This window comes from Hibiscus syriacus, unplaced genomic scaffold (assembly GCF_006381635.1).
Source record: "Hibiscus syriacus cultivar Baekdansim isolate YM2019G1 unplaced genomic scaffold, ASM638163v2 tig00002338_pilon, whole genome shotgun sequence".
In the NCBI taxonomy this organism is placed as follows: Eukaryota; Viridiplantae; Streptophyta; class Magnoliopsida; order Malvales; family Malvaceae; genus Hibiscus; species Hibiscus syriacus.
The window spans coordinates 1-72,089 of NW_024061926.1; the positions used below are offsets into that span (position 1 = coordinate 1).

Here is a 72,089-nt window from a genome sequence, read left to right on the forward strand (position 1 = left end):
TCCGATATCCAAGGAACATCTATCCATACCAAAGTACACATAAATCCTGACGGCATTGCAGTTAATCCGCAACCGGGATCTTGTTCGCATCCCGAAGAAAGCCCATATCACCAGGTCCCGGACCTTGATGAAGAAGCAAAGAAGAGCGAAAACAAGTTGTTTGCAGAGGAGCGCTATGGTCTCGACGCTAAGGAACTGAGTTTAGTTCCTGATTGGTCCTACCTCCCAAGTTCAAAACTCCTGACTTCGATAAATACGACGGTACCCAATGCCCTTCTGCCCATATCACAATGTTCTGCAGGAAATGACTGGTACGTAGGGGACCAGCTGTTGATCCACTGTTTCCAGGAAAGTTTAGTAGGCTCAGCATTGCGATGGTATAATCAACTAAGGAGAGTTGATGTCAGGACATGGAAAGACCTGGCCAAATCTTTTCTTGACCAGTATAAGCATGTGAAGGACGTCAGGCCTAACAGATTGGTGCTGCAAGCAATGGAGAAAAAGCATAATAAAAGTTTCAGACAATATGCTCAGAGGTGGAGAGAGGTAGCAGTACAAGTCCACCTACCGTTGGTAGAGGAGGAAACGAACCTACTTTTTGTTAATACCTTGAAGGCTCCATTTTTCTCACATTTTGTTGGTAATCCTTCTCGAAGTTTTGCTGATATAGTTACGGTGGGAGAAATGATTGAAATGGCGATTAAAAGCGGGAAGCTTGAGGGAGGAGATTCCAGCAAGAAACAACCGATGAGGAAGAAGGAAAACGAAGTCAGCAACGTAAGGCAATATGATTCCCATAATATCACAGTGTCCAGACCACAGGGAATGGTAGCATCACCCCAAATTGATAATAGACAAGGGGCAAGAGATCCAAGGAGAGAGAGGCCTCAATTTGATCTGATTCCTATGACTTATAAGGAGTTATTCCACGAATTATATGATCGACATGTAGTCTCACCTTATCATGTGGACCCTATACAACCCCCGTATCCCAAGTGGTATGATGGTAGTGCTAAGTGCGAATACCATGCAGGGGTTTCCGGACATTCTATTGAAAATTGTCCTGCTTTCAAAAAGGTCGTCCAAGCTCTGAGGAGAAGAAACGTCATCAATTTTGGTGACAGTGAACAGCCAAACATAGCCCAGAATCCATTGCCAAACCATGTAGGAGCCGGGATTAATGCAGTCGCTGAAGAGAAAGGAAGAATTACTGTAAAAAATATTAGTGAGGTGATGTCACCCATGTCTTGGGTGTGGTGCCAAATGGTCAAGGTAGGACTATTAAAGACTAATCTGCCATGTGAATAGTTCAACAATAAAGAGATGTGCCACTACCATAACTGCACAAGACACAGTATACAACAGTGTTCGGATTTCTTAGGGCTGGTACAAGAGATGATGGATAGTAAGGAAATCGAGTTCTTCAAAGAAGTGGCTGAGAAAGAAGATGCGTAAGTTTACGCCTCTGAGGGATCATCCAAAGGGGTCTATAGCTTGTCCCCTCGTCATTACTCCCAAGAATCGAGTGGCTGAGAAGGTAGCTCCAAAGGTGATTATTACACCCCCCCTCTCCGTTCCCGTACAAAGACAATAAACAGGTACCCTGGAGATATACTTGTCAAATAGGAGAGGTGACAAAGCAACAGGAAGAGGTAGATGAAGTGGGACACATGACCAGGAGTGGTAGATGTTATAACAAAGAACCTGAGAAAAAGATTGCTGTCGAGAAAGGAAAAAGTATCGATGTGCAGATAAGAGAAGATGAACCCATCGTCAATGAGCCAGTAACGGAGAATGAAGCGATGGAATTTTTAAAATTTTTGAAACATAGTGAATACAGTATTGTTGAGCAACTGCACAAGCTGCCTGCCCGTATTTCTGTCCTATCACTTCTTCTGAGTTCAGAGGCTCATCGCAACGCCCTGTTAAAAGTTTTAAACCAAACCTTTGTCCCGAAGGAGATACCCACAGAAAAGCTGGACCGACTAGTTGCCAACATCCAGGACAATAATTTTTTATCTTTTTCTGAGGACGAGATCCCTTCTGGGATGATTGGCAATCATAAGGCTCTACACATCACAGTTAGGTGCAAAGGGCATGTTCTATCCAGAGTACTGATAGATAACGGTTCGGCGTTAAATGTGATGCCCTTGGTGACCCTGAAAAAACTACCAGTGGACAGCACCCTGATGAGAAGCTGTCAAAGTGTGGTTCGAGCTTTTGATGGAACGAAGAGAGAAGTTCTAGGCAAGATTGATATCCCTTTGACTATTGGCCCGACGATATACGAAGTGGAGTTTCTTGTGATTGACATCATGCCTACATACAACTGTTTATTGGGAAGGCCCTGGATTCATCAGGCCGGTGCGGTTCCGTCAACGTTGCACCAAAGGATAAAATTTGCAATTGATGGGAGGCTTATATGCATTCATGCTGAAGAAGACATTATTGCTTCGGTTTCTACTACTGCTCCATAAGTTGAAGTGGAAGAGCAAGCTGTTGAATGTTCTTTCAGATCGTTGGAAATGTCCCATGTTTGTGGCAGAAGGAAAGAAGATCCCGAAGCCTAGATTGTCAAACTGCACCAAAATGGGGCTTAAGCTGACTCTTGGAAGAGGAGCAAAAATTGGCAAAGGGTTTGGACGTCGGTTGTAAGGAATGGTGGGCCCAATCTACCCTGTAACTAAAAGAGACAGGTTCGGTTTAGGGTATCAGCCGACTTTAAAAGAAAAACTGAGAAGCATCAAGAAGATTCAGGAATTGAGAAAGGCAAGATTGACTGGTGAGGACCCAAGCTGGGAGCTCATGACATTCCCGCCATTGAGCAGCATTTTCATATCAGGAGGATATATGTTTCAAGGGACTTTGGAAAGCAGTAAAGTGATAGTTGAGAATGCCTTGGAGGACTTGGGCATTAATGTCATAACCGATGAGGAGTTCAAAGAAATGAGAGCTACGGGCATTTACCCTGTGCCACCGGGCTTTGTGTTGAACAACTGGACCGCGGAGGAATTGCCTGTAGTTTACAAATCTTTTGCAGAGCAATACACTAGAACTCTTACCTATTGTTCATACCCTGGGACAATAGGTGATTTGATGTAAAGGGTTAAGTTGTGTGTTTTTACTTGCTTTCAATAAAAGATGTGTTTTGTTAATTCCCAAATGACAAACATTTCCTCATGCATTTTTGTTTGAATATACGCATATATTATTTCTTTCTATTTGTTTATATGGGAAAAGATTCTCCCATATGTATATATGTATATATATCTTCTTTTTCGTTATCCTTTCAGGAACTCAGATATCAATAATACGAATGCTAATGACTCTGACCTGGAGATTGATTTCGAGATGCCCATATGTCAAGGGGAAATCGAAGGTTGTGATGATGATGAGGGATGTGAACCACCCTCAGAATTACTAAAGGTGGTGGAACAGGAAGATGAGCAGATTCTGCCTCATGAAGAGCTTACAGAGATCTTGAACCTGGGTATAGATGAGGATAGAAGGGAAGTAAAGATTGGTACCACCCTGTCTGCTGAAGGAAGGCAAAGCTTGATAGAATTACTTCAAGAATTCAAGGATGTATTTGCTTGGTCATACGAGATATGCCAGGGATACAGAATTGGTTGTCCATAAATTACGATAAAGCCTGATTGTAAGCCCGTACAACAGAAACTGAGAAGAATGAGACCCGAGATGCTGCTCAAGATTAAAGAAGAAGTGAAGAAACAATTTGATGATGGGTTTCTCACAGTGGCCAAATATCCTGAGTGGGTAGAAAATATTGTCCCAGTACCAAAGAAGGATGGGAGGGTACGAATGTGTGTCGACTATAGAGATCTGAATAGAGCTAGTCCAAAGGATAATTTTCCTTTGCCACATATAGACACGTTAGTGGACAATACTGCTGGAAATTCCTTATTCTCATTTATGGATGGTTTCCCCGGCTATAATCAAATTAAAATGTACCCTGAAGATATGGAGAAAACAACGTTTGTCACTATATGGGGGACGTTCTGTTATAAAGTCATGCCGTTTGGATTAAAGAATGCAGGGGCAACCTATCAGAGGGCCATGGTGACGTTGTTTCATGACATGATGCATAAAGAATTGAAGTCTATGTCGATGATATGATTGTCAAAGCCAAGACGGAGGAGGAACATATCAAGAATTGAGGAAGCTCTTTCAAAGATTAAAGAAGTGCCAACTAAAACTTAACCCAAATAAGTGTACTTTTGGGGTGATATCGGGAAAACTGTTGGGATTCGTAGTGAGCCGAAAGGGAATTGAAATAGATCCCGATAAAGTAAAAGCCATTAAAGATTTGCCAGCCCCAAGAACACAGAAAGAGGTTCGAGGATTTTTGGGGAGATTAAATTATATCGCTCGGTTTATCTCGCAGCTGACCGAAAAATGTGATCCCATATTCCGCCTTCTTCGTAAGAATAATTCAGGAGAATGGAGTGAGGATTGTCAAGAGGCTTTTGAGGCAGTAAGATATCTTTCGAATACTCCGACCCTAGCGCCACCTATCCCAGGAAAGCCTTTAATTCTTTACTTGTCCGTTTATGACAATTCAATGGGATGTGTGGGGCAACATGATCAAACTGAGAAGAGGGAGAGGCTATCTATTATCTCAGTAAGAAGTTCGCTGAGTGTGAGGCCAGATACTCACTAATTGAAAAATTGTGTTGCGCTTTAGTGTGGGCTACCAGAAGACTTAGACAGTATATGTTGTATCATACTACCTGGCTCATATCTAAGCTGGACCCTTTAAAGTATCTAATGGGGGTACCTGCATTGTCTGGAAGGTTAGCCCGTTGGCAAATCCTGTTGTCCGAATTTGATATCCAGTATGTAAGCCAGAAGGCAGTTAAAGGGAGCGACATAGCAGAATTCATTGCGAGTAGGGCTTCAGAAGAATATGAACAGTTGAACTTCGATTTTCCGGATGAGGATTTAATGGCTATCTCGGAGGAAGAAACAATTGCTCTCACTGGTAAATACTGGAAGATGAACTTTGATGGTGCTTCAAACGCCTTGGGGCATGGGATTGGGGCAATCTTGGTCTCACCAAGTGAAGAGCATTATCCTTTTACCAGTCGGCTCAATTTTGATTGTACAAACAATATGGCTGAATATGAGGCTTGTGTTATGGGTTTTAGAGCAGCTATTGAACTCAAAGCAAAAATGCTGAGGGTATATGGGGATTCAGCTTTGGTAATTTACCAGCTCAGAGGAGAATGGGAAACTAAAGATCCCAAACTTATGGAATATCGTAAATTAGTTCTGGGACTTATTGAAGAATTTGAAGAAGTGACTTTCAATTACCTCCCCAGAGAAGAAAATCAAATGGCTGACGCCTTGGCTACTTTGGCAGCGGCCTTTAAGATGAACGAGCATTCAAATATGATGCCTATTGAGATGAAGGCTTATGAGTATCCAGCCCACTGCTTTAGCATTGAAGAAGAAGATGATGAAGGACCTTGGTACTATGATATCTTCCAGTATATAAGATATCAAAGTTACCCCGAACAGGCAACTGAGAATGACAAAAGGACCATTAGAAGAATGGCAGCAGGGTATGTGCTTAATGGTGAGATCTTATATAAGAAAAGCATGGATCAGGTCTTATTAAGGTGTGTGGACACTAAAGAAGCAAAAATGATTCTTGAAGAAGTACATGAAGGAATATGTGGCACCCATGCTAATGGGCATGTAATGGCCAGATAGATTATGAGATTTGGGTATTATTGGTCAACTATGGAAACTGATTGCATCAATTATGCCCGAAAGTGTCATAAGTGTCAGATTTATGGGGATAGAATGCACACCCCTCCTCATCCGTTGCATGTGATGATAGCTCCGTGGCCGTTTTCTATGTGGGGCATGGATGTTATTGGGCAAATTTTTCCAAAAGCGTCAAATGGTCATCGCTTCATTCTGGTAGCAATAGATTACTTCACCAAGTGGGTAGAAGGAGCTTCCTATGCAAGTGTTACCCAGTCAACGATATGTAGGTTCTTGAAGAAGGAAATCATCTGCAGATATGGCTTACCAGAGAGAATTATCTCTGACAATGCATTGAACTTAAACAACAAGATGATGAAATCTGTATGTGAGCAATTCAAAATAAAGCATCATAATTCCACGGTTTATCGCCCAAAGATGAATGGGGCAGCGGAGGCGGCTAATAAGAACATTAAGAGGGCTTATAGAGAAGATGACTGAAACTTATAAAGATTGGCATGAGAAGTTGCCATTTGCTTTGTTTGCCTATCGGACTTCTGTACGGACGTCAACTGGGGCAACTCCGTTTTCTCTAGTTTATGGGATGGAAGCTGTCCTCCCTATTGAAGTGGAAATTCCCTCGCTCCGGGTTTTATCAGAGGTGAAGCTAAATGAGGCAGAATGGGTACAGGCCAGATATGACCAATTGAATCTGATTGAAGAAAAGAGATTGAAGGCTATTTGTCACGGTCAGATATACCAGAAGCGGATGATACGAGCACATGATAAGAAAGTTCGCCCTCGAGAAATCCACGAAGGAGATTTGGTGCTCATGAGGATATTGCCCATTCAAAAAGATTTCCGAGGGAAATGGATGCCCAAGTGGGAAGGACCCTATGTTGTCAAGAAAGCCTTCTCTGGGGGAGCTCTAGTCTTAACTGAGATGGATGTGTCTGAATTACCTTATCCAGTGAATTCTGACGCAGTTAAGAAGTATTTTGCTTGAAGAAAAAGAAGAAGAAAAATAAGTGAAAAAATAAAAAAATAATAATAAAATAATAAAAAAAATAAAAAATGAATGAAAAAAATGAAAAAATGAGGGTTCAAGATAAAAACTCGAAAAGGGCGTCTTGAAACCAAAGGAGGTCGAGTCGAAAACCCGTAAAGGGTGACTTGAGTTTTAAATTCAGAGTTCGTGTATGGTGGAGGATCTGAATTGTTTTGGGGAGTAGGAAGAGCTCCTGACATGGGTAACGACAATGGCCATTGGGGTTGAGACCAAAGATTAATGAGTCTCGATGGGGACAACCAGAGGAGAAATTGAATGCACGTGAGATTCAATATTGGTTTATGGCATCCAATAATGGGAGATTTTGGGGTTCAGAAAGAGTTTCGCACTCTTAGGTGTCATCACCATTTTGGAGATCCTTTTGACAGAAGCTACACTCGAGTCATTCTGACGGCGTGCCAGTTCAAAAGCATTTGTGTTATTGATATTTGAAGACACCTATCATTTTGTTCTTTTCCGATTAAAAGTTTGTCATGTAGTTGCCTAAAAATTCTCTGCATTTATATAAGTAAAGAGATATTTTCCCTTCTCAATTTCCCTTTTACAAGCATCTAATTTTGAAAAAGTTAAAACGCATAGCTTAACTTGTGGTACATGAGATCATTTTGTATATTATGCAAAAGGTTTTGGAAATGCAGGTATTCTGAAGCTAACAATGGTTTTACCCATAAGCTTGTATGGTTGCGAAAAGCTAAAACTTTGGAATTCATAGACAATCTCAGCCATTAATAGATGACCCAAAGAAATTGTCATTTATCAAGAAGTTGGTCATGTGTACTAGTGGGTTTCAAGAAAGAAAGGAGTCAAAGTCATGTCAAGCCGAAAGTTATGGTTTTGAGATTATTAGATGGGGTGAACTGGTCAAATGTTTTGTGCCCAAGACAAAACCAAGATCCGTCGAGAGATGGTGTTCCTTTGAAGAAAGTGCATTAAATTGCATAATTGCATACATCGTAGGCATGAATAGGAGCATAGCATTGCATGATGATTTAAAATATCTACAGGTTCCCCACGATCGTTGAAGATTGTTCAAGTCTCATACTCTCTGAAGGAATAGGGGGCGGACGCGATCGTTGAAGATTGTTCAAGTCTTATACTCTCTGAAGAAATAGGGGGAGACGCGATAGTTGAAGATTGTTCGAGTCTTATACTCTCTGAGGAAATAGGGGGCGGACACGATCGTTGAAGATTGTTCAAGTCTCATACTCTCTGAAGAAATAAGGGGCGAACGCGATCATTGAAGATTGTTCAAGTCTTATACTCTCTGAAGAAATAGGGGGGAGACGCGATAGTTGAAGATTGTTCGAGTCTTATACTCTCTGAGGAAATAGGGGGTGGATACGATTGCTGAAGATTGTTCGGGTCTTACTCTTTGAAGAAATAGAGGGCAGACGCGATCGTTGAAGATTGTTCGAGTCTTATACTCTCTGAAGAAATAGGGGGCGGACACGATTATTGAAGATTGTTCGGGTCTTATACTCTCTGAAGAAATAGGGGGAAGACGCGATTGATGAAGATTGTGGGTCTTATACTCTCTGAAGAAATAGGGGGCAGACGCGATCGTTGAAGATTGTTCGAGTCTTATACTCTCTGACGAAATAGGGGGCAGACGCGATTGATGAAGATTGTGAGTCTTATACTCTCTGAAGAAATGGGGGGCATAAGTGATCATTGAAGATTATTCGAGTCTTATACTCTCTGAAGAAATAGGGGGCAGACGCGATTGTTAAAGATTGTTCGAGTCTTATACTCTCTGAAGGACTATGGAGGTTTTTGAAAATGTTCGAGTTCTATTCTCTTGGAGAAAGAGGAAGCGAACCCGTTTTCAGAAGATTTTTTCAACTCTCACTCACCCTAGAGGAATAGTGGAACGGATGAGTCTATCAAAGTTCTCATGGTCGGACAAATTTGAACATCTAGTGATCTTTGCTCTATTCTCGTTGCACGATAAAGAACAAAGAGGGGCAGCTGTAGATGCTCGATTTGTCCGGGCGTTATTTAATTTTAATTGGGTTTTACTATTATCGTTATTAGGGTTATTAGCATAAGTTTGGTATTTGTTAGTTATTAACATGAAAATGTATGACATAAAATTGCAATAAAAAATAATAATAATTTATAACATGGACTAAGTATATTTATTTTTACTATTACAGGGCCTACACCAGAGTTACAACTAAAACGGGCCAGACCAAACAGGCCAAAGTATAAGAGAACCCTAAAACCCGTTAGGGTTTCCAACTTCTGGTTCTAGCCGCCGCTCACCCTGGACTGTTGGATCTGCTTCTAATCCAACGGTCCAGATTAAAGGACCATTAGGGTTTTTGCCCTATGCCCAGCGCCGCCTTCCACGTCCAGAATGAGCCTCTGTCGACCGTTCGTCTCCACCAGTCAGCTTTCACCGACTGCGCAGACTCACAGAGTCCTCCCTGAAGCCCGTGACCAGCTCGCACCCGTGACCTGCAAGCACACCAAACAAGAGACAGAGCACAAAGACAAAAACAAAACAAAACGCAAGAAAAGAGGGTCTTTTTATCAACAGTTATCATCAAAAGGGGGAGTCATCAGCAAAGGAAGAAGAAACGAACTAAAAAAGCAAACTACCAGCCATCAACAACGGAAAAAAATCGGAATATAGACCAAGCAACCATCCAAGAAGAAAACACAAAAATTATAACGACACGTACCTTTCTCGTCTGTAAAGACCCTCGTCGCCCTCATTAGGAGGCAGTGTCTCGTCGAATCGAAGGTAAACCCTTCACCCTTCGTTGGTTTCTGGTTGGTTTAAGTGTGCATGTGCGTTTTGGGTCTGGAGTTGGAAGCTGAAGGGGTAGATTGGGGTTAGGCCATCGTTATTGGATTAGGTTCTAGGTAGGTTTCTGGTCAAGGTTGCTCATCGGAGGCCTCCGGGGAGGTAAGAGGTCACGGTGGCCGTAGTGTTATGAGGTTACTAGAGGGTGAAGCCGGTTGGGTTTTCAAGTTTAGTTTGGGTTTAGGTCGCCGGTTTAGGTTGGTATTTGAAGGGGTTGTCGTCGGAGGGAGTTTAGTGGACGTCTTGGCTCCTCATCAGAGCCATTAGACGGCGGTGGCCACGGCGGTGGCTATGCTTCGTCTGGGGTTTGAAGGTTGAAGAAGGAGAGATTGAGAGGAAATCAGAGAAGAGCGGCGGGTATGTTTGGAGGATGAGGGGTTAAAGTGATTTAGGGTTTCAGATTTTACCCTAATAACCTATATAACAGAACGCCAGAACGGCGTCGTTTCGTTTAGGTCCAAAACGGTAGCGTTTTGATAGCTGAGGGGAAAACTGTGCGTTTTAGGAAATGGGGTTAATGTCTAGCGTGGCCATCCCAACCTTGTTTCATTTCGATTTGGTCCCTATACTGAACTTTATTATCTTTTGATTTTGTTGCATGATTTTCAGCGTTTTTCATGATAGTCCAAATTCATGTTGGGGCCATTTTGTGTGTTTTTACATTGGATGCATAGTTTTAGAAACTTGCATTTTGATCCTATGTAGTATTTTGGTTGTATCATGTTTGGACTGCCCAGAAATGAAAATGTTATGAAAAGAGCCTGTCTTTTGTGTTCTTTACATTTTAGCCCCTTTGTTTAATATTTTATCCATGTTCGTAAGTTTAATTTAGATTTATTTTAAATGTATGCATGTATAGTATTCCGAGTATGTTGTCAGTACACTTTTGTTTAGTTGTTGTTTTTTTTTTAAAAAAAAGCATGTTAATCTCGTGTGCATAACTCGATCTAATCACATAATCGGAATTAAGGGTAATGCCCTTTTAATCTAAAATTATCAGAATGGCTTTTCTTAACTTACAGGAAAGTTGTTTTGACGATTTTAAATTAAAATGGTATCCCGTCAGTAACGCCTAATTAAATTTGGATATATCATTGTAAAATTTGGGAGCGAAAGAAAAGGAAATATTCGACTATTTAAACTTTTCGAGAAAAGGTTGTTAGAACTGAACTAAAGATCTGGTCTCGATATTTTTAAATAATCGAATATTCTTTATCTTTCTAATGCCTTGGTAATTTTAAATTAAATCTATTTTGTTGCTTTGAATGTTGCAAATTTGCATGTTTGTTGTTTAAAGGGATCATTAATCAAATTAAATTTGAACTTGTGAAATTCGTTGCAAAGAAATTAATTAATCAACTAGGTACCGATTTAGAGCGTTGTGGGGGTGCTAATCCTTCCCCACGCGTAACCGACTCCCGAACTTGGATTTTGGTAACGTAGACCGTAAATTTGTCGTTTTAATTAAAATTAATTTTTATTTAAAATGACAATGTTTTTGGGTGCCCAATCACACCCTAATCAAAGATTGGTGGCGACTCCTCGAACCTTATATTTTTATCGTAAAGGAATTTCCAATTTTTCGAAACGAGAGGTTTTCTAAAATCGCACTGTTTTTAATTAAAAATCCAATTGAAAAGATAATAATTAAAAATGACGCGGTTTTCAAAAGTCCCGCCCCGGTTACAAAAATCGTTTCGACACATGGGTGGTGGGCCGGTGGTGTATTGAAAAATATTAGGTGGGTATGGGGATGGGGGAGGGGGTATCCGCACCCGACCCGCCCGTTTGTCATCCCTAATGGTACGCATTGAGATACCTTTGCGCCCACTGCAATGCATTATCGCAGAATGAGCAACCTCCTCAACCTAACCAAGAAGAATTAAGATGACTCATGCTATAGGATTACATCCTAAACCCAACCAAAATAGTCAAGAGCCTTTACTCTAATGAAATATTGTGAAGCACCCACCCTAGAACCGTTGAGATGCCCCTAGAAGTCTGGTTGATGTAAGGATGCCTCTCATTTTTGCTGATACAACTCAAAGTTACCTCCAAAAAGTTCTGATATGCATTTACCCTAGCGAGGAAGAATTTGCCTTTTCTCCTTGATTTTACCATGATAAAGATACCTCCACCCAATAACTGGACATCTTCGAGAGTGTCGATATGCCTCCGATTTGGCTAAGGTATCTAAGAAACCTTCACCCTATTTATTGTTATAGTAACTTTGTTGTTGTTGCCAGTGATCAACCAAAAAGATTCGAGAATGATCTACTAACCTTACACATCATCGAGATACTAATACAACCTCTTGAATCATCCACAAGAGGAGTTATACAAAATGTAAAGAAAATGGCATGGAATGGGCTCAACCTTCCCCGATTGTAATATTCCAACCACGTAAGTGATACCTTTGTAATTAGCATCGAGAAACTTTACGTAGAGATACCTCTGCTCAATCAATAGTTATGAGATCATTCACTGAATAATATAGCATAGAGAGTATTTACATCAGAGAGTCAAAACACCTCTGACTACATCTCCGTCCAAGTGTTAGGATTTTCACTACCTGAAAACCTATCAAAATTATCATAAACATAAACCAATTTGCATACACAAAAAACATATGAAATTTCAAAAAAAGAATTTAATCAAAATGGATTAAATTGACAGTTTCTCAAAGTTTAGACAAGGAGTTTTGAAACTTGAGGTGAAGTTTTGAATCGGTAAACTTGCTATGATATAAAGTTTTGAAACTTATGTGGAAGTTCTGAAATTTACCTATTAAGTTTCAAAACTTAGTGTAGAGTTTCAAAATCAACACACTCATTGTAATGCAAGTTTCAAAATTCACGTTTGAGTTTTTGGAGCTCTATGGTCAATTTCTGCAAATTATATTTTTTTAAGCCACAAGGAACGCCTCATTAATACCTTTGTTGAACATACTTTGATATTTTTGATATACAAAAAGTATTAATAATTTAAACAAATTTTAAGATTATATTTGATTCAGTTATTCGGATATAAAAACTTTTTCTAAAGTCAAAAGCTCCATTTTATTCCTTATTTTTTCCCAAAAAAAATAAGTCATATATTGGAAATAATTTTGGAACATATTTTCTAAGGGTTTTGAACTTTAATCGATCAAAAACTATTTTTAAGCATACTAGTACTAATACTACTAGAATAATACATATATTGTTCATGTGGTATCAATGAGTATCGATGCTGGAAGATTAAAAATTAACAGTAGTACTGATACTGCTCAAGGCAATATCGATACTCATTTTGTTTTTCAAAATCATAATACAATTTTGATACCGATACTACATTCAATACCGACTACTTATAACAGTAGTATCAATATTCATCATGGTAGTACCGATACTACCGTTATTTACAAAATAAGCCCAACATAACATGCACCAAAACCTTAACAAGCAGGCCACATGCAATCATCTACAACATCACTTAAATATGACTTATTCAATGTTAAGCCTTGAACTTCATATCTTGATACACACGAGGGATTTACCATTTAGTATGTTCTTACCTCATTTCTATAATTCATGTTTTGAGTTATTATCTAGGAGTACCTAGATTTAGCATATCATAAGCATTAAGGGCATATCAAACATGATTAAGCAATGATAGTTATACAAAACAAATATCTCTATAGTTTGAGATGACATGATATCTCCAGGTACCTATGATGGTTCTGCCTAAAGGACGTGATATTCTGAGGTCCTTATTAGCAGGGAATATTCTTTGGAGGTATAACAAATATAAAAAAATAATTTTATGAATTTCGTAAACATAACAAAGTATCCTTAAATTTGATTATATTTTATTTTTTTAATATTAAATTGAATATGTCCAAAGTTTAACCTGAAACAATATAGTAATGTTATAAAAACCTAAAAGTATAATGAAAAAAAATTATCTTTTAACATTTGCACAAGTCACGTTGTTCAGTATTATTATTTTTAAACCAATTTATGTCTTAACGTTTTAATTTTTGGTCAAAATAACTCATATTCGATGAAAAATGTTAATTAACTAGTTATCAACATATATTGTTGATGCGATATTTTTATATTTTAATTGATGATGTGACATATGTCACTTTAATAAAAAATAATGATGTAACATATACTAAATCACCAATTGAGAATGTCACATGAGTAACATATATTGACGGTTAGTAACTAAAATTTTTCATTTAATAAAAAATATTTTAAATAAAAAGTGAAACGTTGAAAGTTAAAATAATTTATAAAAAAATAAGGCTTAATACAAAAATAAGTGTCTAAACTATTTCTCAAAAACGTTTTAGTGCTTAAAAAAATTTTCGTTAAAAATAAGTGCTTAACATTTTCTCCATTACACTTTTAGGTGTCTACCATTATATTTTAAAATTTTCTGATTTTTTAAATAAAAATGTTATTTTTTAAAAGAAAAAAAACAAAAAAAAACTTAATTTATTTATATTAAAAAACCCAGTGTTTTTTAAAATTGCAAAACAACTCCGAAAATCCAAAAATCTATAATTTCACTCATTTTTCAGCCATTGTTGGTCGGCCACCATCTTCGTCGCTGCAACACCATCTCCGTTGGGACTTCAATGACGGTGACGGTGAGGCTAATGATCGTTGGGATCAATCATAATCGTCGAAAACAATGGCTGACGGTTGGGTTGTGTTTTCACCGAAGCTTCGGAGCTTTCTTCATGGCGAACAACAACGCTATTCGACGAGGGGATAGTTGGGTTCTTACTATTTTGTGACGATCAAAGGTTGATTTGGGTGATTGTTAGTTGGGATTGGGGTCGCGAGACACTGACGAAGTTAGTGGTGGTGGCGGTGTACGTCACCAACGAACCGCTATTGCCTTCGCCATTGCTTTGTTGTGGGGAAGGGTAAAAGGAGAAGGCAGAAGAGAACGAAGAAATTTTTATAAATTTTTTGTTTTTTAAAATATAATTTTAATTTTTTAATTTTAAATAAAATTGTATAAATTACCAGGGCATGACAGTGTTCTTTAACGGTAAAATTAAACGGTAGTTATGGCCTCAACACCTAAAATGGTTATGATTGTAAAGTTAGACACATATTTTTAACGAAAAATTCTTTAAGAAATAAAATATTTTTCGATATATAATTTAGACACTTATTTTTGTATTAAAAAAAATAAAGGACAAAACTAAAGTACATGCCAAAGCCCAGAAAGGGCTATCGTGTGCGCAATATAAAGCCCAAGTTAAACGGCGCACGCGCTTTGCAAAGCTAAAACCCTAGTATAAAATCTCAACTTCCCACCTCATGAAGCTTTCGGGTTTGGTTCTTTTGGTAGCGCAGTTTGAAAAAGAAAATGACTCCCTTGACAGAACCACAAGCCCCAGAGAGTACGGGATATCAAGCATTCAAAACCAAGAAAAAGAGCAAGAAGAACAAGTTTCCAGAACCCGAAGATCAAGTTGACGAAAATGTTAAGCAGAGTCACCTAGAAAACGAGCAAATCGAGCCAAAAAAGAGCAAGAAAGACAAGAGAAGGAGACAGAAAGAACGAGAAAACAACGAAGGAGGTGAACCCGAGGAAAGCGGTGAGGAGTCTAAGAAGAAGAAGAAGAAGAAGAAAGAGAAGAATAAAAATCAGAAGAAAGAGGAAGAAAATGAGGAATTTAATGAAATCCGAGATGGAAAAGTAGACTCAATTGAATTTGATGGGATGGAAAAGGTGGTGGTGAGCGGAAAGAATGCTGAAGATGCAAAATATGTGCCCTTGAAATCATTTGCTAATTCTAATTTACCAAAAAATGTTTTGGACTGCTGCAAGGATTTTAGTAGTCCATCTCCCATTCAAGCTCACGCCTGGCCCTTCTTATTGGACGGTCGTGATTTTATTGGAATTGCAAAAACTGGGTCAGGTACTCCATTTTTGTGCCGCAAATTTTGACATGGTTTAGGTTTTAATAATTTCCTGATTATTTTGTGATATTTTTCATGTTATGTTTATTTGTTTTATCGTGCGATCAGGCAAGACTTTAGCATTTGGCGTACCGGCAATGATGCATGTATTGAACAAGAGAAATGGTAAATCCTCGAAAGGGAGGAATCCGCTTTGCCTTGTGCTTTCCCCTACAAGAGAGTTGGCTGAACAAGTATGAATCTGTTTGACTTGGTCTCGCTTTAGCAATTTGTACTTTAGTATATGCAGAACTTCCATTTTTGGATGTGCGGTGATGGTGCATAATATCTAAAAAGGCTTTTTTCTCTCTTTAGAATTTAACCAGTCTTTTGGCTTCATCTTCTGGTGGCAGATATTTAATGTTTTGTGTAGTGCCGGCCAAGCATGTGATGTCAAATCCGTTTGTTTGTATGGGGGAACATCTAAAGGACCTCAGATTTCTTCTTTGAAGTCTGGTGTTGTAAGTTAATTTACTTCATTTCTCATTTCTATTATTTTTATATGTTGGTGTGTGCATTAGTATTTTTGGTTAACATGTTCCTTTTACCTTATGCATCTTTTTTTTTACCTTGTTTTGGTTGAAATGTTCTTGGAACTGGCAGGCCAGGGTGAACTGTTTAATTTATTAAAATTCTATAGATTTGTTATTCTGTATATTTTTTTCTTTCAAAATGATGGTATGTTTGAAATGGGTGTTTAATCTTTTGCCATATTCAATGTGACTCAGCTAGTGAACTTCTGAATATGGTTGTGGAACCGAAAGCTTTGTTTAGTTTTCCGGTTGAGTCGTAGTACTTGAAACTTTCTGGCATCATGATTTCATTGAATGTGTAAAAGGTGTGGACTGTGTAGTTAGCAATTAGATGCTTTATTATGGTTGTTAAATTCAATTTATCGATTTTGCTTGTTTTGAATAAATTTACGCTGCTAGCACATTTTAGGATTGATGTTTCTACTTTTTTGTGTATAAAGCTTTTATATTGGCTAATAGTAAATGGATTTTTCTGTGAACTTAGGATGTAGTCATTGGGACGCCTGGTCGTTTGAAGGATTTGATGACCATGGAGGTGTGTCAGCTTACTGAGGTGTCTTTTGTGGTAAGTGAATACTCCTTTGTCAGTACTCTCATGCATTGCACTTTGTCTTGAAATTATGCAATGTTTTCTGTGTAAACTTTATTATTATCCTATTCTTGGCCACTAAAGGCTGTTTTATGCATAATTGAATGTGTAATGTAATCAGGAGAACCGGTCGATTTCGTTGCTATAGTTGCTAGTCTTTTTTCAATTTCTTCCATTAGGGTTCTTAGGTTAATGGTTGATACATCTTTTATATAACCCATTTCTTGAATAGATGGAGCATGTAAGTAGTAAGGAAAAAAGTGAATTGATATTTTGTAGGTCCTAGATGAAGCTGATCGAATGCTTGACATGGGATTTGAAGAGGATGTTTGCTTTATTTTGGGAAAGACAAGTTCTGGTATGTGTCTTGATTGATACATTGGAATTTTATTCTACTATTTAGCTTAAAGTTTTTTCTGATGCCTGAGCTTTTAGGTTTGATAACTTCTCTGTGTAAATGCTACTAATTATTGATAACGTAAAGCTTGATCAAGCTAAGAAACATTGTTCTGTATCTTTGTAGAGTAATGCATGAGCAATTATGTTGGAGAGACTCATGTCTCTTTTAACCTTTGCAGCTCGTCAGATGGTAATGTTCAGTGCTACATGGCCTGCAGCAGTTCACCGGTTAGCTCAAGAATACATGGACCCTAATCCTGTTAAGGTTTATCTTCATGCATGGTGACATTTTCTTGATTTCTTATTTATTTGGGGAAATAATGAATTTGTTTTCAGGTTGTGATTGGCTCAGAAGATTTAGCTGCCAACCATGATGTTATGCAGATAGTTGAGGTTTGATATTACTTAACAGTTAAACCATATTTCATATTAAATATATTGTGTATGTGTACACACACATGCACACTTATATTAACAGTTTGTTTTCATATGTAGGTTTTGGATGACCGTGCACGTTATGAGCGTTTGACTGATTTGCTCAAGAAATACCATGAATCTCAGAGGTAGTTGATCTCACATCTATTGAATTGTAATATTTTCTTCTTTTTTTATTCTTCCAGTTGGCGATTGTTTTGACAAGAATGTGAATTTGTTTGCCCTCTAGATAATTCTGTCTGAAATTGTATTGTAGTCTGCAAATAGATTAAACATATCAGAGGATTTGAAACCAGAAAAAATATTGGGGCAAGGTTACCTTAAATTTTCATCATGTTAGCTATCCAAGAAATCCTTATGATTCTAGTAGCTTGTGAATATTGATTTATCTAATTTGATTTTTTTGTTTTATGTTATTGCCATTAACCTATAGGGATAATAAGCCCATACTGTTACTTTAAGTTGACTAGACTTGTATTATTATGTTATATTTATTTATTTATTTATTTATTTTACTTATACTAATTTCAAATCTTGTCGAGTTTTTACATAGAGTTTTTCACTTCAATCAGGAATAGGGTGTTGGTGTTTGTCTTGTACCAGGCAGAAGCAGATCGTATTGAAAATATGCTTAAGAGAAGGTAAATTTTACTTCCCTTGTCTTATTTAAAATAAGTGTTGTAATTTCTCTTCATTGGCTAAATAGAATGGGTAGCATTTAAAGTTTGCACTTGTGCTATGTTTGGTAAGAGTGTTATTTATCCTCATGTTTTTGTACACGAGTTAGCAATAAACTTACTTCACTCGGTAATTTTTAGCAACTCAAATGGCTTATGTTGAATAGGTATTATTTTTACTTGAGTTTTTACTCATCTTTATCATTTCAAGTTTAGATTTGTACTCATTCTTCCTTATGTTATGACAAACTATTTTAAAACTCATGTAATAATTAAGCTTTTTTCTTGTGTTAATATCTATGTAATCAAGTGTAGCATTATTATTTTTTAAATGAACTTCATGTTAAATAAATAAGTTTGAAGATCCATTCTTTCCTTAAATTAAAATGGCCTTTGAACTTTGATATTGTTACAGGTCTGGACTTAGTTTTTTTTTTACTTTAAATTAAGCACGAGAGTTATTTATTAAAATCTGCAATAATGCTAACCAGTCTAATTTGATGATATTAGTCCAACATGTCACTGGCATGATCGTTTGTTATTCATGTGATTTTGAGTTGTGCAGTTAAATATATCATAAGAATTGCTTGATAGTTCCTGGTTGGGTTTAAAAGTTCAAAACCATTCGTGCGTGCTCTATTGCATCAGAATTTTAACTTAGCTTTTTATTTCATTTTCTTGCTTTTCTTAGTTCTTTTTATTTTATTTTTCTAGTGGCTGGAATGTTGTTTCTATACATGGTCGCAAAGCACAAAATGATCGCACCAAGGCTCTATCATTATTCAAGAAAGGAAGCTGTCCTTTGATGGTATACTCCTGCAAATTATATATTTTGTTTTTAAATTATTGTAACAACTTTCTGCTGAAAGCCAATGTGGGCAACATCAGTGCTTACCCGGTGTTGTTTTTTATGTTGATATTTAAGTAGGCGTTTGCAAATTTTTTTAGTAATACTTGGCTACTTCCTTCAGGCACTTGATGTAAATAATAAATAGTATAACTTCTCTACGCTTGTTGATTTAACTAGCTTAAATTTTGATCCGTATTAACACCATGTGATTCAGGTAGCTACGGATGTGGCTGCTAGAGGATTGGATATTCCGGATGTTGAAGTAGTGATCAATTATAGTTTTCCTCTCACTACAGAGGATTATGTGCACCGGATAGGAAGGACCGGAAGAGCTGGTAGGAAGGGTGTTGCTCACACATTCTTCACACAGCAAAATAAGGTAAACTATTACAAATTATCTTACCCTTAAACAAGTGGTGAATGGAACATGGTCAGTTTTATTTCAAGCAGTAACAAGCTTATGGCAGGGACTTGCTGGAGAACTGGTAAATGTTCTCAAAGAAGCTGGGCAGGTTGTTCCACCTGCACTGTTGAAATTTGGAACTCATGTCAAGAAGAAGGTTTGTTTTTACCTCTCCCTCTCTCACATGCATCCTTGTATACGTTCACATTAATGTTTTGTGGTTTATGGTATGTCTTGTGACCTCTTCTATTACTGAAGGGGAAAAAGTCTTGGACTTTGATCATCTTTTTACCTGTCTTAACACAGGAGTCCAAGCTATATGGGGCTCACTTCAAGGAAATTGCTGCTGATGCTCCAAAGGCTAAAAAGATAACATTTGATGACTCAGATGATGAAAACTGATGCACTAAAATATGGAGAATTGATTATAAAAACCGGTAGATTACTTATTCTAGATATTCCACCATATTTATTTACTTTTTAACCAGTTTTGTATTAGCAGACTACTGGTAGTATGGAATGTGGAAAACCTAGATTTTGCTTTTTCATTGAATATCCATCTTGTTAAATAAGAATCTCATCTATAAAAAAAAAAGAAAAAGAAAAGGGAAACCTAGTGTGCAAGAAATGATGTTGGAATTGATTAATGTTTTATATTCATTTGCCAATGAATTGCATCTTCCATTATGGTTAACTACTAGGCAGAGATTGCCTGGAAACTCTTAAAAGGAGAAGGCATACTGGCCATTGGTATCACGTGGATATGGTCAAATTCAAGGCATAGGGTTACCTCTTACTGGTTAACATACGAAATATGCAAATGCATAGCGAGAACAAGTTGATGATCATCATTACGGTTGTAAATGAGACGAGACAGATCGCGAGCTACTTGAGATTAATTCGGTCAAAGTTTAATCAACACTCGAATCGAATGAACACTAGAGCTCGAATTTGACTCAAATTCTTAACGAACTAAAACGAGTTATTTAATACTCGACTCGAAAAGTTCGCGAGTTATTCGAAAAAAATATTATATTATAATTTTTGATTTTTTAAAATTACATTATTAAAAATATATTAAAAATACATTATTTATAATTATAAAATTTTAAAAATATATTTTTAAATGTAATATAAGATTTTTGTAGGTTCAAATTCGAGTTTGAGTTCGAGCTTGAATTGAACTCAAAATCGAGTTTTAATCGAGCTCGAGTCTCTAGCTTTGATCGAGCTCTTGAAATTTTTTTGAGTTCGAGCCTTTTCGAGTTCGATTCGAGTTTCAATATTATATTTTGAGTTCGAGCTGAGCTTAATAATTTTTAGCTCGCGAGTTTTCGAGTCGAGCCTAATTTTAAACTTTTCAAGTTCAACTCAGCTCGTTTACAAATACAAGGTATAGGTTAAACTAAGCTTTCAATCTTTCGTGGTTGCCTTGTTCTGCAATCAAACCGACTGTTTAGTTTGAATCGTTCTCAGAATTAATTTACTACGAAAATTCTATGTGATAAGAACATAGTGTTGACTGTTAAGTTTATTGATCAACTTAATTTCCCTTCGGTTACACTGAGTTACTCGGATAAGTAATCCTAGTCATGGCCTTGTTGGTCCATATTATTAAATCATTTTTTATAAACGAGGAAGGTCAAGAACTATTATTTAGATAGCCCTTTTTCCGGGTAAACATGAAAAGAATCTAAGCAGTTCTTATGTTATAAATTTAAGTATGTAAATGAGTTGAGTCGAGTTTGAGTATTTTGAGTTCGATTTTATTTGAAAATTTGTGAACTTAAAGCTGTTAAACTCAACTTGAAATAAAAAATTGAAGTTCGACTCGAGCTCGAAAAAATTTGAACTCAAAATAATCTTAAACTTAATTAGATTAAAACTCGAACTTGAAACTTAAGTATATAAAAGTTTTATATTATACTTTTTAAAATAAGATATAAACGTTAATATTATTAAAATTTTAATTTAAATACTTAAAATGTTAATATATTTTTTTGAGTCGGGTATTAAGTGGTTCAATTTGGTTTGTTAAAAACATTAGTCGAATCCATTGGGATTGAATTTTAACCGAGGTTTGATCGTGTCGAACTCAAATAACTTGTGATTTGTCTAGTCTCAATTATAACCATAACTTTAACGATGAAATTGTCATGACTTTTGGTTTTTGCTTTTCCTGGCAATTCAATTCTAAAGATCCAGGAAATTAAAGCTTAATTCCTTATCAATAAATATTGGAAAGAACTCTTGTTGCCCAAGTACAGAATCCAATTTTTTTCCAAACTTTTCCCAGCTCAGCATTCATCAGCAGTGACATTATCTGAGTACCAAATATGTTATAAAAGGGTTACTTGGGGCCTTAGTTCAAGCCCCCTTCGTCTCTGAAGGAAAAAAAAGGTGGTGATATTCTGAAGTGCGAGAGAAATATGGCAGAGAGTGCAGTTCAATTCTTACTGGAAAAGCTGGCGCCTTTGTTTGAAAAGGAGATGCAACTGTTGAGAGGGGGTAGAGAAGAAGTTGCGTACGTAAGGGGAGAATTGGAGCGCATGAGAGCCTTCTTGAGAGTTGCAGATGCATTGGAAGACACTGACGAGGAACTCAAGGTATGGGTCAAGCAAATCAGAGATATTGCTCATGACATGGAGGACATTCTCGACGAATACATGCTTCTCCTCACCCATCATCATGGACGAGGTCTCTCTTCTTTTCTTCACAAGATGTCTTGCTGTATTCGGAACATGAAGGCTCGTTATCGGATCGCTTCTGACATACAAGGCATCAACTCCAGAATACGAGACATCTGTGATGGACACCGTAGGCTTCGTCAGAGATTCTGTGCTGATGAAGGATCTAACTCCAACAGTGCAGGCAATGCATGGCAGGACCGCCGAGAGGACGCCCTTCTTTTGGATAAAACGGATGTAGTCGGCATCAACGAGAGCAAAAAGAAGCTTGTCGGATGGCTTATCGATGGCGGTACAGACCGCCGAGTTATTTCACTATTGGGAATGGGTGGTTTGGGGAAAACCACGTTGGCGAAGCAAGTGTATGATGATGCAGAAGTGAAGAAACATTTACCGATCCATGCTTGGATCACGGTTTCACAATCTTTCAAGTTGGAGAGTCTCCTTAAAGACATGGTTCAGCAACTCTCCAGAGTGATTAGTAAACCAATCCCTGATGGAGTGGACAGCATGAGCAGCTATCAACTCAAAACAATAATAAAAAACTGGCTGCGAAAAAGAAGGTACCTGATCATTTTGGACGATCTGTGGCACATTAACGGGTGGGATGCTATCAAGTTCGCCTTGCCTGCTAACGATTGCGGCAGCCGGGTGATGCTTACCACACGAAATGCGGACTTGGCCTTTTCCTCTCGCATAGAATCCGAAGGTGAAGTGTACAATTTGGAGCCTTTGCCTCCTGAAGAGTCCTGGACGTTGTTTTGTAGGAAGACTTTTCGAGGAAACTGTTGTCCTCCCCACTTGGAGGAAATCTGTAAACAGATCTTGAAGAAATGTGCGGGGTTGCCTCTTGCCATTGTTGCAATTAGTGGTGTTTTGGCTACGAAAAACAAGCGAAGAATAGACGAATGGGAAACGATTGGTCGTAGTCTTGGAGCTGAGATCGATGGCAATGACAAGCTTATGAATTTGAAGAAAGTATTATCTCTCAGTTTCAATGATTTGCCATACTATCTGAAATCATGTTTCTTGTACTTGAGCATCTTTCCCGAGGATCACCCGATCGAGCTTATGAAGCTGATACGACTTTGGATAGCAGAAGGCTTCGTTGAAACAAAACAGGGAAAGACACAAGAAGATGTAGCAGAGGATTTCTTCAACGAGCTCCTAAACCGAAGCTTAATTCAAGTAGCGGGGATGACCAGTGATGGTAGGGTGAGGTCATGCCGCGTTCATGATCTTGTTCGAGAGATCATCATATTGAAGTCCAGGGAGCAAAACTTTGCTGTCATAGCAAAAGATCAGACCGCGGTGTGGCCCGACAAAGTTCGACGCCTCTCCATTCATAATACGTTGCAGAACGTACTTCAAAACAGGTTTGTTTCTCAACTGCGGTCTCTCTTCGTGTTTGCGGTGGAAGAAAATCCATCCTTGCATAAACTATTTCCTGGAGGCTTTAAGTTACTTGCTGTGCTTGACATGCAAGCTACACCCATAACAAAGTTCCCAATTGACATTGCCAACCTGTATTATTTAAAGTACTTAAACTTAAGGGGAACCAAGGTAACAATTGTTCCTAAGTTCATAGGAAAGCTTCACAATCTTGAGACCTTAGATCTTAAACATGCCTATGTTACTGAATTGCCAGTCGAGATCCTACAGCTGCAGCGTCTCCGTCATCTTTTAGTGTACCGATACGAGTTCGAGTCGTATGATTATTTCCACTCAAAATACGGGTTTAAAGGTTTAGAAAGAATAGGAGAGTTGCAATCCCTTCAAAAGCTGTGTTTAATAGAGGTAGACCAAGGGAATGTGATATTGACAGAGTTGGGGAAACTCACTCAGCTGAGGAGACTCGGTATCACAAAGTTGAAGAAGGAAGATGGGCGGAAACTGTGCTCCTCTATCGAAAAGCTGACATGTCTTCGTGCTTTGTCTATTATATCGATCGAAGAAAACGAGCCCATCGATGTTCAACACCTCGTATCTCCACCTCCATTGCTTCAGCGACTGTACTTGAGAGGCAGATTGGAGAGCATGCCTCATTGGATCCGCTACCTTCATAGTCTAGTTAAACTGTACCTAAAATGGAGCCTCTTACCGGAAGATCCACTAGTTTGTCTCGAACATCTACCGAACCTAGTCCATCTCGAATTAGTACATGTTTATGATGGAGACACACTGTGCTTCAATGCTGGAGGGTTCAAAAAGTTGAAGCATCTGGGCCTCGACAACTTCGACGAACTGCAATGGGTGCAAATCCAGGTGGGGTCGATGCCGGGTCTAGAAAAGCTAAGCATTCAGCGATGTAAATCAATGGAGAAGGTGCCCTTGGGGATCGAACATCTTACGAAGCTGAATGTTCTCGAATTTTTCGACATGCCGCATGAACTTATAAGGTCCCTACGGCAGGATGAACAAGGTGAAGATTACTGGAGAGTTGCTCACATCCCTGATGTGTATTCTACATACTGGAGAGATGGAGCTTGGGAGGTGTATTCGTTGGAGAGTTTTATTGAAGGAGAGAGCTCTCCTCGCCCCAACACTGTCATAAGTAGCCAGGATCTTCATGCACGTTGGAAATGACCAAAACTCCCACACACGTTCATATTTTTAGAGATTGTTTTTCATTTTGTAGTGTTTTTATTTGTAAAAAAATATGTATTGTTGGCATATTTGTAATGATGCAAAACAAAAATATTAACAATGATTAGGGAAAATAATTAATTAAAATGTAAAAATAAATTGATTTACTATGTTATGGTAAATTTTTTTTTTGTCTTAAGTGACTTTATCTTGATTGGTGTGATCATGAAATGGACGCCACCTTCAAGCTTAATACGGTGCATCTATATATGTACACCCAAATGAAAAGATAGAACTCAATCGACATTATTTTTCTAAAAAGAGAAAAAGTACAAGGAAAAAGAAGAAAAAAAATCAAATGTTTCAATGTGTTTGAAGAATGGAATGAGATTTTCCTTTTATAGAAAAAATAAAGGGGGAAACGAACCTAAAGGAAGGGGCAGTATACCATAAAAATCTCAAACGCCCCAACTATCTAAATCGCTTGATTTGAATTTAAAACTAATAAGATTATTTGCATTACTAACAATCCTTTATTAATGTGAATAAATAATCTTTTAGAGACTAGAAAAGAACAAAAATGAAAATAATTGATTAATTGTTACTGAACATATCTAGAACGAATACGTAAGGAAATGTATAATTTTATTTATTAACAAGTGAACAATCTAAAACTTGTTAAAATATGAGTAAACTTAATGCATGACCAACCTCTTCCCCAAATGAATTTTACGATAGATTAACAATTTAGTCAATATGCTTTGAGATGTTGGTAAGTTCTCTAGAAAAAAGTCTAACATCTTTTTATAGAAGGTTCACACTAACATAGGTGATTTCATATTGTTTATCTTAATATAAATCATTTGAGTAATGACTATAAAATCATTAAGATCAAATAAGTTTAAAGCTATAATTTAAAATTCAATGAATTCATTAAGTCTGTCTTTATATGACCACTCAAATTTTAAGATATGAATTCATTTATATCAAGAAACTCAATCTCGGAAGTTGATAAATTCATCATGTCTGTATCATTAGGACCACTCAAAATTTAACGTATAAATTTATTAAGAACATTTAATCGATCGTCCAATAAAATCAAGAATTTCATCAAGTCTATATCAAAACGATCACTAAAACCTAAGCTATAAACTCATCAAGAGCATTTATTGGTGCTTCCTATAAATTTAATATTCATCAAGTATGTCTCAATATGATCATCCAAATCTTAGGCTATGAACTTGTTAAGAGAAAATAACTCATCCTTATACATGTACATTGTACATCATATGGAAAGGCAAATATGTACACTATGAGTCTTTCTATGGTTTTGTTTGATTGCAATGAACTTTGAAATTTTGGGATAGGCTAAAACATCACACTAACTGAAAGAACTCATGCACATCTTCTACTAGTACCTCTATACGATAATAGAACTCATTTATATGTGTACACAGATCAGTTACAATCGTGCGATGACATTCCATAGATGATGCAGACGGTTACCTCAAAGCTACTGAACATAAATTCAGTTCAGTTGCAATGATACTTCAAGGGAATCAATCATATCCTAAATAAACCCTACCAAGTTTTCTGAACAGTAAAAGGGAAGCAACTAAAACGAATTTCAGTGCATTGGAATTCAACCAAAATATCATAAACAAATTATAAAGTGATTGAAGTCGTTAACGATAGCTATTAACGTAAATAAAAACAAGGAGTACCAGAAAGCGAGAACTCGTGCGACACCAGCAAAACGACCTTTGACTTCATGATATTAAACGAACTCGGTTTTGCAGTAGCTGTAGACACTGTATTTAGTCCGAGCTTCAATTTGATCTCTTCATTATTATTAGTATTAATTATTATAATTTTTTATTATTAGTATTAGCCCATTACTATTATTATTTTTATATATTATAGTTATTTACTTAGTTCATCATTATATAGTAAATAGATATAGGTGTTCATTTTAGGTTATCATCTAAATACATCGTGCTTGTTTTCATTGATCGATCGTAATTAAATTAAATGTATATATATGTGTGTGCGCATGGGTTATGTCTATTATTAAGTAGCTATTAAATAAATTATATATATATATAGTATTTAACTATTATTTAGTGATGCTATTACCCTTTTTTTATTGTTGATCATAATTAATACATAGTAACTAAATATGTGCATGCGCATGGGTATTTAACTATAAAATATATGGTTATTAAATAAATTAAATATAAAACTAATATCCATTTTTATTTCTTCTTAGGTCCATTACAAGTCAAAGTACGAGCCCAATTCAACACTAAAGATACATTTACAAGAGACCCCCATAACAATTAGGGTTTTACAACCCTTTTCCAGCCGCCACCATGGATCTACCTCCCCCCCCCCCGGCCGCACGTGAACCACCCCAACCGAGCTCCCCGAAGCGTCAAAGATTCATGTACCCGACAGCAGTAGCTCGTAAGATGCCTCCGAACGGTTGTCGGGCGGCTGTCTCTGGCTCCTCCTAGTCCTTCATCTCAGCCATGCAACAAAAAACATGAAGTTCTACAATGCGACACCTTTAATATACAGCTAAAAAATACGTTATTGGTTTTGTTATTATTTAAATAACAAAACCGATAAAAAATTACCAAAAACATTATTATTTCTACCTAAAACATCTGAAGATATTAATTTTTTATCCATATTATTATTAATAATAATATTATTATTATTATTATTATTATTATTACTATTATTATATATATATTATTATTATTATTACTATTATTATTATTATTATTATTATCATTATTATTATTAAATATATTAAACATATATATATAAATAATAATTACAGACCAATTACAACTGGACCGGCCCAGTTACAAACAAACCAGAACCGGTCCAAATCAAACCAGAAACCCTAAACATTTGGGTTTCCAGTTAGGGTTTCCTAACCCTAATCTAAACCAGCCGCCTCATCACAACCGTTGGATCTGGCACGATCCAACGGTCCAGATTGCCCCAGATGGAAACCCTAGGGTCTGATACCCTAGGGACACGCGGCCGCCGTTGCTATCTCGCCACCTCCGCCGCTGCCACGTCCCAACCGAACGCTCCAGAAGCTCCAACGCCAGCCGTCCACGCCACGGCTACGGGGTGAGTCACCACTGGTAGTCCGGTGACTCACCGAGACCCCCTCTTCGGACCGGTCCGATGGCTACAACGGTGGTGGCTATAAAAGCCACCACCCCAACCTGAAAAAAAAGGACAGAGACAGAGAACGGGACAGAGAGACAGAAAAAAAAAATAACAGAGAAGATACAAACTATTACCAACGATCTCAGCAGCAAAGAACCAGAAGAAAAAAAAAAGAAAAAGGAAGAAGAGACTTACCGAGGAAGCCTCGACCACCAGATCTCGTCAGAACCTTCGAAACATCGAAGGTATTTTTGTAGATTCGCTCCGATTAGGAGCTTTTTAAGGGAAAAGAACACCGGGACCGTCCTTAGGACGGTCCGATCTATCTATTAGTATAAAAATAATTTTTTCCGGCCACCGGATGCGGTGGCCGGCGGTGACATTCACGGCGGCACACGGTGGCCGACCGGTGACCGGCTTCCCTCCGATGAGGGAAGCTAGAGAGAAGGCAGAGAGTTTTAAAACTCTCTCAGTTTAGAGAGAGAGAGTGAAATGAAAAATGAAGGCTGGCCCTTCGGGCCAGCCGGTTTGGACCATATATAGTCCTTCCCGAACGACGTCGTTTCGGGAAGGACTATGCGCGTAATTATAAAATAGTTAAACCCCGTCCGCAGTCCTCCGAACTTGTAAACTTTACATTTTAGTCACTAAATTGAATTTATAATATTTTTAATTCAGTCTTCGAATTTTAATTTCTTTTATTTTAGTCCTTCATTAAAATAATATATTAGGATAAATTACAGATTTAATCCATTAATTTTAATAAATAATATTTTAATCCCTAGTTTATATTTTAATTTATTTGATTCTAATATCCGAATTTTAGATAATTTTATTTTAGTCACCAAATAAATAAATAAAGAAATAACATATTTAATCCCTATAATTTTGATTAATTATGAATTAGATTTTAATTTTATTTTTATTTAATTTAGTCAGTTATTTTATATGTTTTCATTTATTTTATTGTTTTTAAATATATTATTTTAGTAGTATTTGTATTTTTTTTATTATATTGTTAAATATTTTTATATTCATAAATATATAATAATAGTATTTTTAAATATTTATTTTTAATATCAAAGAAAAGGACAGTCTTAATACAACTGGGTGTCCTATTCTGATATTTTAAAATTAAAAAGTAAACAATATTATTTAAATTAATATTTATCAATATCAAAGAAAAGAGCTGTCTTAAGGCACCTAGAAGTTCTTTTCGGATATTTTAAATAAATAAATATTTTTTATATAATTTTGAAATAATAGAATTATAAATTAAATATATTTTTGAATTTTTAAAATTTTAATAATAGAGACAATTTATAATTAAAAAGTACCAATTTTGGGCGTTGTAGGGGTGCTAATCCTTCCCTAAACGTAACCGACCACGAATCCCTTTTTATTATTAAAAAGAACGAATTTTTTGTTATAAATGCAGATCAGTTCAATTTTTTTTTAATTGATGTTTTCTTAACTCTTTTAAAAAAAATAATTTTTAGGTATTCGACCTACCTGACCCAAAAGGCCGATGGCGACTCCCAAATTATTTTCAAAACCATTTATTATTCACATCACTTTTCCCGCCAAACAAATAAATTCGTGCCCGGGCGAAAACCGGTTACGACAGCTTGGCGACTCCGCTGGGGATCTGGTCAAACTTTTAAAAATCAATTATAAATTGTCTCTATTAATTAAAAATTAAAAACTATATATTTAATTTTTTCTTTCTTTTCAAAATTTTTATATTTACTTATTATTTTCATAATATTTATATGTTTTATTTTATTTGCAAGTATTTTATTTCATTATTTATTTCTCTGTTGAAGATTTGAACATTTCTCCTCACACACAACACTTGCATTGCATTACATAAAGCTCTATAATTGAGTTGTCCCTTTTAAGTGGGAGTGAAAGCAACGTCTTCGTGAGAATTTATTCTCCGTGTCAGACCTAGCAAGTAACTTTCGGGGTTCATATGCTCTATGTCTTCGTGAGAATTTATTCTCCGTGTCAGGCATAGAGAAATGTATCCCCTCGAATTGAACTCGATTCACTTTAGTCTGTAATGGACTAGGATTGAGGGTTAGCAGCCTAAGGGGGCACTAACATGGACAATTCGAGTACCTTTACTCCTAGATCTGAAACCCTGCATATAAAAAACCTTAGAAACTCTTCCAATCCGAAGTCATGCCGAAATTTTGTCCAAAATAGGTGTACACACAGGAGAAATGAATTCTGTCTTTTCTGTTAATTTATTTATTGTTTAAATTACATGTTTATTTAAATTATTTAAATTCAGAAAAGCATGTTTAAATAAAGAATATTTATGTAAATGTTATTATTAAATTTCTTTATTATGTAAACTAATTTATTTTCTTTTTGTGTGTTCTTTATTTTTCTGTTTGCATTGCATCATACAGGATAAAAGACATTGATCCTTGTGTTAATTGTCTCATTGGAAAGCCTTCATTTATGGATAAAAAGTGTTCAAGTCAAGTAATTCTAAACTCAGAAGTAAGACAGTGGGCTGAAGATTTACAAAGACAAGAAGGAGACAGTCTGCAGGATGATTATGTATCTGACTTGGCCAGTTATGCTTCAGTTTCACTAAAAAGAAATGATATGCAAGATTTGCGAAGCATTTGGGAAAGTTGGGATTCAAACAAAAAATTGCAGTTTTATCAGACTTACGGAGACATCCCATATTTGCTCTATGTTGAAGTTGATGATGAATTACTCAGAGCCCTAGTTCAATTCTGGAATCCAGGGTACAATTGCTTCACTTTCAATAAGGAGGACTTGGTCCCTACTATTGAAGAATATACAACTTTGTTACATCTTGAAGGTGCTTTGGAGAATCGAATATATTCAAAGTCAATTAAAACTCAACCCTTTCGAGTTAAATTAGCAAAGATTGACGGGGTACGAGAAGAATGGGTAGCATCCCGTACAAAACAAAAAGGCGAAAGCGAAGGCATAGCTTGGACCAACATCAGAGAACTTATTCAAAGCCATCCAGATATTAAAGTACGATTCGATCTATTTGCTCTGGGTATATATGGTATGGTCATCTTCCCAAAAGTATTGGGATATGTTGAAGCTGCAGTGGTAGACTTGTTTGAACAGCTACCGAAGAAGATTAATCCTGTTTCTGCAATCCTAGCAGAGACCTTCAGATCGTTAAATGCTTGCAGAAGGCTAGGAGGTGGACGATTCTCAGGGTGTACTCAGTTGTTATATGTTTGGATCCGTAGTCATTTCTGGAGAACAGAAAAGGTTTCATACCGACGCTTTAATACGGATTATTCACCATTAAAGAAATTTCTGGAGCAGGAATGGCCTAAAGAAATTAAGAAAGATATGTGGATTAATGCCTTTCGAAATCTGCAAAGCAATGACGTTGTTTGGCGAGCCCCGTGGCAAATACAAAGGGAATTCTTTTACAGGTGTGGTGATTAAAACTGGATAATGCTGCTCGGATTATGGGGAGGAATTGGATATGCACCACTTCTGGTTATAAGACAGTATGAAGGTCGTCAATTTGTACCTGTCACTGCTGGACTACAGTCATCTGAGTTCGCATTCCACAGTAAAAATTATAAAAGAAATATCATGAAAGCCGTTACAGCTTGGAAAACAACTTTTTGTATTCGAGCTAAAGCAGCAAAAGAAATGCTAACTCCTGATTATGAAGATTGGAGATCTATCAGAAAAAACGAAAATATTCCTTTACCAAATCAAAATGAGGATATTTCTATGGAAGATCGCATTAAGGTGGTTCCATCAGAGATTGAAATCTTGAGAGCTGAGTTTGAAGCAGAAAGAGATGGTTGGTCGAAAGAGTTAGAGCAAATGAGACAAGATAAAGTTATGTTGGGGGTTGACATTGACTTTCATTCATCACAATGTGCAATGTTGAGAAAAGATAAAGAAAAAGGTGAGGATGAGTACAGATCCTTACAGAAAAATTACCAAGAGTTATATAAATCCCAAAAAGCATCTGGACCCAGCCAATCGACGGTACAGATGACCAGAGAATTGAACATTGAGAAAAGACGAGTTGAAGATCTGAAAGGAAAGAATAACCGTCTACTCAAAAGCCTGGAAAAAGGAAAGCAAAAAATGGAAGATTTTGAGGTTGACAGAAGAGAGCGAATTATAAAACACAAGGCTGAACACCGCGAGATCATGAATGAAATGCAAAGAGAAAGGGATCGAGCCAAAGATTTAGAAGAGATGAAGAATGACATCTTTGATAAATTTGAAGGCGAGAAAAATATCATGTTTAAGGGATTTGAATCTGAAATGAACCAGTTGATTGCTGAACTTGAAGTCAGAGGCCAAAAGATGGAAGAATCCAATATTGAAAAGGAAAAATGGGAGCTGGAAAGGAAAAATTTCAACACCAGACTTGAGGTAGAGCAGGAGGTGGCTAGCAATTGGATGCAAAGATGTAGAAACAAGGATGTTCAAATCCAGAAGCTTAATCAAAGAACACAAGAAGCACGAACAAAACTTGAAGAAGATTTGGATCAGTCTAGAAATAAAAACTCAGAGTTTAATGCTTACATTTTGCAACTTGAAGAATCATTGTTTCAAGAAAAGGTTCGTCTAGGACCTAATGATTTCAAAGAAAGTAATGAGGAAAATGCTTCACTACGAAGACGCATTAGAGATCTTGAAAAAATTCTGCACAATTGTCAAGTCAGAATCACTGAGTTAGAGCAAACTCTTGAAGGAACGAATGAACAATGGCAAAAGTCAACTGAGTTCTATGTCGAAAGAAGTGAAGAAAGAAGCGATATGGTGTTCGAGGCCATGGTACAAATGAGCGAAGTTGCTAGATATGTTGGGGAATTAGCTGTTGAAGCCAAAATAATTGAGCATCATGTTGATCCAGTTTCTAAGTGCGGAAAGAAGGTGTCATGGTTAATGAAAGAAATTATAGAGCTTAATAGGAAAGCTGTGCCTTATCTGTAGTTATGAAATATTATAAAGAAACTTTTGTATGCCAATGAAAGTTGTTCTATGACAGTTAACTTTTTGGGATCAATGTTTTTTACATACATGCATTTTGCATACATTCATCATTCATTTCATAATTTTCGCTATGAATTATTTTATTTATTAAGTTAAAATTCATTAATTAAAATTTGAAAAAATAATATTAAAAGATTTTTCAATCGCAGTTACTCTGGCCAAAAGAGAAATATTACATCACTACGGTACTAGACAAGCTACTAGGAGAATTATGGAGGATAAAATACAACGTATTGAGGAACAGCATCATAAAGAACAAGAAGAAATGAGAATGAAGCTGGAAAAAATTGAAGCCAGTATTGCAAATTCACAAGACAGTATAATGAAGAAGATAGAGGACATGTTTAAAAGGCAGGCTATCAGTGGAAAAATGCATGAAAATCCTGTATCTTTTGACCAAGAACCCATATATCCTCTAGGTTTTCCACCAGAACCAATTTATCACTCTGGTACTATACCTATACAAATCAATGCTCGTACATCTGCATTACAAGAAGCCAAACCACATGAAGATCAACAAGTGGATCCTGCCTCTTCAAGCAAAATTCCGCTTATATCAGAGTTGAAAATAGGAGATATGAATACTGAGCATTTGATCCCAGATTTGAATGAGCTGAATGAGAAACAAAAAGTAAATGAAGAACTGACCAGACAGATCAAGAGCTTAGAAGAACGAATGAAATCCGTGGAAATAACTGAATCGTTCTATGGGTTTGATGCTAGTGAGTTGAGTTTGGTTCCAGACTTAATCCTTCCCATCAAGTTCAAGGCTCCCGAATTTGATAAATATGATGGTACTACATGCCCTTCATCCCACATTACTATGTTTTGTCGAAGAATGGCAGGATATGTGAAGGACGAGAAATTGTTAATTCACTGCTTTCAGGATAGTTTGACAGGACCGGCTTTAAAATGGTATACTCAATTGACCAAAGCCAACATTAGATCCTGGAAAGATCTGGCTAAAGCATTCTTAGAGCAGTATCGCCATGTAACAGACATGGTTCCTGATAGATGGACTCTCCAGAATTTGGAGAAAAAGAATAACGAAACATTCAGACAGTATGCCCAGAGATGGCGTGACACTGCAGCCCAAGTTCAACCACCTTTGTCAGAAAAAGAGGCCACAGTGATGTTTGTCCATACATTGAAGGCTCCTTATTTAAACTATCTAATGGGGAATGCAACCAGAAATTTTGCAGATTTGGTCATTTCTGGAGAATTAATTGAAAATGTCTTGAAAAGTGGCAAGATTGAATCAAATGATGGGTCTAGTTCCAAAAGACCTACGTACCGGAAAAAGGAGAATGAAGTTAACAATGCAAATTCTTACAGCAAGGATTCATCGAAAAGCGTTACAATAACCCAGCCAAGGGTTAAGAAAGAGGAAACAAACACTAATCGAGCAGAGTCCAGAGGATCTCGAAAGGAAAATGAGAGGTTGTCTTTTACACCTTTACCAGTACCATATGCAGAGATCTATGATTCGCTGTTAAAAGCAGATGTTATACGGCCTTATCCTTTGGTTCCCATGCAACCACCATTTCCTCCTTGGTATGATACAAAGGCACACTGTGTTTACCATGAAAGAATTACGGGTCATTCCATTGAAAACTGTTTAGCATTCAAAAGGGTGGTTCAAAATTTGATCAACACCGGGAAGTTGAAATTCAATACACCATCTGCATCAAATCATCCATTGCCAAATCATGGAGATAAAAACGTAAATGCAATTCAGGAAGAGAACAGAAAGAAAGCAGAAACTGACATTTCTGAAATTAAATCTCCGTTTGTTTGGGTATTCCAACAACTCTCTTTAGCCGGTATAATTCCACAACAATTCAGGCCAAAGCAGAATGAAGGCAAGAATTATTGTGAATATCATCAGAAGAAAGGGTATAAAATTCAACTATGTCCTGAGTTTAGGGATTTGGTGAAAAAGTTGATGAACAACAGAGAAATAGAATTCTTTGAAGAAGAACCAGGGAAAAAAGAAGATGATGTTTGCTCATCAGAGGATTCTAAACCATGTCAAAGAATAAATGATCCTGTGATCATTAATGTGAAATCATCTACGACGATTCATGCACCAATAAAGCCAAAAGTAGTTATTACCACTCCTCTACCATTTCCATACAAAGATACCCGCAGGGTACCTTGGAATTATACTACCAATGTTTCAATGGTAGGAGGATCTGTTTCTCTAGATAAAACAGAAGAGAAAATACAGAGTTTGGGTACCACATCGACGTCTGAAGCAGTGAGCGAGGTCGGTTTCTTTACAAGAAGTGGGAGATGTTACTCTCCCGAAACATCCAATGCTTCAGAACAAATGAAAGCAAAAGGAAAAGCCATGGCAATACCTCAGAAGGTATTTGAAGATGAATCCTTTCCAGCATTCAATGAGCCTGTGACAGAAAAACAAGCTCAAGAATTTTTGAAATTCCTGAAACATAGTGAGTATAGTGTGGTTGAACAACTACACAAACAACAAGCGAGAATTTCTATTCTTGATCTATTGATGAATTCAGAAGCGCATAGGAATGCTTTGATGAAAATTCTCAATCAAACATTTATCCCCGAAGATATCCCTCAATAAACTTGACAGAATTGTGGGACATATAGCCGCTGACAATTACATAACGTTCACAGATGATGAAATACCAGAAGGCGGAATGGGGTCAGTAAAAGCTTTGAACATCACGACACATTGTCATGGTCATGTGTTGCCAGGAGTATTGATTGACAATGGATCTGCTCTCAACTTGATGCCTCTAGTTACACTTCAAAGAATGCATCTGGATCAATCACACATGAAGAGTTATCAGAATGTGGTACGAGCATTTGATGGTACTCAAAAAGAAGTGCTTGGGAAAATGGAAATACCGTTGCTAATCGGCCCAGTCGTGTACAATATTGACTTTGTGGTGATGGAAATCCACCCCACATATAATTGTCTATTAGGGAGGGCATGGATTCATTCAGCAGGAGCCGTTCCTTCTTCATTACATCAGAAATTGAAATTTGTTGTTGATGGACAACTAATATGCGTCAGTGCTGAAGAAGAAATCATTGCGTCTGTAACAAGCGATGTTCCATATATCGACACCAATGATGAGGCTCTTGAATGCTCTTTTCGAGCTCTTGAATTTGTAAATGCAACCTTTATTGCAGAAGGAAGCCAAATTCCATATCCCAGATTGTCTGATTGCACCAAGATGACGGTACAACAAACTTTAGGCATCGGAGCTAAAGCTGGGAGAGGTCTAGGAAAGAATCTTCAAGGGATTTCAGTTCCTATCAGTATAAAGATGAAAAAAGACCGTTTTGGGCTAGGGTTTAAGCCCAATTTTCAGCAAAAGAACAAAGAGATGAAAAGAAGATGTGAAGACAGAAAGGCAAAATTGAAAGGAGGAGAAATCCTTTGGAAACACATGTCTTTCCCACAGTTGAAGACAACATTCAGATCAGGGGGAACAATTAATGTAGAACAGCAGCTTGTTGAAGCCTTTAAAGAAGAGAAGTTGACGAAAGATCAAGACATAGTTGAAGAAGCTATGAATGGATTATTGTCAACATGGTCATGAATGACAACAAAACTGGCAAATACTTGGATAGGATTCGACCATGTCTTCCTGGAGAAACACTCACCAATTGGACCACTGAAGATCTTCCTATAGTTTTTAATATTAATGCAGAGTAATATTCAGAACTAATCTTTATGTTTAGCTCAAAAAATGAAAACTTTTTGTTATCTTGTAAAAGAAATTATGTTAAATATAAGAAATTTCCTTTAAAATTTTCAGATGGCAATCATTCTTTACATTTTCTTACATTTTTACATTTATTTATTTCATAAATTTACTATATTCTTTCGGAAATATGTCCGATTTAAATTTGCAGGTGTCACAGTGTTAATAGCATGTTTATTCCTAGATTTAATCCAGTGATAAATTTAGAGCAGCCTATATGTCTGGAAGAAATCAATGGTTGTGAGGATGAACTGGAATGTGATATTCCTACTGAACTTTTAAGATTGGTAGAAAAAGAGGACAAACAAATTCTACCACACAAGGAAGAGGTTGAAACTGTGAATTTGGGAACAGATGAAGAAATAAAAGAGGTGAAAATTGGTACCACTCTGACAGTCCAGATAAAACAAGAATTGATAAATCTCCTTCAAGAGTTCAAAGATATCTTTGCCTGGTCTTATCAAGATATGCCCGGTTTAAGCACAGATATAGTGATACACAAGCTTCCAATCAATCCAGATATAAACCGGTTCAACAAAAGCTCAGAAGAATGAGGCCAGAAATGTTGTTGCAAATCAAAGAAGAAGTGATGAAACAGATCAATGCAGGTTTCCTACAGGCATCTAAATACCCAGAATGGGTAGCCAACATTGTTCCCGTACCAAAGAAAAATGGAAAAGTTCGAATGTGTGTGGATTACAGAGATCTCAACAAAGCTAGTCCGAAAGATAGCTTTCCATTACCCCACATAGACACATTGGTGGACAATACTGCAGGACACGCATGGTTTTCATTTATGGATGGCTTTTCAGGATATAATCAGATAAAAATGAATCCTGAAGACATGGAAAAAACAACATTTATAACCAGGTGGGGCACATTCTGTTATAAAGTGATGCCATTTGGATTGAAAAATGCAGGGGCAACATATCAAAGAGCCATGGTAACTTTGTTTCATGACATGATGCACAAGAGATTGAAGTATATGTAGATGACATGATTGCCAAATCCAGAACGGAAGAAGAACATATTCAAAATCTGAGAAAGCTTTTCCAGAGATTGAGGAGATATCAATTAAAGCTTAACCCCGCTAAATGCACTTTTGGGGTAACTTCCGGAAAACTCTTGGGATTTGTGGTCAACAAAAAAGGAATCGAGATTGATCTAGATAAAGTAAAAGCAATTCAAGATCTTCCACCACCCAATACAAAAAAAAAAGTTCGAGGCTTTTTGGGGAGATTAAATTATATATCTCAGTTCATTTCTCAATTAACTGACAAATGTGATCCAGTGTTCAAATTACTTCGAAAGAACAATCCTGAAGTTTGGAATGAAGAATGTCAAGAAACTTTGGATATTATTAAGAAATATTTATCCAATGCCCCAATTTTAGTATCACCAATGCCTGATAGACCATTAATTCTCTACTTGACGGTCTTCGAAAATTCGATGGGATGTGTACTAGGACAGCATGATGAATCTGGAAGAAAAGAAAAAGCTATCTATTATCTGAGCAAGAAATTTACTGATTGTGAAGTTCGATATCCACCAATACAAAAAATATGTTGTGCTTTGGTGTGGACTACTCGAAGACTCAGACAATATATGTTATACCATACTACTTGGTTGATATCAAAACTTGATCCTTTGAAATTCTTAATGGAATCACCAGCTTTGACAGGCAGAATGGCTAGATGGCAGATGTTATTATCTGAGTTTGATATTATCTATGTCAACCAAAAAGCGATAAAAGGAAGTGTCATAGCTGATTTTTTGGCCAGTCGTGTATCAAATGATTATTAGCCTTTGAACTTCAATTTTCCCGATGAAGATCTGTTATGCATATCCATGAATGAAGAAGTCAAAACAAATGATGCATTTGCAACTTGGAAGCTTTATTTTGACGGAGCATCTAATGCTTTGGGACGAGGAATTGGGGGCAGTGTTAATTTCTCCAGAAAATATTTATTATCCCTTTACAAGCAGACTGGAGTTCTTTTGCACCAATAACATGGCGGAATATGAAGCTTGTGTCATGGGGTTGAAAGCAGCTATAGAAAGAAAAATCAAATTTCTCAAGATATATGGAGATTCATCGTTAGTGGTGTATCAATTGCGAGGAGAATGGGAAACAAAAGATCCCAAATTGTTGGAATACCGAAATTTTACCCTCGAATTAGTAAAAGAATTTGAGAGAGTTACCTTCAATTATCTCCCTCGAGAAGAAAATCAAATGGCAGATGCTTTGGCTACATTAGCTGCTATGTTTCAGGCAACTAAGAAAGTTGATATGATGCCAATCAAAATGCAAGTATATGAAATTCCTGCACATTGTTATAGTGAGGAAGAAGAGGTAGATGGTAAACCGTGGTATCATGATATTCTGCAATATATCAAAAATCAAAGTTATCCACCAAATGCATCGGAAATTGATAAAAGAACTTGAGAAGAATGGCTGCTGGATATTTTCTTGATGGAGAGATTATGTATAGAAGAAGCAGTGATCAAATGCTATTGAGATGTTTAAATACTAGCGAAGCTCGAAATGTCATTGAAGAAGTACACAGCGGAATATGTGGAACACATGCAAATAGTCTTTCCATGGCCAGAAAAATAATGAGATATGGATACTACTGGGCTACCATGTACACAGATTGCATTGATTATGCAAGGAAATGTCATAAATGCCAGATATATGCAGACAAGATTCATGTACCCCCATCTCCTTTACATGTAATGACAGCACCCTGGCCATTTTCTATGTGGGGAATAGATGTCATTGGAGCAATCACACCAAAAGCATCGAATGGACATTGCTTCATCCTTGTGGCAATTGATTATTTTACCAAATGGGTTGAAGCTGCTTCATACACCAATATTAAGAGGTCCACAGTCTGCAAATTCATAAAGAAAGATATAGTTTGTCGATATGGCCTACCAGAGAGGATCATTACAGATAATGCTCTGAACCTGAATAACAAAATGATGACCGATATTTGTGCACAGTTTAAGATCAAACATGCAAATTCAGTGGCATATCGTCCAAATATGAATGGGGCAGTTGAAGCAGCAAATAAGAACATCAAGAGAATCATTACAAAGACTACTGAAACTTACAAAGATTGGCACGAGAAGTTACCTTTTGCTCTATATGCATACCGAACTACTATTCGAACATCTACTGGGGCAACGCCTTTTTCTTTAGTCTACGGGATGGAAGCAGTCTTACCAATTGAAGTTGAGATTCCATCGCTTCGAATATTGAGAGAACAAAATTAGATGAATCTGAATGGATCCAAGCTAGAGTTGATCAATTGAACCTTATTGAGGAGAAAGATTGAAAGCTATTTGCCATGGACAGATGTATCAAAAACGGATGATGAAGTCTCATGACAAAAAGTACATCCAAGAGCATTCCAAGAGGGTGATCTAGTACTAAAAAAGATTTTGCCTATACATAAAGATTTCCGTGGGAAATGGATGCCTAATTGGGAAGGGCCATACATTGTGAAAAAGGCCTTTTCCGGAGGAGCATTGATCTTGGCAGAAATGGACGGAAAAATTCTGAGAAATCCAATAAACTCGGATTCTGTCAAGAAATATTATGCTTGAAGAGAAAAGAAAAAGAAAAAAAAAAGAAAAAAAGAAAAAGGGGGGGTCAAGGTGAAAACCCGTAAAGGGCATCTTATAACCAAAGGAAGGATTTGAGTTGAAAACCTGAAAAGGCGGCTCAAATGCAGGTTGATATTAGGCATCTGGCAATTGAACTTTCTGAAGATTTTGACAGTTTGGGAGAAACTTCACATCTACAAGCATTTTGACAACGTTTGAGATCTTCCAGACAAAAGCTTACATCATTTCTCTAAATTGTGTCAACTTGATTAATTTAGAAATACTTATGCTTATAATTTGTTGAGACATTTGAATTTTTTCATTCTTATGCTTGCCATAACTTTGAATACAATTCTATATATTTCAAGTTCAATTTATTGGAGATTCAATTTATTTTTGGAAATTCAATTTATTCTTTTCTATTGACTTAACATAATTTTGAAATAATTTAAAGATTTCTGAATATCACTTTATGTTTAATTTTGAATACATGGAAACAAAGTAAGCAAATCATCACTAGCTTAAAGCCATGAACATCAAGATTATTACACGGGATCCTACCTACAACAAAGTCGAATCCGCCAAATCTACTCATCAATTGCTCCAACCGATCACCATTCAGTTCTTGCACATCTGTTTTCAAAAATATACTAAGACAATAGAAGGTGATCTTTGCAGCACTGATTCCAACAAAAGGAAACAAGACATTGATATCACTGGGAAATATGTCTCTATACAGATCCTTGTGTATGGTTTTTTAAGGAAACCTAGAAGCATTTCCACCTCATCAGGTTCAAGTGGAGTAACTTTATTCCTTCCAACCCATACTAGATTCCATTTTCAGCACTCATCAGAACATACTTCTGACACTCGAAGGTGGCTCATTGTCATAAGCTTCAAAAGCCTTATCCTTTCTGTCAATTTGGCACTTCCTACATGTTTATAAACTTCAACTTTGTTCTTGGATCCCATGAAAGCCATCATTTCTTTGTCAATGGAAAAGCATCAGCACATGGAGGAAGCAGATAAGAGAAAATCTATTCTTAATTGGCAGAATTATGAATATAGCCCTTTTCAGTGTAGTAGCATGGAAATACTTCGAATCTACAATTCTGGCTCTACATCAAATAGTGTTGTGATATCTTAGTCCAATCATTAATGGAAGATGAATTTGCTCAATAGCATCTTCTGGAAGTTTCTTTGAGTTATCTGATCTGATTTGGTAGAACCAATCATGAATTTGGAAGATGAATTGCTCAATAGCATCTTCTGGAAGTGTTCTTTGAGTATCTGATCTGATTTGGCAGAACCAATCATTGAATTTGGAAGATGAATTTGCTCAATAGCATCTTCTGGAAGTGTTCTTTGAGTTATCTGATCTGATTTGGCAGAACCAATCATTGAATTTGGAAGATGAATTTGCCAATAGCATCTTTTGAAAGTGTTCTTTGAGTTATCTAATCTGGTTTGGTAAAAATTACAGAACCAATAATTGGAATTAAAAGATGAACTGCATGATCGTCTTCATTAAGAAGTTTCTTTTCAAGCTTCTTTTGCTTATTCCTTTCTCAAAAAATCATAGCCCAAGTTTCACCTTTTCTTGTAATTGGGATCATTGCATATGACTTCCTATCTTTTACCAGAAGAAGTGCATCAGCAGCCTTAGTCATTTGCACAGCACATATAAAATTTATCAATTTTACAATTGATGAATCTGGACCACATTTCTACATGGCTATTGAAGCTTCAGCACTTGAGAATCCCATTTTTGTCAAGTATAACAGTTTATTCTCCTCATCAAATCAGAATTCAAGATTTCTCGTATTAGAAGAACTATCGATATCTGTGAAATCATCTTGAAAGGTCACTTCATAATCAGATGAGTTTATCAGAATCAACATGTTGTATGAATACAAGTTTTTCAAGAGCCTATACTATTGAGTTTATTCTCAGAGGTTTTGTTACATATATACATTTACATTGTCAAAGAAGATAGATTCTCTGATTTGAAGAAGAAAGATCTATTGGGTTTTTACAATTGAAGAAATACTCAATTCACCAGTCTGAAATCAAATAAATTAACATTCATGCATCATATTTTAGGTATTTACAAAAATAGGTGCATTTTCATTCATTTTTATTCTTGTTGAATTTTTAACAGGAATTTCAAAGACTTTAGCAAAGATTCAAATCTATCATTTGATAGATTATCTTTTCCAGAGAAGGTTCATAATGAGAAGAACTCATCATCTGAAGGAGGAAGAAGAAGTTCATAATGAGAAGAATTTGTTCAACCTTTTACCTGAATCCATCATTGGATGGATCAGCTTTTCCAGAGAAAGTTCATAATGAGAAGAACTCATCTGAAGAAGAAGAAGTTCATATGAGAAGAATTTGTTCAACCTTTTACCTGAATCCATCATTTGATGGATCAGCCTTTCCAGAGAAAGTTCATAATGAGAAGAACTCGTCATCTGAAGAAGGAAGAAGAAGTTCATAATAAGAAGAACTTGTTCAATCTTTAGCTTGAATTCATCATTTGATGGATCAATATTGCCAGGTAGAGTTCATAATGAGAAGAACTCGTCATCTGAAGAAGAAAGAAGAAGTTCATAATAAGAAGACTTGTTCAACTTTTTGCATAATTCTATCGAAGGAGATAGATTAGCATCAGCCTTTCTAGAAAAGTTCATAATGAGAAGAACTCATCAAGAACTTATTCAACCTTTTGAATGACTCTATCACAGAAAGGGTCATCATCATCCCCAGCAGAAAGTTCATATAAGAAGAACTTATCTGGAGAGAGAAGAATTTATTCAATATCTCATCATGATCAAAGTAAAGTCAAATGGATAAAAAATTTTATTATCTTTTCATCTTTGCCCTATTCTTGTTAACACAGATGAGCAAAGAGGAGCACTGAGATATTAATTTTTTTATCCATATTATTATTATAATTTATTATTATTATTATTATTATTTATTACTATTATTATATTATTTTACTATTATTATTATATTATTATTTATTATTATTATTAAATATATATTAATATTATATATAAATAATTACAGACCAATTACAACTGGACCGGCCCAGTTACAACAAACCAGAACCGGTCCAAATCAAACCAGAAACCCTAAACATTTAGGTTTCCAGTTAGGGTTTCCTAACCCTAATCTAAACCAGCCGCCTATCACAACCGTTGGATCTGCACGATCCAACGTCCAGATTGCCCCAGATGGAAACCTAGGGTCTGATACCCTAGGGACACGCGGCCGCCGTTGCTATCTCGCCGCCTCCGCCGCTGCCACGTCCCAACCGACGCTCAGAAGCTCCAACGCGCCGTCCACGCCACGGCTACGGGGTGAGTCACCACTGGTAGTCCGGTGACTCACCGAGACCCCTCTTCGGATCGGTCCGACGCTACAACGTGGTGGCTATAAAAGCCACCACCCCAACCTGAAAAAAAGGACAGACAGAGAAGGGACAGAGAGACAGAAAAAAAAGAGAGAGACAGAAAAAAAAAACAGAGAAGATACAAACTATTACCAACGATCTCAGCAGCAAAAAACCAGAAGAAAAAAAAAGAAAAAGAAGAAGAGACTTACCGAGGAAGCCTCGACCACCGGATCTCGTCAGAACCTTCGAAACATCGAAGGTATTTTGTAGATTCGCTCCGATAGGAGCTTTTAAGAAAGAACACCGGGACCGTCCTTAGGACGGTCCGATCTATCTATTAGTATAAAATAATTTTTTCCGGCCACCGGATGCGGTGGCCGGCGGTGACATTCACGGCGGCACACGGTGGCCGACCGTGACGGCTTCCCTCCGATGAGGGAAGCTAGAGAGAAGGCAAGAGTTTAAAACTCTCTCAGTTTAGAGAGGAGAGTGAAATGAAAAATGAAGGCTGGCCCTTCGGGCCAGCCGGTTTGGACCATATATAGTCCTTCCCGAACGACGTCGTTTCGGGAAGGACTATGCGCGTAATTATAAAATAGTTAAACCCGTCCGCAGTCCTCCGAACTTGTAAACTTACATTTTAGTCACTAAATTGAACGGCGGCACACGGTGGCGACCGTGACCGGCTTCCCTCCGATGAGGGAAGCTAGAGAGAAGGCAAAGAGTTTTAAACTCTCTCAGTTTAGAGAGAGAGTGAAATGAAAATGAAGGCTGGCCCTTCGGGCCAGCCGGTTTGGACCATATATAGTCCTTCCCGAACGACGTCGTTTCGGGAAGGACTATGCGCGTAATTATAAAATAGTTAAACCCGTCCGCAGTCCTCCGAACTTGTAAACTTTACATTTTAGTCACTAAATTGAATTTATAATATTTTAATTCAGTCTTCGAATTTTAATTTCTTTATTTTAGTCCTTCATATTAAATAATATATTTAGGATAAATTACATATTTATCCATTAATTTTAATAAATAATATTTTCAATCCCTAGTTTATATTTTAATTTATTTGATTCTAATATCTGAATTTTAGATAATTTTATTTTAGTCACCAAATAAATAAATAAAGAAATAACATATTTAATCCCTATAATTTTGATTAATATAATTAGATTTTTAATTTTATTTATTGTAATTTAGTCAGTTATTTTATGTTTTCATTTATTTTATTGTTTTTTAAATATTATTTTAGTAGTATTGTATTTTTATTTATTATATTGTTAAATATTTTTATATTCATAAATATATAATAAATAGTATTTTAATATTTATTTTTAATATCAAAGAAAGGACGTCTTAATACAACTGGATGTCCTATTTCTGATATTTTAAAATTAAAAAGTAAACAATATTAAATTAATATTTATCAATATCAAAGAAAAGAGCTGTCTTAAGGCACCTAGAAGTTCTTTCGGATATTTTAAATAAATAAAATTTTTTATATAATTTTGAAATAATAGAATTATAAATTAAATATATTTTTGAATTTTTAAAATTTTAATAATAGAGACAATTTATAATTAAAAAGTACCAATTTTGGGCGTTGTAGGGGTGCTAATCCTTCCCTAAACGTAACCGACCACGAATCCCTTTTTATTATTAAAAAGAACAAATTTTTGGTTATAAATGCAGATCAGTTCAATTTTTTTTTAATTGATGTTTTCTTAACTCTTTAAAAAAAAATTTTTAGGTATTCGACCTACCTGACCCAAAAAGGCCGATGGCGACTCCCAAATTATTTTCAAAACCATTTATTATTCACATCACTTTTCCCGCCAAACAAATAAATTCGTGCCCGGGCGAAAACCGGTTACGACAACATCAATGTTTTTTAATATTTCCAGTAAAGTGTCCAACAATAACAAAACCGGTAGAAAAAATAACAAAATCGGTAAAACGTCCAATAATAACAAAATCGGTAGAAATAATAATATTTTCGGTAATTTTTTTACTGATTTTGTTATTTAAATAATAACAAAAATAGTAACGCCTTTTTAGCCTATATTAAAGCTGCCGCACGTAATCATTTCCCACAAAAAACGAAATAGAGATAAAAACACAGCAAAAAGAACAACTTTTTTCCTTTTCTTATGTAAACCAAACATGTATAAAAACCCAACCAAAAATCATGTAAAAATTCATTTCGAAAGTCAATCAAAAAGCTAGAAAATTCAAAAGCAACTTACACCTATTCAAGGTATTTTCCTCTTTGCTTTTTTTTTTGGCATGCAAAGTTTTTTTTTTGGAACAGTAAAAACCCAAAATAAGAAAAAGGTTTGAACTTTTACCTAGTTGGGGTCGTTAGGTAAGATAGAGGTGCCATCTTTAGGGCGCTAGGTCGCGGTGGTCGGCCTTTTAGGGGGAGGTTTCTTTGTATACTTTTTTGTGGGGGTCGGGTTTAGGAAAATAGGGAAAGGTGGTCGGCTGTTAGTGGCAGCTGGGGATAGCGAACCACTGACTTACGGCGGAGATGAAGCCTTTTTGGATTTGGCTGAAAGTAGATAGGTAAAACAAAAGGGGTTTTCTTTGAGTTTTTGGTCTAGTTTTGGTTTTAGAGGAAGAAAGAGCTTGAAAGGGGGCTGGACGGAGATGAACTGGCCACCGACGTACGGTGGCCGATTGGCTTTCTTAGATTTTTGGCTTTGCTGTGTTTTTGCATTATAGTCACCATATTCCCCTTTTTTATTTATTCTAATTTAGGCACTCATCTTTAATTGATAGCAATTTCATCACTTATTTATCATATTCCTGATCTATTTGTTTTAATCTTGGCACCTTGTTTTCATTCCTTTAAATTTGGTCACCAATTGATTTTGTTCTTGCTTTATTTATTTTTAATTTCAGCATGTTATGTTCCTTTCTTTTAATTTAACCATTGACTTGCATTTAATTTCATCTTAGCGTTTGAATATTCAACAATCTTGCGGTGATCATCCCCAAAGTATGATATGCATTATTTATGGTTCGAGTTAATTTTCTAACATTAACCCGCTAACTAGTTTATTTCATTGTTCGAACTAATTCTCTAACATTTAAATATTTTTATTGCTCAAACTAATCCGCTAACTTTCTAACATTCGAATATTTTATGACTTTCTGGTGACCTGCCCCGAGGTATGATCTACATTATTTATAGTTCGGGTTAAAATGTTAAAAATAACCCCTAACTTTTAATTTATGAAATTTAATATTTCTGCTATTTTATTTTCCAACATTTTAACTTTCTGCCCCTTTAATTTCCAGTCTTTCATTTTAGTCTCTTCAATTTCCAGCACTTAATTTTTCTGTATTTTCATTCTTGCGTCTTAATTTGCATTTCTTTTGTTCTAGTCACCAATATTGCTTCTGGTTTGTTTATTTCCAGCACCTATGCTCTTCATTATTTATATTTCAAGCCTTGTTTATTCTTTATTTTGTTTATATCATGTTTCAAATTCTGGCTGTTAACTTACGAAATATTCATGTTGGTTCCGTATTTATGATATTAGAGAGCAAATAGTTGGCTTATAATTTAGACTTAAAGAACTTGATCACCTTTATTATTGCTACCCCTAGTTAGAAATAGGAATCTTCATAGACTTATAGTATGTTTAGTCTTTAATATTTTTTGTTTAGGTTAGATTAGTCCCTTAATTAATGTTTATTGACTTATTCATTTAATCATTATTATTTTTAATTTGTTCATTATGACACTACTCCTTTTATGCACATATCTTCATAATATATATGTTACTATTCAAACTTTATTTATTTATAGGTCATGATATTTCTCTTACATATTCGAATGATAATTTTTTTTGTGAGGGAAATATATGAAGACATCTCCCAACTACAACGGAAGCATGTCTTCAAGTATTTTTCGCACAAAAGTCCTTTTACATTCGATTGGTTTTACTTTATCATGTTGTTTATTTTATTACCTTATTTTACTTTATTTTATTTTATTTAGTATTATTATTTCATTTTATTTCGTTTTTATTTATTTATTTTATCTTTATTTTTAAAAATGTAAGACATTATCTTTTTGTGAGGGGAATCCGTAGAAAAGTCTCCTAACTATAAAGGAAATACATTTTCGAGAATTGTTGTAATACCCCAAACATCGAGTCAGTGATTAAAATGTAAGGAATTAAAAATTTAACTTTTAAATTTGATAAATTGAAAAGTTCAAGGACTGATTTTTGAAATTTGTGTGGTCTTTTAGTAGGAATAAATTTAAATTCATTTTTAAAGGATATTAAAATGGAAAGTAAGAGAAAAAAAAAAGTTTGGAAGCACTTTGGTTATCTTCTCTTCTTCGTCTCTTCCACCGTGACTCCATTGCTAAGGTGAGATATGTTTCAAGTTGGTTGTTTCTTTAAATTTGTGGGTTGGTTTTGAAGCTTTGAGTGGTATAAAAGATTAAGGAAGCTTAAAGATGAGAGAACTAAGTGATTAAGGAATTAATGGTGAATTAGTAAAATGGGTTTTTAATGAGAAATTTGGTTAGTAATTAGATTCTAAAGGCATATTTAACTTGTCAAAGGTCTAATTAATGTATTTGAAGTATTAGAAATGATTGAGGACATGTTTGAATATTTGATATGATTTTTAGTTTTAAGTGTTCCATAGAGAATTTGGATGTTAAAAGGGAATTAACGGATTTAAGTTGGTTGTGATAAGTGTTAGTAAGTTTAAGGGTTTGATTGGAGCTAAAAGTATGAGATTTAGGTGAATTATGGGTAAAATTCGAAGTGAAATAGGTAAATTCTGGGCAAGGGTATCAGTACTAGAAAAACAATACTGATACTATAAGGTTAAATTGAAGGAAGTAGTATGAATCGTATGAACAATATCGATACTGATTGAAGTAGTATCGATGTTGATGTGAAGGTATCGTGTAACATCCGCATTACCGGGTTAGTGACCAAATTGTAAAGTTTCAGAATTTGGTGACTAAAGTAGGATAATTGAATAGTTCAATGACTTCTTGGAAATATATGAAGGTTATTCAATAATTATTAAGGAAATAAAGGTAAATGGTCATTTGATCATTTAAGAAAAAAAAGGGAATTATATACACTGGAGAGGGAGAGAATTCTCCAGAATTCTCTTCTCCTTTATTCTTCTCTTCACGTGGACCAAGAGCAAAGGTTTTGATTTAGCTTATGATTTCTTGAAAGTTTAAGTTGGATTTGAGTCTTTGAGGGTTATATAAGCTTAAGGAAAGCTTATATCAGCTTAAACACCAAAGAGATAGAATTAGAAAGGAATTTCTATTAGGGTTTATAAATGAACTTTTGTTATAGAAAGGTTTTTGAAGTTCTAAAGTTGGATTTGACTTGTCATCAGCTTAATTAAGAAGGATTAAGTGTTAGAATTGGATTTAGAACATATAGAAAATTTGGTATGATTCTTGAATCTCATAAAGAAGATAGGATTTTGAGGTTAAAGATGATTTACATGGATATAAGTTGGTTCAAGTTAGTAGTTGAGTTTAATGTCAAAATAGGGGCTTAAAATAGAAGAATTAAGGGAAGAGTTGATGATTTACGTGCTAAAATGTCAGTTCTGGGCAATGTGCATCGATGCACATTCATTGTGCACCGATGCATCGATAAATATCAGAAATTGTTTAAGGTGCATCGATGCACATGCAGTGCATCGATGCATGAATTTAAATAGAAAACATCGAATATGATTTATGCATCGATGCATAAGGAGTGCATCGATGCATCCCCATTAAATACAACATCGAATAGGATTATGCATCGCATGGTGTAGTGCATCGATGCATACCTTCATTAAAAGATGAATTGGCTTTTCTTTGAGACTAAGGAGTGAGAGTTTCGAATATATCAATCAGTAACTGATAAGTATTAATGTATTATTATGTAGATAATGAAAGCTTGTTCCAGAACAAACTAAGGATTAGGATTGATTCAAACAACGAGGCCCAGGTGAGTGCATATTCAATAGTATATGATGTGCGATGGGAATAAGACTTGCGACGAGTCTATTTCCTGAAGTGTTACACATGAATGCATGATTAAAGGCATGAATTGAATATGCATGTATGTATGCTTGATTATATGGATTGATCTGTTCTTTATGTGTTAGGTGAGAAAGTATAAGTAATTACATAAGAAAGGTTATGAATTATATGAGATATAAACTATGTGATCATAGTAAAATATAATTATTATTATATGATAAGTGAAATAAGCTGGATAATATTGATCTATAGGATGAAGTGAGAATTACACTAACTAGGAGATTTGAACATAAATGATAAGATGAACATATAATAAGCTAGATGGAAAGATTCATATGTTTAAATAAAACTATAACACATGGGTTGTATGATAGAAATTTATGAAGTTATATGATAAGATTATAGGAGTTATATGAAATTGAATTAAGTAAACAGATTAGATTATATATATATATAAAGAAATAATAGAAGTGAGATGTGTTTATAAGTCTGCCCTAGATGAATATGATATGAATTATAAGAGTGCTATATGATTTGTATTAGGATAAATCTTGAGAATATATATTTATATAGATGGATATGAAATGAAATGAGTTATATGAATACATAATTATGTGATGAAATGGGGGATTACCTGAACATGTGAATATATATATATGTCTAAGAGAGGCATAAGATTAAGATATAAGCAATGTGACTATAAGTATATGTGTGCTCTAAGTGATATGACTTATAGGTATTTCTATTATAATGTTCATAATATGTTATGTATGTTAAATGAATTATGTGAGGGTATAAATGATGAATATATATGTGAAAACAAGTATATGTTATGAGATAAGACCTATGACTATAAGCTACGTGAAAGTGTTATAGGTGTTTCGATATTATATGAAGTATATGATCTTATGTGAACAAGATATGATAAGTATGTTTACATGAATAAAGGTGATTGGGTGAGAAGATAGAAATTATAAAACATGACATATGTGACATGTGAATTATGAAAATGATCTACGTGTAAGTGAATTACGTGACTATGTGATAATATGAAAAGAAGCTACGTGATACGTGATATGTGAAAGTGAATTACAAGTTTATGTGAATATCTGAAATGAAATAAATGATAACGCCCATGTTATGTGTCATGAGAGCTAGGGTATAGTTGGCATGCCAAGAGTCGAGGGTCTACGCGGTCCTTCGGGATATATATATATTCTGTGGAACATGTGTGAAGTCTTGAAAGACACATACTTGATCCCTAGCATATGTATATGATTCTTAAGGAATTCTATGTGGTCCTTATGGACATTATTATATGGCACTACGGTGCAATTCTACGCGGTACTTCGGTGTAATTATACGCTGTGGTGACACATTAGTGCACAACCTCTATAGACTCACATATCGATAGTTCTCACATACGTACATGGGCTAATCCGGAGATATGAACAAATATAAGTTCGTGGTATGATAAATGCTATAGAAATGATATGATGTTGTATGTGTATAGTGTTTGATTGAAAAAGTATGTGATTATATGATAAACTGTTAATGATGAATTATGTATATGTATGTATTTACTGCAATTAATCTGATATGATTTTATACGATATGAAAAATGCATGGAATTGCTATAACATGATAGAACAGAACATGCATGTATCGATATATGTTTTAAAGTGCATTATAAGTTGTTATGCCTCACTAAGTCTTCGACTTAGCGTGTGATTGTTTCACACGTAGGTTTCGAGAAGAGTAAAGAGTGATGCGGAGCAAGACAGGTCAGTTTTCCTTACCAAAAGATCAGATCAGAAATATTTGACAAAGTATGTATTTGGTTATGTATAAAGTGTTGGCATGTAATAAGTTATTAAGTACGAGCACTCTGATAAAGTCTGTATTTTGTTTTAAATAAAGTTTTAAATTTCCCGGGATTTTTCTTAAGAGTCAAGGTTTGAAAAGTCAATGTGACACTTCGGACTCGTATCCGGGTCGGATACGGGTTGGGGGTGTTACATATCGATACCAAGGGTGAGGTATCAATACTATAATTAAAGATGGAATTCCAGAATGCCAAAATGGTATCGATACTGAAGTGGGTATCGATACCATAATAGAGAAGTATCAGTACTATAGGTAGAGTACCGATACTATTTAGTCAGAAATGTTAAATTAGGTGTTTTATTTTGTTTATGTAAATGCTAATTGGTTAGATGTTCATTGTGATTCAATATTTATCTTGGATATGTTGATGTGTAGATTGGGATCGAAAGAGCACCGAACAAATCGATATAGTAAAGAGATCGAACGAAAGTTAACAAGATTACGTTTAGGACTTACGTGAGGCAAAGGTGAGAGCAATTTATTATTTTATATTAGATACGAGGACGACTTGCGATAAGCCAACCTCGAAGGTTTTCGATCGAAAATAGTTTATTTATTTTATGCAATATTTTTATGATGTTTTACATAAATTGTATTTATGAAGCACTGTTATGATTTTTATCAGTATGTGAATATGAGATACGTGAATATTTTTTATGTGAAAAGGTTCTACGTGAATATATACTATGTGCATATAATATATGTGGGTAAATGATACTTTGAACAATGTAAAATGAAAAAATTATATGGTTAAAGCCCAAAGTATATGTATGAGAATTAGAGGTATAGTTGGTGTGCCAAGAGTTGAGGGTTCTACGCGGTCCTTCGGGACAAATTCTATGTGGTCCTCCGGGATAAATTTTATGCAGTCCTTTGGGACAAATTCTGTGCGGTCCTTCGGGACAAATTCTGTGCGGTCCTTCGGGACAAATTCTACGCGGTCATTTGGAACAAATCTATGTGGCACTTCAGTGCATATTCTATATGGTATTTCGGTGCAAATTTTATGAGCAGTGGTGACTGCAATTATAGTACACAACCTCAATGTTCTCACATACCTTGAGTTCTCAGTGATATGTCTTGGGCTAATAAAACAAAATGATATAAATTGAGCAATGTGTAACAATATACATGGTTTTCATGAAGTGTATCTTGTTTTATGTATGCAAGTGTTTTTAAATGTGTTATTATGCTCCTTATTTCCTCACTAAGTCAATGACTTAGCGTGTGATTGTTTCACATGTAGGTTCAAAGAGATCCGAAGATTAAAGCTAGGAAGGGACAATATACGCTTGTAGAAGATCATATCAGAACAATTTGAAATTTAAGTTTCTTGTTATTTTGAAATTTTGTTGGCATGTATCATAAAGTTTTAAATTGTAATGCTCTAGCCCGTTTTGTAATTATACTGTTTTAAGTTTATAAAAATATATTAAGTATTTATTTTCATTGTGATTATGAATTTTCAATATAAATACTTGTATAAGGGTTCACCATTAAAATACAAATAAAAGTTTAAACTTTTAACGAATTTTCAAAGAGGCAAAGTTTTAAAAGTCAATGTGACACCTCATATTCGTATTCGGGTTGGGTACGGGTTGGGGGTGTTACAATTGTTCGTATAAAAACATTCATTTATCTGAGCATTTTCTTGAAAATTAATATTATACTATTTTTTAAGAAAATTAAATATATTATCAATAAAATTAAAGAAACATCATTTTGTTAGGGGAATCTATGAAAAAGTTTCCCTACTACAAAGGAAGTGCATTTTCAAATATTGTTTGTGTAAAATGATGTAATTTCTTTTTAAAAAAATAATAATAGTAATAATCGTTTGGGTAAATAAATGGTTTTTTTACATTAATTATTAATTATTCTATAAAATATGTTTGTGCTTTTTAATTGTTGCACCCATTGTATTTATTATTTGTCATTATATTCTTAATTCCAAAGGCAATGTTGTTTTGATTTGGGGAAATCGACAAGTTAGTATCCTAACTCTAAAAGATATCAATCTTTGTTGATTTTCTTGAATCACAAGGACATCATTTTAAATAAATTCGAATGAATGAAATGATCACAATTTAAATATATATTCGAGTTCGTAATTCCAGTGTTTAGACAACATATAATCGTTTGGGTACCAACATATATTCGAACTCTTAAAAATGAATCTTTGGTAAAGAGCATATCGTTTTTCTGTCTTTTATTTTATTTTTCTAAAATATCATTAAAAATATAATTTTTAGGTGTTCGACCTACCTAACCCAAAGGTATGGAGACTTCAAAAATCAAATTGTTTTTAAAACCTAAATTTCACCATCTTTTCTCAAAATTATTTTTAAGTCGAATTGATTCTCGCTCTTCGCTGGGCTGCTAGGGGAAACGTTATGACAACTTGACGACTTTGCTTGAGATATTAGAGACTAAAGCCATAAATGATTATACGTTGTCTTTATTTTTGGGAATTGCAAATTTAAATTGTATTTAATTTATTATCCTTCTTGTTTTATTTTGAGTTTCATCACATCATGCATTATTTTATTTTGAAAAATTAATTTTTGATTTTATTAGTTTTCATATCTGAAGAGATTTTTTAATTTATAAAAATGTTATATTTTTGGTTGCGTTTTTTAAGGTTTGTGAGTTTCTCCTCACACACAACTCGTGCATTTACATACCATGAGCTCATTTATTGAGCTTTGTCCCTTTTAAGTTGAGGTTAAAGCTTAGCCTACGTGAGATAATTTATTTCTCAGCATAGGTTTTAGCAAGTAACTTTTGGGGTTCATATACCTTATGTCTACGTGAAATAAATTGTCTCTCCGCATGGACATAAGGGAATGTGTAACACCCATTTCCTTATACGTTTCCTTACACAAGTCACAAGTGTCACATGACTTTTAAAAACATTTTTCTTATTTGAAAACCCATAGAATTTTGTTTCGAAAATAAAAAAACATTTTAATATAAACTAAAACATTCGTTGTAACATATTACAAAATTATAACTTTAATACATTCCAGAGCAATTTTTTCTTAATTTAAATACATGCCATCTAATTATCAAAGTAGACATAATTGCCCTACTGTTACTGATGAGTCAACCTTGGATTGACGATCTGTATTGTACTCTTTACTCAACTAGTCTTTGCTCTTACCTACGCGTGAAATCAACACACACTAAGTATTTACTTAGTGAGGCATAATAATGTAAAGGAATTGCAATTCATACATAAGTATATCATAGCTATTGAAATACGAACTAAATCGTATACTTCATAAGAATCAGTTAAAACCATTTCCGTTAAACCAAATTTCTTTCACATAGTCATCGAAACTATTCTTAGTATGCCCAGTATACCTATCTTTCTGTATATTCTTCCCAATTATCCTTTATTTTACGCAATGTATGTCAAATAAGAATATAAGGTACATGCATTGCACCGAAGTGCCGAAATGGCCATTCACCTTTTATGAATACCATGAGTGGCACCTTTTATGCCGATAATGCACCGTTATGTATTTAACAAAATCGATCGATAACTTTCATACACAAATTATGTCGAAATAGTAATTCACCTTTTATGAATACCAGGGGTGGCACCTTTTATGCCTATAATGCATAGTTATACATTTAACAAAATCGATCGATAACTCTTATTAGTGGGAACTGTTATGCCAAAATACACCTATGACTCTCAATGCACATACAATGGGGCTTTTATTTTGGGTCACATTGATAACCATTTCACAACATTCATCCATTCATTTTAGAGCAGTTCATACTCTAAAACTTATTCACAATATCATTCCCATATACGTTATGAAACTATACCAAAATGTTGTAAAACATACATTTAACAAAACATTCGAGGTTGACTCATCGTGAGTCTTCCTTATTTCATATAAGTACAATAAATACACTCACCTGATATGCCTCACTAGTATGCTGAAATGATGTCCAACTACTCGGCAACTTTATCTTTGCCTTTTTTCTTGCTTGACTCAGGAGCTTGGTTATGATCTACACAAGCATCCATTAAGTATACATACCATACCAATGTTAGTATACTCTCTAACATTTATACTTTTAATAATACTCAAAAGTACTATTATATTCAATTTCTAACAAAATTTGTCATATCTTAAATTTTTTCAGACTCAATAGAATCGGTACCCCTACTATGGTATCGATACTTCTATAATATGGTACTGATACTCCCTTTCAATATCGATACCATTTATGCATTTTGGAATCCATGGTATCGATACCTTTCTCTTAGTATGTTCATCATAGTTCCCCAAATTTAAACCTATAGTATCGGTAATGTTCTTCCAGTACCGATACCCTTACCCAAAATTTCCATTTTCCAGCTCGATTTTTACCCAAATTTTGTTAATTTCTCTTACTTTTACCACCAACAATACTATTAAACTCATCCTTACTTAACCCAACTAACTTTCCTTCATTTAGCTTTTCATAATATCTAAAATCTCCAAATAACATCCCAAACTAAGAATCATACTACTTTTTCATACATGTTTTTAATCACTTTCAAGGCTTCTAATCTCTTATTTACTTCTTTGACAAGTCAAATATACTTGTAAACCTCAATAAAAACTCATATTTCAACATATCATTCAAAAACTCATTTTTTCAATCTCAAATAAATGATTCATCTATTAGTTTTAATTATCTTTAAACCTTCCTTAAGGTTCCCTATCACTTAAGGTTTCAAGACCAAACAAAAAACGAAAGGAAAAACTAGCTAGATGAAGTCTTACCTTTGGCTATGGATGAGAGCACGAGCAACGGGGAAGAAGAAGATAACATATAGCTTGTTTTCAACCTTCCCCCTTTTTCATCTTCTTAAATATCATATTTAAAATAAATTTTAAATACATTTCCCTCTAAAGGACAAAATTCCCCTTTCATTCTTCCATTCTTACTAATTGGTCTTAAACACAATTCCTAAATCATTTCTTATACTTTACCATTTATTCAAATTAATCCCTCAAATTTCAAATTCTTTCATTATGGTCATCGGCCTGATATTTGGGGTATTACAGAATGTATCCTCTCGAATTGAGCTCAATTTGCATGAGCTTGTAATGGGCCAAGATTGAGGGTTTGGTAGCCTAAAGAGACACTAACATGGACAATTCGAGTATATTTTCCTTAAAACCTGATACCTCATATAGTGAGCCTTAGTAGCCCACTGCGATCAAATTCATGTCAAAACTCTATCCGTTGTTAGGTATCCAAGTAAGTGTAAAAAAAGGAGAAACAACACTAAACATTTCTTTTTTATTCGAATTAATTTACTTTCTAAATAAAGCATATGAAATAGAAAAATACATGGTTAGGTTTTATTTCCGAACTAATCATGGGGTAGAAAACATGTTTTGTGTAAGATTTAACCTAATAAGGGTAGAAAAGCATGTGGGAAGGTTTTGAATTTACCTTTCAATAATAATTGCTCGATATTTGAATTCTTCTATACTAACACATTTTTTGTGTTTGATTATTTATTGTTTTGTATTACGCTATCATCATAAATAAAAGAAATGTGTTGATTTACAAAGTAATCGTCAGAATGGAAGAGCGATCATTAAGATGGAAAAGAGTTATCATAACAAGGAAGAGCCTAATCCAATTATTCATGCTTGGTCTGAAGAAACTTAGAGGATAAAAGGAGACAATTTTCCTAGAGAATATGTATCACAGATGTCCAAGGATGTTAATGTCAACTTCAAACATAATGAATGACTTGCAAGAGCTGAGAGAGATTTGGGAAAGTTTGAGGGTAGTCACTAAGGAGAAATTCCACAAGAAACATGGTGACGTAACCCACCTTCTCTATGTAAAGATAGAGGAACCCTTACTTTAAGACCTAGTTCATTTTTGGAATCTCGCTTACAGTTGCTTCACATTCAAGAGAGAAGACTTGACACTGACAATAGAAAAATATACTTCCATATTCAACTTTGAGAGCCTCCAAGTGGATAGAATTTACTACAGACCTCTGAAAGTTCAATCATTTAAAAACAATCTTGTGAAGATTACTGGTAGAGGTGAAAGATGGATAATGAAGCACATCCAACAAAAGGGAGAAAGTGAATATTTTTCATGGCATTGTCTCAAAAAGGTGATATTCGAGCATATGGATGGAGATAAAAGATTAGACACATTTGTTTTATCTATATATGGTCTGGTAATCTTCCCAAATATCCTATACCATGTAGAGGCTGCCATTGTAGATTTTTTTATCGATTGGAGAGAGGTATAAATCATACACCTGCTATCTTGATAGAGGCTTTCAGATCCTTGAACAATTATCGTAGAATGAAATCATGTCGATTCGTAGGTTGTGCCCAGTTACTCACTGTATGGATTCGTAATCACTTCTGGAAAGAAGAAAAAAATGTCTTAGCACTGTTTCTCCACCATGTACTCGCCCTTGAAAGAATTTCTTAGTAAAAGATTGCGAGAGGGGTTACCAAGGAGGAGATGGATATCAGCCTTTAGAAACTTGCAAGACGAATACATTGCTTGGTGTGTTCCTTGGTTAAGCTGCACTAGCATTCTGTTTAGATTCGGAGATCTTGACTATATACCATTGTTGAGGTTATGAGGAGGAGTCAACTATGCTCCACTAATGCTCCTTAGACAGTTTAGAGTGCGCTAATTTTTCTCAGTCATAAGTGGTTTGAGTAAATCTAAAATCACATACCATGGTGACCATTACAAGAAGAGAGTAAGTGATTTGTCTTTTTTGTGAAGAGGACCTTTCGAACAAGAGCTGTGCCATGAGATATTATGTAGACACCATACTATGAGGCCTGGAGACTTGCAAGAAATAATGAAAATGTCCATTTGCCAGATCAAGGAGAATTTATCCCTATGGAGGAGCATATCAAAGGTGGTCCCATCACAAGCAAAGATTATCACAACTGAATTTGAAGTTGAAAATGAGAAACAGGGCAAGACAATGGAAGAGGTTAAACGAGAAAACTTTATGTTGGATCTCGATATAGGCTTCCATGTCAAGCAGTTTGAGTTTTGGAGAAAGAGCAGAGGGATAGCTGATTTTGAGCGACCTGAGAAAGGGTTACCGTGACCTACAAAAGCCAAAGAGTGTCTGGATTTGGTAGACGTCATAACAATAGGCTAAGGAGTTGGTAGTTGAAAAGCATCATGTACAAATTCTGGAGGCTGAAACAAGGGTCGGCTTAAAAGAATCAAAGTTGAAAAGAGATTGAGGGATAAGTTTAAGCCTGAGAAGGGAGAAGTGAACAAGAAACTTTAGATTGAAAGCCGTGAAGCCCATAAATGGAAGAAAGAAAATAAAGCTAGCTTGAAAGAGCTGGAAAAAGAAAAAGCATCAAGTTTGGGGTCTAGAAACTGAGATGAACAATATACTTGAAGAATTTGAGGCCAGAGATCGAAAAAAAAAAGAGCAAAAGAAAGGAGAAGTGTGAGCTAAAAGGTAAGGGTGGAACCGAATCCTTGAAAGGAAGTAGGCCAAGATTGGATCTTGGATGCAAAAATTCTGAACAAAGAACAAGCGAGTGGAAGAGGTGACCAAAGAGATGAGAGATTTGTAGACAAGTTTTGAAGGAGAACTGAATTAGTCCCAAGCTATGAATAGTGAGCTCAAGGATCATGTTTCACATCTCTAGGAGTCGTTACTTCAAGTGCAAGTGCCACCCGGGTTGATGAATTAAGGCTTTCTCGATAGGAGAATAAATCTCTGCGAAAGCGAATCAAGGGAATAGAGAGTGTTCTTATAAGCTGTTGAGTTCACATCACCAAAAACTGAAAAGAGAGATCAATTGTATTAATACTGAATGGAAGGACATGTATGAACACTAACAGACATTGGTTGAAGAACATAAGTGTTTGATGGGCGAAGCGATAACACAGATGAGTGAAATGACTTATTATACACATGAGCTAACCAACAGGGTTGAGGTCATTCTGCTTCGCACTAGTCTATCCTATGAGCATGGAGAGAAGGTTGTTAGGATCATGACTGATATCATAGAGATGAATAGAAGGGTCATACCATATCTGTAAAGTGATCACTCTTGTAACGATGAAAACTCTTTTGGATAAATTGAAGTTTTTCTAAGAAATATTACTTTTGGAAATCGATACCTTTTGTATTTACATTATGCATTTAGCATTCCGCATTTGCACTTGCATATTAATTTCCAAAACATCTCATGTGCATAGAGAATAATAGTAATAATAATAAATATATTAATTTATGGATGTTTATTTTGAAGAAAGATATCCTTGAAACTAATAAAAATCAACCCAAAGCCACACATCCACATAATACCCAAAATAAGACCAAGAAAATGGATGCTAAATTTGAGCAACTACAAAATGAGCTACAGGAGAAGCTAATGAAAATGTAACAAGAATGGGAAGCCAAGATGGAGCAGTCGCAGAGATTAGTTATTGATCGCATAATGCAAAGCAAACCAACATGGTAAATGACATTGTAGAGAAAGAAACAAGATATTGCAGTAGCTGAGACTTATGAATATGCACCCATACAGTCTGGTTCTAGATTAATCATCTAACCTGAAAAGCTTACTGGGTATCCTATAGGTTCCTCTGCTGCTAAAGCTCAAGTAGCAGTCACAAACCATTAGTGTGCAATCCATACGAGTACAATGCACTAGATTTCGATGAGATTGAGACTATCTAGAAAGAAGTACCAGAGCATTTGAAAGACTGGTGCAAAGATTTCTTTAAGAAAATGAGGGGACAAAGCTCCCAGGACGAGATGGATGTAGTGGAGTTAAGCTTGGTACTTAACTTAATCTTACATCCCATGTTTAGAATGCCTAAATTCAAGAAGTATAAAGGAACATCATGCCTCACTGTACACCTAACAATGTTATGCAGGAGGATGACTGGTTTCGTTAAGGATGATATACTCCTGATTCATTACTTTCAGGCAAGTTTGATAGGATTTTTCGTGAGGTGGTACAACCAGCTGACCCATGCCAAGATAAGGTATTGGAAAGACTTGCAAATTCCTTTAAAGAGCATTATTAATATGTCACTTCCTGATAGGGTTACTCTTCAGAACATGGAGATAAAGTATAGCAAGAGCTTCCATCAATATGCGCAGTGCTTGAGAGATATTACTGCCCAAGTTCACCCCCCACCGGTTGAAAGAGAGTTATAACCATGTTCATCGACATGCTGAAGTCCCCTTACATTGATCATATGCTAGGTGTGGCTACAAAGAGTTTCTCTGACACAATCATGTGTGGAGAAATGATTGAGAGTGCGTTGAAAAATGGTCAAATTGATAGTGGACAAAACTCAACAAAGAAACCATTTGTGAAAAAGAAGGAAGAAGAGGTTAATAATGTAAACTTTTCTGTAAGCAAACCAAAACCTGGAAATTCTATATCTCAGGGAGCAACCAATCATGAGAGCAACACTAAAAGAGCGTCACATGTAAACTTTCCCAAAGATTGTTCAAGTCACATGTAGCGTCACCAAAGTATGTGGACCCAATTAAACCACTCTTTCCCAAGTGGTACAATGAGAACGAGACTTGCGAGTATCATGCTAATATCTGTGGGCATACAATTGAAAAATACTTTACATTCAAAAGGGTGGTCGAAGATTTGATCAAGAGAAAGGTTGTGTCCTTTAACGACTTAAAGGCGTCGTGTGTTGCTGCAAACCCACTACCAAATCATCAAAGTCATGGGGTTAATGTTGTCGATGAAGGTCGTTGGGTGAAGGAAAAATTGATGAATTAAGAATGCCATTGAGATGGGTGTATGAACAGATGATTGCAAGAGGGTTGTTGAGTCCAAGAAAGGAATCAATTGATTAAAAATCAAAGAACTATTGTAAATATCATTGTGAGGATTGTCATCAAATCCAAGATTGTTAAGATTTCAAACAGATGGTCTAGTAATTGATAGACAAGAAAGAAATGCAATTCTTTTGAAAAAAAAAATTAAAAACGAATGAGATGTTTGTGCATCCGAAGAAAATTCAAGAAAAGTCAATAAGTCGATTATGGTTATATCCAAACAAAGTTACGAAGTGAGTCAAGGGAAGGTGACGCCAAAAGTGGTGATAAATGCACTAACATCGTTCACCTATAAGGACAACAAAAGTGTCCCATGGAGTTACACATTTCAAATTAAAACTTCTAAACACAAAGAAGATGAAGTTGGTGAAGTTGGAGCCTTCACTAGGAGTGGGAGATGTTATGCTTCTGGCTGAGCAAAAAAAGCTAGAGCTGTTATAATCAACGAGACTGAAGACAAGATGAATGAACCTGTCAAGATTGAGGAAGCTCAAAATTTCTTAAAGATTTTAAAACACAGTGAGTATAACATCGTGGAGTAGTTCCATAAAACCCCTGTACGTATTTTGATGCTATCCCTCCCTATGCATTCAGAGGTACACTGAAATATGTTGATGAAAGTATTGAATGAAACTTTCATAGCAAATGATATACTAGTAGGATGCCTAGATAGATTGGTGAACAATATTAATGCAAACAATTTTATTTACTTTTATGATGATGAGATACCCAAAGATGGCAAGGGTAGATGCAAGACGTTGTACATAACCACTCACTGTAAAGGGGTTATTATGTCTGGAGTATTAATAGACAACAAATCAGCCTTGAATGTCATGCCTTGGGAAACTTTAAATCGTCTTCCTTTGGATACCTCACACGTGAAGATTTGTGGCAATATTGTCAAAGCATTTGATGGTACAGAGAGCAAAATTATAGGAAATATAACAATTTCCCTTCGAGTCGGCCCTGCAACATTTGAGGTAGAATTCGTAGCCATGGACATTCACCCAAACTACAATTACCTACTCGGAAGACAATGGATACATATGGTCGGGGCAGTTCCCTCTTCACTGCACCAGAAACTCAAATTTATCACTGAATTGACTTTGATAACCATCAATGCTGAAGAGGAAATCATAGCCTCTATCACCACTGATACGCCATATGGAGAGGTGAATAAAAATGCACTTGAGTCATCCTTTCACTCCTTGGAGTTCGTCAATGCCACCTTTGTTCTCGAAGGAAGAGAATGCCTTCTCCCTAACTTTTGAAAAATATGAAGATGCAGATAAAGGAGAATATAGCCTGAGGAGCCAAAGCTTGGAAAGGTTTGGGCAAACAATTACAAGGGATCACTGAGGGATTTTCCCCAACAGCCAAAAGGATCTATTTTGGGATTAGTTATAAACCTACATATCAAGCCCAGATTAAGGATGCTCAGAAGCTCAGGGAAAGAATGAAGGCCAGGGTATGCAGTTAGAATGTTGCCTGGGAACCTATTGTCATACCACTCATCACTCAAACATTCTCATATGGAGGTTTTTTAATGAATGTGTTAGATCTTCTATGGATTGATGAAGAAGTTGTTGATATTAAGGCCCTGATGGAGGATTTGTGCATCAATGTTGTGACATATTACTCAAGTGGGGAATGTTCTTTGGAATCAATTCGTCCGTACGCTCTTGGATACATTCTGAACAACTACACTGTTGAGGAGCTTCCTGTATTTTTCAAACAAATCTTAGAGTAATGCATGATAACAACCTTGTTACTTTGGCTCGAAAGTAATAAGGATCCTTTGTAAGGGCAAACTGTTATTAATCCTTATTTTAATAAAATGATGTATTTTCCTTCATTATTTCCATAGAAAACATTTATTTCATTCTCTATTATTATATTATAGCCATCATTCTTCAATAAATATAAAAATTCTTGTCTCTAGCCTGAATATATTCATTTCCCATTGCAGGTCTCCAGATATCAATTGTGCGAGTAATGATGTTTTTGAACCAAAGGTTGATTTTGAAAATGACATGTTTCTAAAGGAATATAAGGGTTATAAGGATGTTGTGTAATGCGAGTTGAACTTATCAGATTAATGGAGCAAGAAGATAAGTATATTTTGCCCCATTGAGAGAATTTTGAGATAATGAATTTGGGGACATGCGATGATAAAAAGGAGGTCAAGATTGGCACTTCGCTCTTGTAAAAAATAAGACTATATCTCATATACCTCCTGCATGAATTCAAAGATGTGTTTGCTTGGTCGTATTAGGACATGCCAGATTTGGATACCGATATTGTGGTACACAAGCTGCTAATAAAGCTAGAATGTAAGCCAGTACAACATAAGCTTTAAAGAATGAGACCATATATGTTGCTAAAAATTAAGGAGAATGTGAAGAAAGAGTTTGATACCGGATCCCTACAAGTATCTAAATAACTTGATTGGGTAGCAAATATCGTGCCGGTTCCAAACAAAGATGGGAAGGTGAATGTGTGTTGACTATTGAAATCTCAACCGTGCAAGTCCAAAGATAACTTTTCGCTTCCTCATATCGATACATTGGTCGATAATACTGCTGGACACACTATTTTCTCCTTTATGGATGGCTTCTCATGGTACAACCAAATTAAAATGAATCCTAAATATATGGAGAAGATGACGTTTGTGACCATGTGGGGAACATTTTGCTATAAAGTGATGCCTTTTGGACTAAACAATGCAGGGGCAACGTATTAACGAGCCATGGTTACCTTGTTTCACGATATGATGCACAAAGAAATAGAGGTGTACGTGGATGATATGATTGTCAATTCACAAACTGAAGAAGAACACATCAAAGTCTTAAAGAAGTTGTTCTTGAGATTAAGGAAGTGCCAGCTAAAACTTAACCCAAATAAGTGCACTTTTAAAGCCACCTCAGGGAAATTACTTGGATTCGTAGACAGTGAGAAAAGGGATAGATATAGATCCCGATAAAGTCAATGCAATTTTGGAATTACCACATACTAAAATGAAAAAGGAAGTGCAATGATTTTTGGGAAGGTTAAATTACATTGCCATGTTCATCTCTCAGTTAACCGAAAAATGTAATCCAATCTTCTGATTGTTGAAAAAAATCCAGGAACATGGGATGACAATTGCCAAGAAGGTTTCGACAAGGTCAAAGATTATATGTCAAATGTTTTGGTTCTAGTACCGCCAAATCCAGACAAGCCATTGATTCTATACTTGACCGTTTTTGAAAATTCAATTAGATGTGTCCTAGCACAACATGATGAAAATGGAAAAAAAAGAACGAGTTATTTACTATTTGAGTAAAAAGTTCACTGACTGTGAGACTTTATACTCTTTTTCCAAAAGTTGTGTTGTGTATGGGTTTGGACTACAAAAAGACTGAGGTAGTATTTATTATACCACACCACTTGGTTAATATCAAAGTTGGATCCCTTAAAGTGCATGATGGAGTCGTCAACTTGACTAGAAGAATTGCAAGATGGTAAATGCAGTTATCAAAATTTGACATAATGTATGTGAGCCAAAAAGCTGTGAAAAGTAGTGTCATTATAGATTTTGTGGCAAGTAGGGCATTGGAAGATTATGAACTAATAAAATTTGAATTCCCAAATAAGGACTTAATGGCCGTCTAACTTTCTAACATTCGAATATTTATGGTCCGGGTAACTTTCGAACATTCAAATATTTTACGAATTTGTGGTGACCCTCCCCGGGGTATGATCCACATTATTTATGGTCTGGGTTAAAATGTTAAAAAATAAACCCCAACTTTTAATTTATGCAATTTAATATTTCTACTATTTTATTTTCCTACACTTTAATTTTCAATATTTTACCTTTTTGCCCCTTTAATTTCTAATCTTTCATTTTAGTCCATTTAATTTCTAGCACTTAATTTTTATGTATTTTCATTCTTGCATCTTAATTTGCATTCCTTTTATTCTAGTCATTAATATTGCTTGTGGTTTATTTATTTCCAGCACCTATGCTCTTCATTATTTATATTTCAAGTCTTGTTTTTTCTTTATTTTGTTTATCTCATGTTTCAAATTCCGGCTGTTAACTTGCGAAATATTCATGTTGGCCCCTTATTTATGATATTAGAGAGCAAATAGTTGGTTTATATTTTAGACTCAAAGTCGAACTTGATCACCTTTATTATTGCTACCCCTAGTTAGAAATTGGAATCTTCGTAGACTTATAGTAAGTTTAGTCTTTAATATTTTTTGTTTAGGTTAGATTAGTCCCTTAACTAATGTTTATTGACTTAGTCATTTAATCATTATTTTTTTAAATTGTTCATTATGGTCACTACTCCTTTTATGCACTTATCTTCGTAATATATATGTTACTATTTGAACTTTATTTCTTTATAGGTCATGATATTTCTTTTACATATTCGAACGATAAATTTTGTTGTGAGGGAAATCTATGAAGACATCTCCCAACTACAAGGGAAGCTTGGTTTCGAGGATATTTCACACAAAAGTCCTTTTACATTTGATTGGTTTTACTTTATCATGTTTTTTTATTTTATTACCTTATTTTATTTTACTTTATTTTATTTAGTATTATTATTTCATTTTGTTTCATCCTTTTTTATTTAATTATTTATTTTATCTTTATTTTAAAAAATGTAAGGCAGTGTCTTTTTTTTTGTGATAGGAATCCATAGAAAAGTATCCTAACTATAAAAGAAGTACATTTCCGAGGATTGTTCGTACAAAAAGCATTCGTTTATCTGAGCATTTTCTTGAAATTAATATAATACTATATATTTTTAAATTAAATATATTATCAATTAAATTAAAGAAACATCATTTTCTGAGGGGAATTTGTGAAAAAGTCTTCCAAATATAAGGGAAGTACATTTTCAAAGATTGTTCGTACAAAATGATATAATTTCTTTTTTTAAATATAATAATAATAATAATCTTTTGGGTAAATAAATGGTTCTTTACATTAGTTATTAATAATTCTATAAAAATATGTTTGTGCTTTTTTAATTGTTGCACCCATTGTATTTATTATTTACCATTATATTCTTATTTTCTTAATTCCAAAGGCAATTTTGTTTTGATTTAGAAAAATCAACAAGTTAGTATCCTAACTCTAAAGGATAGCATTCTTTGTTGATTTTCTTGAATCGAAAGGATATCCTTTTAAATAAATTCGAATGAATGAAATGATCACAATTTAAATATATATATTCGAGGTCGCAATTCCAATGTTTAGAAAACATATAAAAATTTGGGTATGAAGATTGGGTGTTGTGGGGTGTTTTTACTTCTTCATGCTTAATCGACTCCTGAACTTTTAAAAATGAATCTTTGGTAAAGTGTAGATTGTTTTTTGTCTTTTCATGTTTTTTCTCTAAAATATCATTAAAAAAACATCTTTTAGGTATTCGACCTACTTAAACCAAAGGTTGACGGCGACTCCAAAAATCAAATTGTTTTTAAAACCTAAATTTCACCATCTTTTCTCGAAATAATTTTTAAGTCTAACCAATTCTTGCTCGGCGCTGAGCTGTTAGGGGAAACATTATGAAGATCTACGGAGTTCGTGTCTCGATGGCTTGAATGACAAGTCGACAACAACGGAACCCTTAAGGGTAATATATAAATGGGTAAACTACATGTTTAGTACATAAACTATTACTTTTATTCTATTTTGGTGCCAAAACTTTAAAAAAAAATTAAAAATCATACCTAACGTTTAGTTTAGGTTTTAATTTGGTATCCCACAATTAAAAAACTAACATAACTGCTAACATGATATTTTTTTATTTTTTTAATGATGACGTGACATTACCTTATGGTGACACGCTAATATCACTGTTGAGATTTTAACGGTGGGGTACCAAAATGAAACATAAACTAAATGTTAGTTATGATTTTAAAAAAAAAATTTTGGCACCAAAACGGGAAATAGGTACTAAACGTTTAATTTACCGTATATAAATATTAAAATATTAAAATTGTCCCCTAGAAAAAACGTGTCTAATAAGTTATTAAGTTTGGCTTTAATATATTACTTTAGAATTTAGGTACCACTTAAATATCATTTATTAAAAAAAAGAGTTAACATCTATTTTTGTGTATTATTGTTTTATTTTAAAACGAATGTTATTTGTCATTTTTTTACTTTAAGATATGAAAAGTTTGTGTTTTTTCTTATTTGGTTGTTCATATACTTTGAGTTGTTCATTCTTTTTGAGATGAGGACTTCAATAATGTTATCAAATATTTAATTTTTAATTTCATTTCAGTTGAAAGTAATTTTTTTAAAAGTTTTTTTCAAATCAATTTATATTTATGGTTTAATTTCAAATATCTATATTTATTATGCGAGTTCATGAATTTTCATGTCTAAAAATAAAAATTTAGACATAATTCTAGATAGCATTATTATTGATATGTTTTATTTCTTTAAAATTTTATGCGAAAAGATGAATTTTAAGTATTTATAGAATTTTCTTTTATTAATATGATATTTTGATATATAATTTATATCGATAAAAATATAGAAAGCAATTAGTTAATATATACAATTTTTTTTAAATGGCCGCTCTAAAAAAAATTGAGTTCCGCCACTGCATGTCGAGCAGAAACAATACCATCAATACCAGTAGAAACGTTCCGATCGCACAAATTGAAGGTGGTTCTCATGAAGAAGGTAATAACCGTTGAAACAAAAAGCATTAGGAGAAGAGCGAACCCATCGATTCTGTGAGTAATGCTGTAATGGTGGCCCCAGCTAACAATGTCATGCTTTGCCATCGTCTTCTTCTCTTCAGTCTAGGAGATTGGCTCTGTAAGTCACGTTTGGTGGAAAAACTGTGGTGTTGGGACAGAAATGAAAAAGGTAAGTTTTGTTGTTGAATTTGGATGAAGTTAAGCCGTGGGAATCAGGGTTTCAAATAGTATCCCGCTACCGCGATAACGCCCGTGATTTCACGGTAGATTTTTCTTCCGCTACACCTGTTACGGTCGCAATAGTACCTGCGACGACCGCAATCGCGGTAAAAATAAAATGACCGAAAATGTGATTGCGACCGCGATTTAAAACCCTGGTAGGAATAACATGAGAGAGATGAAGATGCCGAGCGACAAAAAAAGTTAATGTATAAAATTTAGTGATTAAATAAAAAATAAAATTAAAAGTATAGTGAGTGAAATATAAAAGAATAAAGTTTAATTATTAAATTTGTGATTTATCGTATATTGAATATATGATGATGGATGGATTTGATTAATTGATATATTATTTTATTTAGGGATTGAGTTTTAAATTAGACAAGAATTGGGTGGGGGAGAACCCAATAATAACAGATGAAATTGGCAAAATTTGGGAGAGTTTTTTCTCAAAATTTGATTAGGGATTTGGATCTAATGACATAGGAATATAATTTTGAGCTGTTTATACTTTAGAACCTTAACCCGGTTCAAGCTCCATACCTAGTACAGTAGTACCCAATCTGAGATCAATAGTAACTCAACTCCATTGCCAAATCAGAATAATGACGCTCCTAAGATTGGCTCAACTCCTGACAGCTTGCTCCAACCCATTGGTGAAGCCCAAGTCTGCCAGTAGCAATGGGTACCCGAGCGGTCGATGGTAGTAAACAGATGAAAAGAAAAGAGGGGGAGAAGAAAAGAAAATGAAAAGGGAAAAAAATAAACGGGGTTTTAAATACTCCCACAGAACAACATCGTTTTGGGGGAGCAACTAATGGGAGAAAACCATGTTGTTTGGCACAAAACTCGTGACCGAACCGCCCGACTTTAGGATCCATATGTTTTTTTATGAAAATTAGGAAATTATACTTTCAACCTTTTATAGTTTGGTAAAAATTCAATGTAAAAATTCAATTTGGTCATTAATTTCATGATTTAAATGCTATTTGGCCTCTAAATCTTCCAAAATGATCAAATAAGTCCTTTAAATTATTATTTAGCAACCACTACATTATTTTGATGTCGAGGGCAATTAATTGGGATTGTGTTTGTGATAAGGACCGCCCATCTTCATGATAAAGGCTATCACAGCTCGAAATCAAGGCTAGTAAGATTGAATTCAGGAGAATAAGGTGAGTACAAATTAAACCAATTTATCAAAACTGGATCGAACCGGCCAGTTCAACCGGTTGAACCGGGAATCGGTTGCTTGTCCGGTCCAGTCAGCCTCTAAAACCAGTTTTGCAATGAACCACTAAAGAACCGGTTGGGAACCGACAAAACCGTTGTGAACCAGCAGTTCTGTTTTTTTAAATTAAACTAAACGACGTCGTTTGTTATGATTTTTTTCAACCCCAAATTTATTTTAGTTATATAATTATCATCAAAAAACAATGAAGGTTAATCTTTTCTTGTTTATTTTAGTTATATAACTATGTTTATTATTTAATATGTTTTACACTTTTACTTTTAGTTGTTAAGTATTGTTTGTGAGTTTAAATTTAACTTTGTATTTATTTATCATATTGCTAGGTGATGAAGATATTGATGCTGTGGACTTTCAAGTTCAAAGTGATGTTGTAACATCCCAAACTATGGGTTAGTGATTAAATTGTAAAATTTTAGAATTTGGTGATTTAAGTAGAATAGTTGAAAGGTTTAATGATATATTTGAAGGTATTTCCGGAAAGTTATTAGTAATTATAAAAGGAATTAAAGGGTAAAATGGTCATTTGACATTAAAGATATTTTTATCCCTTTTATAAGAGATGAAAACGTGGAAGATGAAAAATTTCATCTTCTTCTTCATTTCTTCTTCCTCCTCCCCGTGGAAGCTAAGCAAAGGTGAGTTTCTGATTTCTTGATTATTTGTTGAATTAAAGGTTGAGTTTTGATCATTAGATGATAACTAAGCTTAAGGAAAGCTTAAGTTATCTTAAAATCAAAAGATAAAGGAGTTATGAAAGATTAAAGAAAATGGGTTTTTAAGTGAATCTTTGGAAAAGAGATGATAAGTTGAATTGGAAACTAAATTTGACTTGTCATCAACTTAATTAAGAGATATGAAGTGATAGAATTGGATTTAGAGCATCTTAAAAATTTGGTATGATTATTGATTTCCATATAAAAGATGGAATTTTGAGGTTAAAGATGAGATAAATTGATATGAATGAGTTTAAGTATGTGTATATGAATTAAGGATACGAAAAGGGTTGAAATATGACACAATTAAATTATAAGAAGTAATTTACGTGCATAAATGGGAATTCTGGGCAGGTGCATCGATGCAATATGAGTGTGTACCGATGCACTAAGACAAAATTTGAAGATGCATCGATGCATTAAGGGGTGCATCGATGCATGGATATTTCGAAGCTATTTTGTGTACCGATGCATCCATAGTGCATCAGTGCACTCCTAAAGGAAAAACTGAAATTTGGTTCATTAAATTATCCTAAGTTATTAATACCAAGTTATAAGGTTTAAGCTTCTGAAAATCGTCTTGAAATTTATGTTATGTAGATATCGAGCCTAAACGAGTTATGGAACAATCGAAGAGTTAGGAGTGAATCAAAGCAAGGCTAAGGTGAGTCCAATTTAATTGTACTTATACGATCGAAAAACATTGGCTTGCGATGAGCCAGCGACGAAGTTACTATGGTAAAAAGTGACTCCTAAAATGTTATATGATTGATATGATTCTCATGAGTGCATTTTAGTTTATATGATTATAAGGAATTGGAATTGTGATAAGTCTATGTTCAATAGTTATAGTATATGGAGTATTGATTATAAGGATGTGAATGACATGAAATGTATGTATACTTGATTATATTAATTGATATGTGCTATGTGATTGATGTGATATGACATATGTGAAAACAAAATTTGAACTATAGGAAAAGATTATATGATGTATATATGAATATAGGTGAACAAAATATGACATGGATGTTTACCTGAACATATAAGAAATAACATAAGTTATGTGATACGATTTATATGATTATGCACATTGATATTTTATATGATATGGATCTATGTGACTACGTGAGAAAGAATATATGTCTATGAAAAGACATAAGAACAATGTATACGCTATGTGACATGTGAATATGAAGCATCTGAAAATGTTCTACGTGTAAGTGAACTATGTGCCAATATGAATATGTAATAAATATGAAAGATAATGCTCATGTTATGTGTCATGAGATCTAGAGGTATAGTTGGCATGCCAATAGTCGAGGGTCTACGCGGTCCTTCGGAACAAATTCTACATGGTCCTTCGGGATGTATATGTATTATTTGGAACATGTATGAGGCCTTTTGAGAGACATACTTGATTCTTGGTATATGTATATGATTCTTAAGGAATTTCTATGTGGTCCTTATGGACAATCTTATATGGCACTACGGTGCAATTTTACGTGGCACTTCGGTGCATTTCTACGCGGTCCTTCGGGACAAATTCTATGTGGCACTGCGGTGCAAATTTATACGAGCTGTGGTGACAGCATAGTGCACAACCTCACAATACTCACATACCTTAAGTTCTCATAAATGTACATGAGCCTATAAAAGACATC

General features: G+C 35.1%; 2 protein-coding genes across 2 annotated transcripts; both read left to right on the plus strand.

Moving 5' to 3' along the window:
- The first annotated feature begins 14,889 nt into the window (after positions 1 to 14,889).
- On the plus strand, positions 14,890 to 20,022 carry LOC120145019 (DEAD-box ATP-dependent RNA helicase 5-like). The gene is made up of 13 exons (XM_039158937.1): positions 14,890 to 15,543; positions 15,653 to 15,777; positions 15,937 to 16,044; positions 16,601 to 16,681; positions 16,985 to 17,063; positions 17,284 to 17,369; positions 17,441 to 17,497; positions 17,600 to 17,667; positions 18,112 to 18,180; positions 18,931 to 19,024; positions 19,281 to 19,445; positions 19,534 to 19,626; positions 19,776 to 20,022. The coding sequence occupies exons 1-13, from the start codon at positions 14,988 to 14,990 to the stop codon at positions 19,869 to 19,871; spliced, it is 1,677 nt and encodes a 558-aa protein (XP_039014868.1). The 5' UTR covers positions 14,890 to 14,987; the 3' UTR covers positions 19,872 to 20,022.
- Positions 20,023 to 21,864: 1,842 nt separating this feature from the next.
- Positions 21,865 to 49,681, plus strand: LOC120145028 (disease resistance protein RPM1-like). The gene is made up of 3 exons (XM_039158945.1): positions 21,865 to 24,759; positions 48,467 to 48,469; positions 49,655 to 49,681. Exon 1 carries the CDS (start codon positions 21,899 to 21,901, stop codon positions 24,740 to 24,742), a length of 2,844 nt encoding a protein of 947 aa, XP_039014876.1. The 5' UTR covers positions 21,865 to 21,898; the 3' UTR covers positions 24,743 to 24,759; positions 48,467 to 48,469; positions 49,655 to 49,681.
- The last annotated feature ends 22,408 nt before the right edge of the window (positions 49,682 to 72,089 follow it).

Coding starts and splice junctions, on each gene's coding strand:
- LOC120145019 (XM_039158937.1), top strand. CDS start 14,988: ATGACTCCCTTGACAGAACCACAAGCCCCAGAGAGTACGGGATATCAA. Junction 17,370..17,440: donor TGGACCCTAATCCTGTTAAG/GTTTATCTTCAT, acceptor ATTTGTTTTCAG/GTTGTGATTGGCTCAGAAGA. Junction 17,498..17,599: donor ATGTTATGCAGATAGTTGAG/GTTTGATATTAC, acceptor TTTCATATGTAG/GTTTTGGATGACCGTGCACG.
- LOC120145028 (XM_039158945.1), top strand. CDS start 21,899: ATGGCAGAGAGTGCAGTTCAATTCTTACTGGAAAAGCTGGCGCCTTTG.